Source organism: Cnephaeus nilssonii (assembly GCF_951640355.1).
Source record: "Cnephaeus nilssonii genome assembly, chromosome: 16".
In the NCBI taxonomy this organism is placed as follows: domain Eukaryota; kingdom Metazoa; phylum Chordata; class Mammalia; order Chiroptera; family Vespertilionidae; genus Cnephaeus; species Cnephaeus nilssonii.
In genome coordinates this window covers 43,762,605-43,833,899 of record NC_137087.1, presented here as the reverse complement: position 1 = coordinate 43,833,899, position 71,295 = coordinate 43,762,605, and the positions used below count along the sequence as shown (strand labels likewise).

The following is a 71,295-nucleotide window of genomic DNA, read 5'->3' as shown; positions in this document are numbered from 1 at the left end:
CTGAAAGGAGAGGGGAGAGGCATGAAAGTTAAAGAGAGGGGAAAAAATACTATTTGAGTACAGACAGTACCTAGTGAAGATGGTCAGGGTTGAGACTTTAAAGAGAAAAGGTGAATTTAGGCCATGATATGCATAAACACATAGAACAGTGAGGTTGCCTAGCTATATTGTGTAACCAATAGAACTGATCAACGGTGAGGAACAAGAGTCCACTGGGTTTCCTTAAGGAAGGCTAATTCCAGGCCTTAGTGATGGTCTCTATTTAGTTGAAAACAGTGACAGAAAACAACAACCACTGGAGACAGACTGTAGAACTCTGGCTATTAGAACTCGAAGCAAGGGAAAATAACTTCATAAATAGCAAGCATTAGATCAGTTAGCAGGCACTTGTGATTAAACTAACTGCTTTATCAGGGGTTCCCTAAGCCATTCTTAGCACAGAATAAAGCAGAAGAGAGAAAAATCAAGGACAGGAGACAAGCAGGGTATGGCCACCAACAGTTGCTTTGTTGTCCTTCAGATTGGCATCACCAGGCAATAAGGCATGGCATACACTTAACGTATGGCCTATCTGAATATAGCAAAAAGCTATATTATAAAAGAGAAGTATACTGCATTAAATTACAAGTATTAATTCTACATTTGATATGACATATACGCCACTAGGCATATTGGCCACCCTGAGGGCCCTATTCTATTTATATTGATTTATACTTCCCTGCAGTCCAGCCCAGACGTGACTGGAAAAAGGGAAACCCAAAGGGGCTCATTATATATAACATCTGGGAATTGTTTAAGAGCCTGGAATCAAAGGCATTGTTACATTTAACCTTTCCTTTTCGTAGAAGACTTGTTGCCTGGCTCTCAAGAGTTTTCTAATATATTGCCCCTTCGATCTAGAGTGGAAAAACAGATAGAAAGAGGCCATAAAACAAGTTGATCTGGTTTTTCTCGTTCCCAGCCTAATGCCCAAACAGCAGACCACTAGATGTGGTCTGGCTGTGGACTGCTGACTTACCCACAGCTCCCAGGGAAACCAGGATATTCTCCCGTGGGTTAATGTTCTTGTCGTAAGGGCGATATCCGTAGAGGTGGGCAGCACTGTTCACCAGCCAGGTGGCATTGAGCACAACGGCATACCGCAAGAAAGTGGCAACGTACAAGCTGTGTTTAAAAGTTTCACCCCAGAAATACCAGGGCACAAGTGTGGGCAGGATGAAGCACATCAGCAGGACAGCGGGCTTGTAATGCCTACATGGAGAGATCATACACCAAGTCAGCAGAGGGGACTTAGACCTACCGGATTTCCATCATCACTGGGTTGGGCTGTCTCTTTCCTTCTACAATTGTGAGGACAGTGTGGCAGGAGGGATGGGGTGGGAAATCTTGTGAGAATGTAGTGTCATTATCTCACGTTTTAGATGAGGTAATGAGGGGTTAAATGCCTTTTCTAGGATTGCACCACAAGGAACCAGTGGAGCAAGGATTGGAATGCTGATCTCCTGATTCGAAAGTCATTGCCTTTTTTTTTTTTTTTTTTATACTATAGCACAATTTCATGTGAGTAAAATAGGCAAGCTCCAGATTACAAATGAATACACTGAATTCTCCTGCCCAGGCTGTTTTTCCATTCTGTCTTTGGGCTCCTTTCTCTTTCCAATCAATGTTCTTTGCAGAGTCCATGTTTAGTGTCTTGCCTCCATTTCCTGCCAGCCAGCCTCTAACCACTCCTCTTCTTTTCCCTCAGGATCTTTGATGCCTCCCGATCTCCAATCCTCTGAAGGTCCTGTCCCATTATTCAACCTCTCCTTGAAGGTAAGGAGACCAGACCATTGACTTGATTTCCTGCGTCTCTCTTCAGCAGTCAAGCCTTATGCTCTTACACCATTGGTATTCCTGCACCCAACTCCTTTCCATTCTTGCCGCTGCTTCCCTAGCATGGCTCCTCACTGCCTCCTAATTTGTGGCCCTGCTTCTCACCTCGTTGGCTCATTGGTTTCTTCACCTGTCATGAGCGTGATCTTTCTGAAGCACACCTCCAACCATCACAGATTCCCCATCAAAAAAACTTGTAATGGTTTCCTATTGCCTAACAAATTAAATCCTAAGTCTGCTTTTAATGGCCCCAGTCTCCCTCTGTAGTCTTAATCCTACCACACCCTATACTTCAAGCAAAAGGACTCTGTCGCTAGAACATTCTTCAGGCTTAGATCATTCTGTTCTCTTTGTACTGTTTGTCCCTCTCCCCTGACACCTGTGAAAATCTCTGTCCATCAGTGGATTCCAAAGCTACTTGCTTCACAAACCGTTCCCTGACGCTCCCCACTATGCAGTCCCCCTCTCCTTTGTGCCTCTTACGGGTACAGAAAATACTTTGCCGTGTATCATACTTATTCAGACACTTGGCTTATCCTTTCACTCGCCAGCAGGCTACACACTCCTTGAAGGTAAGGACTATGACACAGTCACCTTTGTACCCATGACTTCCTAGGTCAGTAAGCATTCGCTGAATTTTATTGGCTAAATTAAGACGTTCAGAAAGAATAATATTCTATGGCTGTAGACTTGGGGACTCTTAAAAATTAGGATTTTAAGTTATGATTTTTGAATATACAAACCCAGTAAATTTCTCAGCTTATGTTTATAAGTCCTGGGAGAAAAGGGGTGAGGGGGTTCCCCAAACACCAAGTGTCCAGCTCCATCCCCGCTCCACTCACCTCCTCTGGAACATCAGCAGCTTCTCAGCTTTTAGGTCAGACAAGTCTAGCAAAGCACCCTTCTCTTTGACAGCCGGGTGTTTGCGCACAAGCAGCCAACCCACATGGGAGAAGAAAAAGCCACGCCGGGCATTGTGGGGATCAGCATCTGTTTCTGAAAACTTGTGGTGAACACGGTGATCTCGGGCCCATTCGTAAGCATCATTCTGGAGGGACAGAGAAGAAGACTGTAGGCCTGAGGAGAGACACCCTCCTAGGGGAATCCCAGTGGATAGACATCTTCAAGAGCCCATAACTCTCAGCCCAACCTCACAAAATACCCAGGAGCCGGAGCTCCAAAGGAGGGTCACGGAGTAGCCGCCTCTTTTCCCCCCAACTTGCCACTGAAGCTTAATTGGAAAAGCAACTTAAAGTCCCAGGACCACATAAATAGGACTGGTTGCTTCATAAAGAGTATACAGTGGGCAGAATGGAGGTAGATCATAGAGCTCAAACAATTTCATTAGGAGAGAACATTGCAATTCCTTCAGCAAGAAATGCTGGAAAAGGTCTTTGTGGGGTGCCTAATCCCTGGGCAGGGAGAGCAAGGCAGACAGCCTTGCATCCTAGGGCCCTGGTCAGTGGAAAAAGCTGCAGGGATCTTCATTCTGATGCCTTGGCAAGAGACAGCTCACAACTCAGCAAGACCAGGCACATAAATCATGAGCGTGGCCACATTCCCAAATGACCTCTGGGCTCCTCTGGGACTCTTTCCATCCCTTAAAGAATGTGTCAATATCTCTTTCTTACCTTTGTCCCAATATCAGGAGCCCTCAAGGTATAAAGTAATATGGCACAGATGATGATGTAATTATGGTAAATACCTGGAATATTGCCAGGAAGAAGGGAACAAGTTCGGTGGCCTCTTTTTCCCCCTCTGCTCCAAGCTAAGCCCCACATCACAAGCTATCCTTTGCCCATTGCCACCACTTAATAGCTATGCGTTCCCTTTCCCCAGTTTCCTTCATTCTATCTCTGCTATAAACTTTCTGACTCAACGAACTTCCATACTTGACTTAGCCAGCGTGGCAGCCCAAGACAGGACCATATTGTTGGTCTCCCTAACCTCTCCATGACATAATTTTCTTATCTAGAAAATGGGAATATGAATAGTACCCACCTCCTAAGAGAATTTAATGAGGTAATCTACGTCAAGTGCTTAGAATAGTACCAGGCACATACTCAGCGCTATAAGTATTTGCTGTCATCGCCGGAAAACAACAGAATTCCTGAGTCTGTGAAACATCCACTTCAGTCCCATCATGGTGGCGCCCTAAGCTATTCACCTAAAATGGGGAGTCTATTGTCCAATGCCTACCCAGGAAATCAGCAGCATAAACTAAGGCTTATGCCTTGTAGACCCTGAGAATGAAGGACCCCGACAGCCAGGCTGTGTGAGAACAGGGGAGCCGTAGGAATAGAGAGGAATAAACATTCCCTAGTTATCGCCTATTTCTCTTTTCTAGACTCAGAAATGTGCCCATGCTTTATGGACTTAAGGACTGAGCCTGCACCTGAGGTGACCCCCAGGAGAGAGGAAAGTGGCATGGTTGTCCAGGTGTTTGCTCCTCTGCAGGGGCTGATCTCCTCCATCCGCCCCTGATCACTGACAGAGTGGAGGGAAGGGCTGGGCAGAGCCGGCTTCCTACCTGGAATGCCATTGTGTTGGCGATGATCAAGAAGACGCGCAGAGGCAGCCGAGCTTTGTAGCTCCGGTGACTCCACAGGCGATGGGCTCCTGCTGTTATACCCAGAGCACTGATGATGTAGTAGGAGAACCCTGCCAGGCGGAAACAGTGAGAGGTCAGTAATCTGGAAAAACATTCACATGTGGTCCTCTGTATGTTGGCTGTGTCTTCAGAGGCTTTGGATGAGGATCTGCTTTTCCCTGAAGGGCAGGGACACCTTGGCCTCTTAGGTCTCTCCGATTTTATTACTTGAAAAAAAACCATCACCTCTCACCCTCTCCACCCAGGAATTGGAATAAGCTAAGAAGTTTCAGGAACTTTTTTGATTTCAGAGAGGAACGGAAAGGGAGAGAGAGATAGAAACATCTACGATGAGAGAGAATCACTGATTGGTTGTCTCCTGTGTACCACACACTGGGGATCAAGCCCACAACCTGGGCATGTGCCCCAACCAGGAATCGAACCGTGACCTCCTGGTTCATAGATAGGCACTCAACCACTGAGCCACGCCAGCCGGGCTGTTTCAGGAACTTTAGAAAGGCAGGACAGAGAAGAGAGAGCTTGCTACCCAGCCACTGGTCACTCTCAGTCATGAGGACTGTTATCTCAAGTCCCATCTCCTTTGAACTTCAGCTAAGCTTCCCCCAGTTTTTAAGGACCACAGACCACTCCTACAGAGCTTAGGACCCATAACCAAGGGTGGTCCCAAACAATTTAATAGTCAGTATAGTCTGGGCATTCATCAATCCAAGGGGCTCTGGGTTCTAGAGGACACCCAGGGGCTCAGAACTATGGCTATTTACCAACTGGTACAAAAGCATTTCCGTATTTTAGCAGGCAGTGTGACCATATCAGGGGACCATCTGTCCTTCACATAAGTCTTATCTACACAGCTTAGCTAAGAATTTTATATTCTCTCATTTTCTGGATCCTTTGAATGGCCTTTAATAGCCTCACTTTGCAGTTGAAAAAAAAAAAAAGACGCTCAGAGAGGTTGTGTTTATCTTATGGTCACAAGGCCAGTAAGAAATGGAGCCATAGTTTGAAACTAAAAGTTCTGTCAACAAGCATTCATGTTCCAACTATACCATCCAGCTCCCCAGGATATGTACATAGTTCCTGCGTCTCTCCTTTGCCACACCCCTCTGTCAGCCCCTACTCTCTCTGGCAAGGCTAATTTTAGATGATGGTGGGATATGCTCAGAGCTGTTGGTAGAACACCCCAACACTGTCCTCCCTCATCTTCCTGGAGGCCTGCCAGCTCAGGAGGTGCCAGCAATAATCTCTAACTGGGCAGTGGGTTGCTGGGTGTACCCATATTCCTCTGTTCAGTAACTCTAGGAGGCAGGGGCTGAGTGAGGCCTTGGTAGAGCCGTTGACTGTTGACAATGTTTCATTCCTAGGGATACAGCTCAAAACAATGGATCCTCAGTGGCCACAGAATTTAGTTGCAGTTGGAGACACCACATGTTGTAACAAATTGTCCTGTGTTCTTCTCCAGCCACAGATAGCAGTTTCCTAAACAACTCCCCCCCCCCCCCCACCCTATCTTCCTCCACCCTATCCTATTCCTCCTACAGGATCCCACGGAGAGCCGTGGAGCCAGAGTCTATCCCAAAGAAAGTTCTGTCTCTAATCCCTTTGCTATGTGATTTGAAGGGCTTAAGCCATGTGACTATGCTCCCAGATGCAAAATCTACCTGCGTCTGCAGCTGGAAGAATGACAGTTGAGCCACAACCACAGGAATCAAGGAGGAAGAAAAACGGCTTTGGGCAAGAACACAGAAGCACTTGGCTCAAAATGAAGGAAGCTACTAGGGTTGTTTCATGCCACAGATGACCCTGTGAGTTAACTCAGAAAGCACTTAAGATCCTAGTGTTAACAGGGGAATTGGGAAAAGAATCCAAGCATTCTTGTGCCTTTTCTATCAACACCCCTAAGCCTATCAACTAGAAGGAGGCTCATTCTCTACTAATGTCCATATTGATGGTTAAACAAAAATCTCATAGCTTTGGCCCTAAGGGAAGGGAAAATTTGCCCCTCGGCCCTCAGTGATGCCAGAGATATGCCTTCAGGCTGCCCCTCAGGGCCCTTCTGGGAGATTCTCTAAATTGCTCAGTCACAAGAAATGCTGTAATCACAACCAGTTGTTAATTTAATACTGTCCTTGGGGATAAAAGAAAAGGCTGAGGTCAAGGCCCTAAACTCTGAAAGTGGGACCCCTGACGGTCCCTCTCTCTTTCTTGTTTCTTAAGACAGAGGAGTTCTGTTATCCAGGATGGTTATCAGTCAGCTCAGCCATCCACCACAAGGCCCAGGGAAAGGAGTACAAAAGGTCACCATCCAGGCTCTGGGTGCCACATTTCTCTGCGCAAAGGCACCTGGGCAGGGCCCATAAAGGTAGTGGGCACAGCCTTGGATTGGGGATCGCAGTCTGCCCCCTGCTCCAGCAGCCAAGGGGCGGGGGAGCAAGCAGAAGCAGTCTGGCCGAACTCTGGACTTAGCCAGGCCTCCAGGGGGTGCTGAGGCTGGAAGGGACTTGCGGGCTGCAAACCTACTTGTGAAGACTCCTCTGCTGGGGAGGAGGGTAGAGAACTGAAGTTGCGCTGGGATCTCAGAGGGGCGAGAGAACAGAGGGGCCCCTCCCCTCACAAAGAGAGAACCCTTCCTGGTCTGCAGAAGAGCTCATTTCCTGCACCTGCGCAGCCTCCGCAACGGGACACCTGTAACCTAAGGAGCACTACCTTCCCGATCCTAAAAAAGTACTGTTGTCCCAGTTTGTACCTGGAAAGATGGAGATCCTGAGAAGGGATCTACCCAGTTGCATTTCACTGTCTGAGGCACTGAGAGGATTTCCCAACGCGAAGCTCTAGGGACCAGATCCCACCTCCTTTAGACGTAAGAGGTCCTGGGAGAATCAGCTAAAACTTGGCCTACTGGCCCTTCTACATAACTATCCTCCAAGAGTGCAGCTCTCAGCAAGACTACTCTGGAAACCCTAACGTGGTTTCCCAGAGAGAATTCAGTTCACCACCCTCGGAGAGTGGCAATGTGGGGCCCCTGGGTCCTTCGCATTCCCTCATCTCCCCTCCCCAACTCAGGCTTATGATGGCAGAGGTGAAAATGCCTGCAAAGCGCATGTGTGTTTCCTGGGGGCAGGGCGCTGCTCTCCGCTCACACCCATGGATCCCTGAAAAAGCTGAGCTCAGGGCGGGTCAGGGACAGGATTGGGAACTGCCTCCCTCACGGCAGCAGCCTCAGGGCTGGGGCTGCTGAGGGCTCTTTTCCGGCCTGGTCTGGCTGTCCAGGCAAGGAGAGGCTTCATGGCATCAGGAGACAGGAGCTGGGGCAGGCTGGATGGGGAGTGGGACAGGAAGCAGTGCTTCCACCTTATTTCAGTCAAAGGACTTCTCCCTGAGTGGTGCGTGCAGTGCCCTGGAGACCTGCGGGGAGTCACCACATCTGTTTAACTGGTTTCCTACAGGGGCTTCATCTTTCTCTCTAACAAAGGAGGCAGGTGGGCCAAGGGTCGGGGCAAACACCTTTGTGGGTAACCACCTCTCGGTTCCTCCCTCTCCTGCTCTCTTCCTGAGCAGTTTTTCTTGCTTTCCCACGACTGTGCTCCGCATATACCCCTGAAACCACTGGTCTCACCCCATGTTCCCATGCTCCCAGCGAGGGGCCTGGAGTCTTTTGTGGATGGTGGGGCTGGGACAAGCAGCCAAGCAAATGGCTTGAAACAGAAAAGCTCTTTCAGGGAAAGCTGACTCGCTGGCACAGGTCTACCCACTTCAAAGTCCACAGCACATGGTCTCGGGGCTCCCTCCCCAGCACCCACGTGAAAAGACCCCCCAGCATTGCCACTCCTGCCTCCCCGTCCCCCTAGCCTCTGCTCCCAGGGCTAGGAAGCCTCTCAGAAACTGTAGGGGCCAGTACTTCTGTTCCAGGTAAGCTCCTATCTTGTTCAAGGGTGGAGAGAACCTGGCGTCTTGGGTCAGGAGGACGAGAAACGCTCTTACCCCAGAGCCAGGTGTAGAACTTGCAGGTGGGGATCAGGATGATCCCATACAGGGCTCCCAAGTGCAGCAGACTCATAAGGATGATGTTCCTCCAAACGTACTCAAGCTTGGGCCTCGGGCCCTCCTTATCCTTGTAACTTGGGTCATAGATGTCGTCCTTCATTTCAGGCCGGATGTCTTCCTCCGCGGGCAGGAGATTCTTCTCCACGTTGCCTTCTCCATTCTGCAGGACCCTGGCGGGAGGCTCTGTGATGGTGGTGGTGGTGGTGGCGGTGGCGGTTGCGTAGGAGCTAGAGATCTGGCGGGGAGAGGAAGCGGAGGGTCAGGAGAGAGGAGGCTGCACGTGGAGGTGGCAGGGGCCACGTCACTCTCGAATCCAGCTGGAGGAAGAGTGTAGGCTTGGCACACAGACCCTGCCCCAATACCCAGGGTAACCGCAGGCGGGGTCCGCCCCAGATGAAAGGAAAGGAAGTCCCCAGGAACTACGCAGATCGATTGGGGAGGGGGTGAAACCTCAAGGTGAGGGGGCCCCAGGAAGGAGTAAAACACTTCCACCCCTTCGGACACACAAAGGAACACCCGCAGGCGTTACCGACGTCAGGGTGCCGCCGCGACCCGGTTTTTCTTTGAAGCTTAAGAAACAAAAGTTCGGAAACCAAGTCCCCAAATTACAACGCAGATTCCCAGCCAATGAAGGCAGCACAACTCGCAAAAGATGGCTCTGTCCTCCGCGGGGATCTCAACTCCCCCATCCACGAGTCACCTAGAAGCCCGGCCAGCTTCCGCGCCCCGCGGTCAAGGGAGCCCAGGAGCCAGTGCAGGGGAACTCACCTCCTCTTGCAGCAAGTGGGCCGGCATCTGGGCGCTCTGGTGCCTGGGGTCACTCTCCCAGGGCCGAGGCTGCGGAGCGGAGTTCGCGACGGCCGGGGCAGCGGCGAGGTTTCGGTGGCTGAGCCCGCGCTGGCGCTCGGATGGGTGGCCGTGCGCGCTGGATCGGTGTCGGTGGACCCGGTGCGCGGATCTCCCAAGGCTGGGGATTTAAAGCCTAGAGCTGGCAGGGGATGGCCGCGTCCCGTATTTCCTCAGACTCCTTTTATTCGCTGCCAACAGGGGCAAAGTGCGCGGAGTTGGCTCGCGGTGGGACCCCCGCATGGGCGGAGAGGGGAGGAGACAGAGACGAGGCGTGCTAGGGGCCGGGCCCGCAAAACCTGGATGCTGCAGACACACCGCGGCTCCGCAGCCGCAGCGCCAGCCCCTGGGGAAATGCTAATGGGCTTCTGTAGACGCTGGCGCGTCATTGGCCAAAGGGAATTTGGTGCCACCTCGTCCTGCCGTTGCCATTGGCTCGGCGCAATCTGCTGTTCCCTCTGCCGCGAGCTCCTCGCCCCCCTCCCATCCCTTTCTTCTCCGCTCCTCTTCCACCGGCCGCCCGGCCTCCCAGCCCGGCACCCCGCCGCCTCGGAGGCGCTGAGGAGCTTTCTCTCCGGAAGACCGAGAGGGCCCCGTCCGGGAATGGGGGGTGGGTTCCAGCCCAGGCCTGGCCCCCCAGCACTTCGCGAAGGGATGGGCACTGGGGAAGTTTCACAGAAAACAGGAGAGAAGCCATGGGGGTGACCCCTACGCACAGCTCCGTTCCGCTTTCCCTCCCCTTCCCCAGAGGCGCGTGGGGAGAGGAGACGTGGCTCTAAACCGGGGGGTGGGGTCGCACGAGGGAGGCCGGTGCAGCCCGCCGCCCTCCCTAGCGAGCGCGGGGGACCGGGTCCGCCGCCGAACAACGGCTCTGCCCCGCCCACCGGCTCGGCGAGGCTCACCCGGGGCCGCGGGACTCCCCGAGCCGTGGGCGGGCGGCGGAGCCGGCGCACGCCCCTCCTCGTATGTGTGGACCTGCACGCGCGCACGAGGTTCAGCCGTAGGCACGCCCAGCGGGGTCGGTCACCGCCAGGCACCAGGGAGCCATCCCATCCCTCTGTCCACGCCTGCAGACCGCGAGCGGGGGGTGGGGTGGGGGTGGGGGTGGGGGTGGGGGGCGGGATGTTTTGGAGATACTTCAGATAGTCGGGTTGTAATTTCCTTACTGGGAAAATGCCTTTTTAGGAAGCATGGACCTGTGCTTGTCCCCAAAGCAGGAGAAAGGGTTCTATGAAGCAAGAATAGCTAACAGGTATGGAATTATCACTGCAAGCCAGTCCACACGAATCATTTTATTTAATCCTTACTGTGACCCCATGAGGGGGCTAGTCCATATTCCCTTTTACAGGTGAGGAAGGAGAGACACGGGGAGATTAAAATGAGTTGGGAGCTGAGCCCAGAAGCTTGATGCTAGAGTGCGAACTGCATTCCCCTGTGCGGAAGCCTAGGTTCTTGAGCTGCTCTGACCTCGCTGATGGCACATGCCCCTCAGGCCCCCCGCCCCCCTCCCCCCTGTCTTTTCTAGGCTGTGGGAGCCTCATCATGAGAGAAAGCTGAGAACCAGGCAGGCTATGCGTTCTCTCAGCCTCCTTGGAGAGCTATGCCTCCCCAAACACTAGCCCAGGATCATTCTGGGAAGAAGGGAAAGTAAGGACTTGTGTGCCAACAATTGGCTTCTCAGGAAGATAGGCACCTGGGATTGCCTGGGAGGAGGACTAAGAAGCTTCTTGTTGGCCACTAGAGGACAACTGGTCTCAGGGTCAGGCCATCTCTCTGGTCAGTCACCAGATACATCCATTCCAGTTCTGGCTCCAGAAGTTTTATTTTATGTATTTATTGATTGATTTGAGAGAGAGGGAAGGAGAGAGAAACACTGATTTGTTGTTCCACTTGTTTATGCATTCATTGGTTGATTCTTGTACATGCCCTGACCAGGGATCGAACCCAAAACCTTGGCCTATCAGGACAATGCTCTAACCAACTCAGCTACCCTGCCAGGGCCAGTGCAGAGGTTTTGAATGGGACTAGATATGGGCAGCTTGTCTTGTCATGGCTCAGAAATGCTTGGCATGTGGAAGAGAAATCTACTCCTCTTCAGACTCTCTCTGCATGCTTGATTTTGTCTAATTCCTCTACCAACTACAGGGTGACTCTTCTAGGGAGAAGAGTCACTGTTTCTTTTGGGGGTGTACTTTTAATTGTGGCTGAAGGTGGCTTTACCATCGAGACGAGCTTTCTTTCTCTTTAAGGCCTAAGTATGTTTGACCTTGCTTCCTCCAGACCCTGGACTTCATCAGGGAACAATCTGAAAAACTCAAGGTTTCCTGGAAACTGCTCTCCTCGCCCTTAAACTCTGATAGATACTATTGCTGGTATTGCTCAGCGCTGCCGTTAGTACTTAGTAATAATTCAGTTTCTGCCCGAGAAAGGGGCGGCCGGCCAAGACAAAAATGTAGAAGTGGAGTCTTTTATTTCCCTCTAACGATAAGATGCTACCCTGTGGGACAGACTCTGGGAATCTAGAGAAGGTCTGCCTTGGGGAGAGAGTTTCAGGGAGAAATGTTCAGAGCCATCTCACTGTTGATAACTAGGACAGAAAGGAGTTCACTGGTTTCCTAGCTTGCGTTCCTCCCCAAAGTTCACCCAGGGCATATCACATGGCTATGAATGTGCCGCCCATTACTTTAAAACCCTCAGTAACTTGCTATTGCCCACGAATATGCTGCATGGTGCAAGTCATATGGGAAAGCACGAGCTTTGATATCAAGAAGTAGTAGACCTGCCCTAGCTAGTTTGGCTCAGTGGATAAATTATCGGCCTTTGGACTGATATCAATAAAAATGTATATATAGCCCAGCCAGCGTGGCTCAGTAGGTCGGGCATCAACCTATGAATCAGGAGGTCAGGGTTCGATTCCCAGTCGAGGCATATGCCCGGGTTCCAGGCTGGATCCCCAGTGTGGGGCCTGTAGAAGGCGGTCAAGCAATGATTCTCTCTCATCATTGATGTTTCTCTCTCTCTCTCCCTCTCCCTTCTTCTCTGAAATCAATAAATATATATATATATTTTTTAAAAAGTAAAAAAAAATAATAAAAAAAGAAGTATTAGGCCAATGGCAAAGTGGAAGTTGTAAATAAGTGTGTGATCGATATTTGTATGCCATAGAGTTTCCATATAAGAGGATAGATAATTTAGTATATAAGTACAAAATATACTTGGGAGGTGGAGATTGGAACTATGCACCTTCCTCTATGAAAAGAGGTACAAGGCACCATGGCCATTTTTCAGCTTCGTTTTGATTCTTGGACTCAAAAGAGCAAGAAGAAACAGAGTCCCTTTAGCCATCTTACGTGAATAAGGTGCCAACAGCAAGAAGTCACAGAGAGCCATCTCCCTGTTCATTCAGTCTGGCTCAAGTGTTGCTGGGCTTGGCTACTGTAGACAAGGGATTGCTCACATTCCGGACAGGGCCGGAAATGCAAATCTGTGCTTGGGAAAGTTCTCTGGCTCACCCCCGTGTCTCTGGGTGTCCTGGTGCTCTGAGCCTGAAAATCCCCAGGCCCTCTTATCCCACATAGCCAGGTAACGTCATGGACCCAGACCGGTATTTCAGTGATTCAGTTTGCCAGAATTCTAACAGTTTCTCAGCCAGAGCCTTGGGAAATTGTCACTGCTTTTTCACATGAACCTGATGAAAACATAATTTAGAACGGAACGGTACAGTGTTTGCATTTGTTTCAGCTACCACGCCCTTTTTCTTTATTAGTATAAAAATTAGAAGTGCTTATGCTGAGGGGGAAAGCTACCTCAGATTAATCATATGAGAATATTTTTATTGTTTCCTTACCTGAGAAGTCGTTTCTCCTTGGAGCAGGGATCACCTCCACTCCTGTGGCCTTGGTCATACCATGGCTCTCAAGTGACAATGGTCAAACCAACACACTAACTGGTATTCTACATTTGTTTCTTGGTCTAGGGGAAGAAAAGGAAACAAATTGTCCCAACAGTTATCACAACAAACAGCCATTATGTAGAACAGGCTCATCCAGCCTGATAAACGTAGCTGAAGCTCAGAATGATAAGGGAGCAAAGGATCTGGATAGGCACTTCATAAGAGAGGACATACAGATGGCAAACAAACACTTAAACTTTACTAATTATTCAGTACAAAATAATAACGATATGTAACTCTTCTTTGGTAGGAGGGTAAATTGATTCACAAACATATTCACCACAACATTATTTACAATATTAAAGTAATTACAATATTTCAAAAACAATTCACAGTATTAAAATAATAAAATGAAACCTATAAATGATGATACAGGTTTTTGTTTGTTTTATTTATTTTTAAATATATATATATATATTTTATTGATTTTTTTACAGAGAGGAAGGGAGAAGGATAGAGAGTTAGAAACATCGATGAGATAGAAACATCGATCAGCTACCTCCTGCACACCTCCTACCGGGGATGTGCCTGCAACCAAGGTACATGCCCTTGACCAGAATCAAACCTGGGACCTTTCTTTTTTTTTTTTTTTAATTTCTTTATTGATTAAGGTGTCACATATTTGTCCTCATCCCCCCATTCCCATCCCACACCCCTCCCCATGGATGCCCCAACCCCCTGTTGAACTTAACCATTGGTTAGGCTCTTATGCATGCACACAAGACCTTTGGTTGATCTCTCCCTTCTCCCCCCACCCTCCCCTATCCTCCCTCTGAGGCCCGATAGTCCGATCGATGCCTCCTTGTTTCTGGTTCTGTTCTTGTTCATCAGTCCATGTTGTTCATCATTTCCCCTAGATGAGCGAAATCATGTGTCACTAGAGATATACTTATAAGAATTGAATGTGCGACGAGCAATAATAGTTATGCTGACAGGCAAATCAATCAGTCTGTAGTGAGTTTCTTTCTGGACCAACAGTTCTTTTGAGACCCAATATCAATGTCCACCAGTTCCTTATGAGTACATGTCGGCACTGACCCCTCAGCTCTGGATGGTGGACAAATGGTGGTAATGCAGGTCCGACTCCCTCTGGTTTGGTCTCGGCCGGACCCAGGGGCACTGCTTCACCCGGATCCAGGGGCCCACGGCCTCACCCGGACCCGGGACCCAGGCTCACCCGGATCCAGGGGCCCACGGCCTCACCCGGACCCGGGACCCAGGCTCACCCGGATCCTGGGGCCCACGGCCTCACCCGGACCCGGGACCCAGGCTCACCCGGGTCCTGGGGCCCACGGCCTCACCCGGACCCGGGACCCAGGCTCACCTGGGTCCTGGGGCCCACGGCCTCACCCGGACCCGGGGCCAGGCTCACCCGGATCCAGGGGCCCACGGCCTCACCCGGACCCGGGGCCAGGCTCACCCGGATCCAGGGGCCCACGGCCTCACCCGGACCCGGGGCCAGGCTCACCCGGATCCAGGGGCCCACGGCCTCACCCGGACCCGGGGCCAGGCTCACCCGGATCCAGGGGCCCACGGCCTCACCCGGACCCGGGGCCAGGCTCACCCGGATCCAGGGGCCCACGGCCTCACCCGGACCCGGGACAAACCTGGGACCTTTCAATCTGCAGGCCAACGCTCTATCCACTGAGCCAAACTGGTTAGGGCTGTACCACAGCTTTTTTATCCATTCATCTGCTGATGGGCATTTGGGCTGTTTCCAGATCCTAACTATTGTAAATTGTACTGCTATGAACATAGGGGTGCATATATCCTTTCTGATCGGTGTTTCTGATTTCTTGGGATATATTCCTAGAAGTGGGATTCCTGGGAGTTCCATTTTTAATTTTTTGAAGAAACTCCATCCTGTTTTCCACAGTGGCTGCACCAGTCTGCATTCCCACCAGCAGTGTACTAGGGTTTCTTCTTCTCCACATCCTCACCAGCACTTGTAGTTTATTGATTTATTGATGGTAACCATTCTGGCAGGTATGAGGTGATACCTCCTTCTAGTTTTAATTTGCATCTCTTGGATGATTAGTGACATGGAACATTTTTCATATGTCTATTGGCCATCTGTGTGTCCTCTTTGGAGAAGTATCTATTCTGGGTTTTTTTGCCCATTTGTTAATTGGATTGTTTGTCTTCCTGTGTTGAGTTGTATGAATTCTTTGTATATTTTGAAAATTAACCCCTTATCGGATGTATTATTGGTAAATATGTTCTCCCATACAGTGGGCTCCATTTTCATTTTGTTGATGGTTTCTTTTGCTGTGCAGAAGCTTTTTATTTTGATGTAGCCCCATTTTTTTATTTTCCCCTTAGTTTCCTTTGCCCTAGGAGATGTATCCGTAAACCTTTTGCTAGGAGAGATGCCTATGGTTTCTTCTAGGATTTTTATGGTTTCATGTCTTACATTTAAGTCTTTTATCTATTTTTAATTTAATCTTGTGTATGGTGTAAGTTGGTGGTCTAGTTCCATTTTTTTGCATGTACCTGTCCAGTTTTCCCAACACCATTTTAAAAAATACATTTTTATTGATTTCAGAAAGGAAGTGAAAGGGAGGGAGGGAGGGAGAGGGAGAGAGAGAGAAAGAGAGAGAAAGAGAAACATCCATGAGAGAGAATCATTGATTGGCTGCCTCCTGCACATCCCCACTGGGGATTGAGCCCACAACCCAAGCATGTGCCCTTGACTGGAATTGAACCGGGAACACTTCAGTCCCTCTATGCACTGAGCAAAACCAGCTAGGGCCCCAACACTATTTATTGAAGAGACTGTCTTTACTCCATTGAGTAAACATACCATTGCATGCTCTTGCCTCCTTTGTCAAATATTAATTGAGCATAATGGCTTGGGTTGATTTCTGGTGTTTCTGTTCTGTTCCATTGATCTATATGCCTGTTCTTATGCCAGTACCAGGCTGTTTTGATTACACTGGCTTTGTAGTATAGTTTGATATCTGGTATTGTGATCCCTCCAACTTTGTTCTTCTTTCTCAAGATTGCTGTGGCTATTCAGGATCTTTTTGGATTCCATATAAATTTTTGGAATATTTGTTCTATATCTGTGAAATATGCCATTGGTGTTTTAATAGGGATTGAATTTAATCTGTAGATTGCTTTAAGTAGTATGGACATTTTGATGGTGTTCATTCTACCAGTCCATGAACATAGTATATTCTTCCACTTGTTTTTTCTTCCTTTATCTCTTTTTTCAATGTCCTGTAGTTTTCTGAGTACAGGTCTTTCATCTCCTTGATTAAGTTTATTCCCAGGTTTCTTATTTTTGTTGTTCTTGCAATGGTAAATGGGATTGCTTTTTAAGTTTCTCTTTCTGAGAATTCATTATCGGTGTATAAAAATGCCGTCGATGTCCACGTATTAATTTTGCATCCTGCCACTTTGCCAAATTTGTTTATTAAATGTAGTAGTTTTTAAAAATATACCTTTTTATTGACTTGAGAGAGAGAGAAAGGGAGGGGGAGAGAGAAACATCGATCAGTTGCCTTTCATATGTGCCCCGATCAGGGGACTGAACCTGAAACCTGGGCATGTGCCCTGACCCGGAATTGAACTGGTGAACTTTTGGTGCATGGGATGACACTCAACCAACTGAGTCACACCAGCCAGGGCCTATGATACAGTTTTATGCAGCCAACACCAATAAAAACATTGTGTAAGACCTATTTCTAATGACATGGGAAAATGTTCATGCTATAATGTTAACAAGGTAGGACAAAAACATATATTTATGTGATCACAACTATGTAAAACAACATGGTAAAAGGAAGAAAATAAAAAACTATTAGGCTGAGATACTGGTCCTGAGAATTTACTGAGACACTCGCTAACCTTGGTCAATTTACTTTGTTCTGTGAGCTTCAATTTCCTCATTTTGTAATGTGAGGATAATAATACTATTTGTTTTGTAAAATTGTTGTGAGAGTCACAGGAATGTAAAATACAGCATAGGGAATATAGTCAATGATATTGTGCTTATATATGGTGTCAAATGGGTGATCACTTTGTAAGTTATAGAAATGTCTAATCATTATGTTGTACACCTGAAACTAATATAATATTGCATGTCAACTATAAATAAGATAAATTAAAAACTTTCTTAAAAGATCACCTCTAAAAAGAACCCAAAATTGTTGTGAATATTAATGTATTAAGGTGTTTAATACACTATTAGACACTTGGTAAGCTGCAGTTATAGTATTCAAAGTGCTCCTGTTTCAGCTTTAATTCTCACTACCTGCTTGGTTTAACTTATACCTTCATCAAACTGCTCTCTTATTGATTTCTAAACATGCTCCATTTCCCCAACTTTTTCTCCCCCTCAATTCTGCCTGTCAAAATATTACTTATTCTTGCCCTGGCTGGTGTGACTTAGTTGGTTGGAGCATCATTCCGTGGATCAAAGGGTCTTGAGTTCAGTTCTCTGGGTCGATTCGGGGCACATGTCTGGGTTTCGGGTTCAGTCCCCTGATTGGGGCTGTGTGAGAGGCTGGGTCAATGTTTTCTCTCTCGCATCAGTCTCTCTCTCTCTCTCTCTCTCTCCCTCTTCCCCCCCCCTCCCCACCCCGGGGTCTCCAGAGAACTTACTCCATTGTTTATGGTACTTCTTACACAGGTTTAAAAATAATTACCTGCATGTATCATTTCTTCTATCGAACTTCAAGCTCCTAGAGACAGGGCCCTGCTGCCAAAATTGTTAAGTGAATTTAGAAAGCTCATGAATACAAAGTCAATATAAAAATTGTTGTATTCTATATACTATTACAGAGCAATTGGAGAATGAAATTTAAAATATACTGTTTGCAATACATCAGAAATATCAATACAAAGGAATAAATCTAACAAAATATGCGGGATACCTACTCTGAAACCTACAAAACATTGCTGAGAGAAATTTTTAAACAAATGGAGACACAACATGTTCATGGATAGGAGGGCTCAATGCTAATCTATAGATTAATTTAATCCTTATAAAAATCCAGCAGGGCCCTAACTGGTTTGGCTCAGTGGGTAGAGTGTCAGCCTTTGGACTGAAGGGTCCCCGGTTCGATTCCGGCCAAGGGCACATGCCTGGGTTGCGGGCTTGATCCCCGTGTGAGGCGTGCAGGAGGCAGCCCATCAATGATTTCTCTCATCATTGATGTTTCTATCTCTCTCCCTCTCCCTTCCTCTCTGAAATCAATGAAAATATATTTAAATAAAATCCAGCAGGTTTCTTTGAGGAGACAGACAAGCTGATTCTAAAATTTAAGTGGAAATGCAAAGGGTCTGGAATAGCCAAAATAATATTGAAAAAGAAAAATAAAGTTGGAGGGATTAAACTATTTTATTTCAGGATGTACTATAAAGTTAAAATAGTCAAGACAGCGTGGTGTTAGCAAAAGTGAACACAAATAGATTAATGAAACAGATTAGAAATTTTAGAAATATACCAACATATATATGGTTAACTGATGTTTTTATAAAGTTCCCTTGTCAATACAATGTGGAGGTGAAATTCTATTTAACAAATATTTCTGGAAAAACTGATTTTCATATACAATAAATAAACCTCAACCTCTTGCTTACTCTATAGACAAAGATTAATTGGAGAGGGGTCATAGAGGTAAATGTACAACCCACAACCATAAAGTGTCTATATTAAACCACAGGAAAATATCTTTGTGACCTTGGGGTAGGCAAAGATTTTTTGGTCAGGACACAAAAGCAATGACCATGCCCTAACCGGTTTGGCTCAGTGGATAGAGCATCAGCCTGCGGACTGAAGGATCCCAGGTTCGATTCTGGTGAAGGGCATTTACCTTGGTTGCGGGCACATCCCCAGCAGGAGGTGTGCAGAAGGCAGCTAATAGATGTTTCTCTTTCATTGATGTTTCTAACTCTCCCTCTCCCTTCCTCTCTGTAAAAAAAATCAATAAAATATATATTTTTTAAAAAGCAATGATCATAATTTTTAAATGGATAAATTAAACTTTATGAAAGTTCAAATATTCTGCTATCAAAAGGAACTATTCAGAAAATAATGAGGACATATATCACAGCACATGAAAATATAAATGACTGAATTAAAAATGGCAAATGATTTGAACAGACATTTCACAAAAATGATATAGAAATGACCAATAAGCCTTACATGTGACGCCCAAAGCATAAGCAACAAGAAAAAAATAGACAGATTGGACTTCATCACAATTTAAAAGTTTGTGCTTCAGAGGACATTATCGAGAAAGTAAAAAGATAACCCACAGAATGGGAGAAAATGTCTACATATCATACCTGATAAGAGACATACCTACAACATCTGAAGAACTCTTACAACTCAATTGTAAAAAGCCAATAATCCAATTAAAAATTAAATACACATTTCTCTAAAGAAACTTCACAAATGGCCTATCTTTATCTATATATATAAAGCCCTAATATGCAAATAGGCTGAACAGCGGAACAACCAAACAACCGAACAACCAGTTGCTATGATGTGCGCTGACCACCAGGGGGTGCGCGCGGAACATGTCGGGCATCAGCCACAGTGGAATGGTGGAGCAGGTGAGTGGGGGCGCCAGACCAAGGCAGGGTGCTGGTCGCTGTCATCAGAGCAAGCCTCTAGTGGTTCCTGAAAATTCTTTGCTCCCACACACCACAGTCCCGCCGGGCGCTCACCCCGTGTGCTCGCCTTCAGCAGGTGCAAGTGGCAGCTGCCAGCCCCAATCACTCCTCAGGGCTTCTCCACCTCCCTTTGCTCCTGAGGAGCAATTGGGGCTGGCAGCCGCCACTCGCACCCACTGCTGGCAACGGTCCCGCTCACTGCTGTTGCTGGAGCCGCTGCTTGCACCCACTGCCGGCGCCGGCCCCTCTTGCACCTGCAGCCGGTGCCGGAGCTGCTGCTCGCACCGGCTGCTGGTGCTCAGTGCCAGTCCCGATCACTTGGCACTGTCAGCGGGTGTGAGTGGCTGCTGCCAGCCCTTATTGCACCTGAGGGCTTCTCCACCTCCCCCTGATCCTGAGGGGTGATTGGGGCAGCAGCCGCCGCTCGCATATGCTGACAGCGCTGGCCCCACTCACACTGTTGCTGGTGCCAATCCCAATCGCTCCACGCCATCAGCAGGTGTGAGCGGGGCCAGCACCATCAGCACGTGGGAGCAGCGGCAGTGGGAGCAGGGCTGGCAGCAGACATGGTACTGGGGGCCATGGCGGGAGGGGCCAGGCAGGAGTGTGGAGGATGGGCTGAGACCCACCCCTGTGCCCACTGCAGCCTCGCAGCCCACAGTTCATTTCAAGGTGCACGAATTCGTGCACTGGGCCCCTAGTAAGCACATGAAAAGATGCTCAACATTGTTAGTCATCAGGGAAATGCAAGTCAAAACCAAAATGAGATACTTCATTCTCACTGGGATGGCTATATTAAAAAAAGATAGATAATAACAAGTGTTGGTGAGGATGTGGAGAAATTGGAACATTCATCACTGCTGGTGGGAATGTGAAATGGTACAGCCACTTTTGAAAACAATTTGGCAGCACCTCCAAAGGTTAGACATGGAACTACCATCTGACCCAGCAATTCTACTCCCAGGTATATACTTAAGAGAAATGAAAACATATGTCCACACAAAAACCTGTACACACATTTATAGCAGTATTATTTATAATAGCCAAAAAGCAGAAACAAACAAATGTCCATCAACTGACTGAAGGATAAATAAGATGTGGTATAATTTTACAAAGGAGTATTATTCAGCAACAAAAAAAATGAAATGTTGGTACATGCCACAACATAAATGAATGCTAAGTGAAGGAAACAGGTCACAGAGGACCACATATTGTATGATTCCATTTATATAAAACTAGAGGCCCGGTGCACAAAATTTGTGCATGGGGGGGGGGGGTTCCTTCAGCCCAGCCTGCACCCTCTCGCAATCTGGGGCCCTTCAAGGGATGTCTGACTGCAGGTTTAGGCCCGAAACCTGCAGTCAGACATCCCTCTCACAATCTGGGACCACTGGCTCCTAACCACGCACCTGCCTGCCTGATTGCCCCTAACCACTCTGCCTGCCTGCCTGATTGCCCCTAACCACTCTGCCTGCCTGCCTGATTGCCCCTAACTGCTCGCCTGCCTGCCTGACTGCCCCTAACCACTCTGCCTGCCTGCCTGATCATCCTTAACCACCTCTGCCTCAGCCCCTGCCGCCATGGCTTCATCTGGAAGGACGTCCAGAATGACATCTGGAAGGTCATTCGGCTGTCTGGTTTAATTAGCATATTATGCTTTTATTATTATAGATGTCCAGAATAGGGAAATCTATAGAAATGTAAGGTAGATTAATGATTGCCTAAGGCTTGGAGGGAGTATTGTGGAAGGTGTAGGGGGTGAAGAGTACAGGGTTTTCTTTTTGGGGTAATGAAAATGTTCTAACGATGATTGTGGCATTGATTGTTCTAACAATGATTGATGCACAATATACTAAAAGCCACTGAATTATAAAATTTAAATTGATAAATTTGTATGGTAGGACAATTACATCTCCATAAAGCTATTAAAACAAAAAAATTCTGAGATACCACTACACACTATAATGACTAATTTTAAAAAGACAGAACCACTAAGTGTAGGTAGACATGTGGAACAATTGAAATTCTCCTACATCGTTGGTGGAACATAAGATGGTACAACTACTTTAGAAATACTAGTAGTTTGGCAGTTTCTTGTAGCATTAAACATTCATCTATGCTAAGATCCAGTGATTCTCTTCCCAGAAATTTCCTTAAGTGAAATAAAAATGTATGTCCACAAAATGACTTGCCCTAGAAAATTCATTGCAGTTAAGATGTAGCATAGCCTCAAATGGGACACATCCCAAAACTTCACCAATAAAAAACAAACAAACAATTGATGGCATGTCATACAATAGATACTCAGAATCAAAGAGAATGAATTATAAATACATGCAACAACATGAGTGATTCTCAAAAACGTGCTCACCAAGGATGTTAATCACCACAGGTACATACTGACTGATTCCGTTTGTATGAAATCCAGTAGCAGAAAAAGCCAATCTGTAATGAGAGAAGTCAGAACGTGGTTCCCTAGGATAGGATGATTTGATTTGGGAAGGGACCCGAGGGAAGATTGTGGTGATTGAAATGTTCTATATTTTGTTTTGGCTCCTGGTTACCTGACTATATACAGTTGTCAAGATTCATAAAATTGAACACTATGTTCTGCACTTTTTTTTTTTATCTGCACATTTTATTGTACGGTAATTATACCTCAACTTAACTAGAAGGGGTTGGGAACCAGAGTATGAGCCCAGGAAAAGGAGTCCTAAAATTTGCTTCATTCATTGCAATAAATATTTACTGAGCCCCTGCTATAGAGCAGGCACTGTTCTGGGAGCTGGGGACACTGGTGAATAAGCCCCAGGTTCTTGGAGCTTATATTCTGGTGGGACGGACAATGAAAGTAAATAGATATATAAGGTGAAGAGGAAAAAAAAAAGATAAAGGGATTTAGAGTAAAGTGTTCTACTAAATGTAGAAACTGGAGATTCTAGGCATCATCTTTGCTCAAGAGAAACCCAAAATCCATTTGTGTTTTGCTTCTTTAATTGCTGCCCACTTGCCCGACAAGCTTGGGGCTTCCGTGTTTGTGCCTAATAATTCCCCTAATAGTTCCCACTTGGCTGCGATTCTTCTAGCTCCCCTTGGGCCACAAATATGGAAATCAGGACTTGCCCTCCAGCATGTTTCCAGGGCTGGGCTGAGTGTCCGTCAGGTGATTTCTAGAGTGTTCCTTAGAGCAGGGATCACCAGAGAGGCCTGCCGGTTTCACATTCCATCCTGATCTCTTCAAGGGGTGGAGGTCTTTCTGAGGAATTCTGTGGCCTAGCTCTTTTTTTTTTTTACATATATTTGTATTGATTTCTGAGAGGAAGGGAGAGGGAGAGGGAGAGAGAGATAGAAACATCAATGATGAGAGAGAATCATTGATTGGCTGCCTCCTGCATAACCCACACTGGGGATCAAGCCCGCAACCCAAGCATATGCCCTGACCTGGAATCAAACTGGTGACCTCCTGGTTCCCGGGTCAACGCCCAACCGCTGAGCCACACCCGGCTGGGCTGTGGCCTAGCTCTTATTTAATTTTGCACCTGTGCAGTTGCATTGATCTGACCTTTGTCTCACAGAGACACCTGACCGGAAGGAGGACAGTTTGAGGAGTTCTCCACCTTTTCCCACTGCTTAGGAGGCAAACATGTTGATTGTCCTGTCAAAATTTCCTTCTACCTACAGAGAAAATATGTGACCCGAGCAGGTCACTGTCAAGACAGGTGAGAGAGAGAGAGCTATGCCTCTTGAATGTGGCCTCAGCACTCTCCTCCCCCTGGGTGGAGGCCTCTCTTTAATGACCTCACTGCTCCGTGCATGGATTGGGTTTCCCACTCTAAGCACCCCAGCGACAGTGCGGGGGACTTCCTAGGATGCCCTGACCTCTCGGAATGGGGGGTTGTCCAGGCATGGTGGGCGGGGAGGGTGGCCTGCTCCCAGAGCTTTCCGATGGAAGCAGACTTGTGGGGCATTGTTGCGTCTCTCTTTCTCACTTCCTGTGGCTGTGAGTCACTGCTGCCTGTCAAATCATCTGCCACGTGTATTTAGTAAGATGTTCCCTTTTATTGACCCTGCCCTGGCCTGGGCAAGGGTTTTGAAATGTATGGGCAGACTCAGTTTATTAGGTCTCTCTGCTTTCTAGATTCACGTTGAAGGCCCCAGAATCCTGGGTATTATAACACAGATGCTGCATTGTTTTGTGGCGGACAAAACAATCAACGCCCTTTGTAGGTTTTAGTTGTTTCCCTATGTCACCGTAGGCAAGGGGTGACACAGTGGCCGACCGTGCTCAGAAAATAAGCGGACACTCGGCAGGATGGAAAATAACAAGATTCCGGAGCCTCTCTCTCTCTCTCCCAACTGTAGTCTCTGACTTGCTTTTTCAATGCTTTGATCCTCAGCTTCTCTTCTGTAAAATGGGGGCAAGCTGACTTCCATGATCACGCATTGCTCTCACAGGTGGGAAGTCAACCTATCTGGCTCCAGTCTCGGGGAGGGCGGGGAGGAGAGGGCTGGGAGAAAGGAGGAGGACCCCTGTGCTAGGCTTTCTGCACATAAGTGACCTTTATCCCAGGAAATCATGGGATTCTCATGAATGCCTACTTATGACATACAGGGCCAGCCCTGGGTACAGGTTTGGCCCCGCTTTTCTCTTCTCCTGGCATGTTTGGGAAGAGGGAGCTTGGGGACACCTGCCTGGGATTATGGCAGGGAAGAGGGAGATGGAGTTGTTACAGCCCAGTGGCGGGGGATGGTCTTTGCATAACATCTACCTTCAAGGCCTGTGACTGTCCCCAGCAGACGTCAAAAGGAGGGGAGGATGTTCACCGCCAGCCCACTTAACATGCCCTTTCTCTTGCCCTCTGGGCTGCCTGCAAGGAAAGGCCAGCAGCAACCATAAGGCTCTGAGCCTGGGGGGGGGGTAAGGCTCCCAGAAGGACCTGCTGGGAGCCTCAGAGGTGTCTCCTGCCCCAGCCACCCTCCAAACTCTGTCCTTCCTTACCTACTCTTTCCTCATTCTCTTACATTTTAAAACACAGATCTAAGCCAAACTTTGGGTGTCCATAAGCAAAGATAATACATGCCCTTGACCTATAAGGCCCTACCCTATGAGTGACAGAAACTAGGCAATCTCCTCCCCCATAACTGCAGGTACTGGAGGAATCATTCTCCAAGCCACTGTCAGTTCAGTCCCTTCAGATCCTGAGATTAAAGTGCCACGTTGCTCAAATAAACAAGCGTACTGAGATAAGTTGAGATCTCCTCAGCCCACATATCGGCCCATCCACGCTGTCCCAGGCATGGCAGTGTCAGGGTAAAAGGCCAGAGCTGTACAAACTGTCCTCGCAGCCCCACCTCAGGCTTTCCCATGGAACAGAGGGCAGTGTGAACAAGGGATGGAAGCCAGCTCCCAAGTCTGGGCCAGCGCTTGTCCTGTGCCAAGTTAAAGGGGCAGGCCCCTCCCTGGCTCTGGGCTCTTCTCTGTCTTGTGGTCCAAGCTGAGTCACAGGCAGGAAAGCTAGTGCGATTGAACTCCCCTCCTCCTGCCCAGAGAGGGGATCAGGCTGGTCTGTTCTTCTGGATCCCATCTGGGCACCCCTGGCTTCTGGAGAAGATAGAGTGAAACAAAGGATGGGGCCCCCACATCTCCATGCGTAAATTGGTTCATTCATCCAGCAAATGTTTATGGCCTACCACGCGGAACAGGCACACCGATAAGCGATAAGGAGGTCCTGACCTTTGGCAGTTCAGCATAGTGGATGCTGGATCATGAAGCTGACTGAGCCCAGAATGCTATAGACTCCAGACGCGAGGCATACAAGACCAGCTTCAGAGAGTCAGGGAAGACTTCCTGGAGGAGGTGGTGGTGCTACATCCCTAGGGGCCATTGAGATGTAGATGTGGAGCAGGGCAGTTGACGAGTTTAGAGGCCCAGAAGGAGGAAAGAGATTCTAAATTGATACACCACTGACTAGGACCCTCGACTATGGCTCCTCCTGGACTCCAGGCCAGACGGGTGGTGTGGCGGGTCTTCTGCCCAGTGACCCTGGCCAAGAAGAGGCCAGTGCCCTTGTCCCACCAGCTCCCTGTGTTCCACACTGTCCAGAGAGCTATGATCTACCTCTGTCTCCAGCCCTTCTCCCCAAGGTGCTCTCCTTTCAAGCAGAGAACATGTGTGTGTGTGTGTGTGTGTGCGCGCGCGCGTGCGCGCACGCACACATACCTGTGCACACACTTGCATGTGCTGGTGTATGTCGCAGGGAAGGGGCTTCTACCAGGTTATTATTATCTATATCTCAGACCTGGGTGTACGTCTGCAGGTCAGATAGTGCATGCGACTGGGAACAGTTCATATCTTGGGGCAGAGTATATGGTTGACAGTCTGGGCAGGTGAGACTTGGAGACAAAATCTCCAAGGGCCAGGCTGGAGATGTCTGTGGTGGCTTGACCTCCCACAGGGAATCTTTCTCCAGCCTGGGAAGCCAGCCCCACACCAGAGCGTTCCATCTAGGATGGACATACGGAGAGGACAAGCAGATACAGGCCCAGGGCCTTCAAGAAATAAATGAGCCGAAAGGAACCTCTTTCTTGCCCTGGCTGCCCTGGAGCCAAAGTGGGGAGAGGGGAGGGGCTTGCCCCAGCCTTGCCTTTGTGGTCAGAGAGCGAGATATACCCCATTTGCTTTCTGTAGTTGCTAAGAGTGTCCTGAGGGAGGTCACAAGTGGCTTCCAGAAGTTCAAACCAGGGCCTGTTCTCTCCCATCTGTGAAAGGTATCAGGCCTTAGCCAATTCTAGCCCTTCACCCCTCACTCTGTTTCTTTCCTCCCCTCTTTCCCTCCCTACAAGCAGGCCCCTGCCAGAACTCCCCCCCCCCCCCCCCCCCCCCCCCGAAGGCAACCTTTTCCCAGTCCTGTAGCCTCCTGCTCAGGAGATGCACAGTCAGCCAGGCCACTTGCCCCTTGCCTTCCCTTTGTCTGACAGTAACCTCTTCCCTCCTCAGGGAGAGGCACAGTCAGCCAGGCCACTTGCCCCTTGCCTTCCCTTTGCCTGACAGTAACCTCTTCCCCCACTGATGTCACCCCTGCTTTGCACTAACACAGCAGCTGAGTGGGGCTCAGCAGGGTTGCAAGGTCCAGAGGGCAACTGGCTGTGTTCATATCCAAGCTTCCTTCTGTGTCCCCACCCCGCCTCCCCCTCCCCCAGCTCCTCTAGCTTTTACAGGCCAAGTGTCTGCTGCTCTTCCATTCGGTCTCTCTGAGCCAATGTATCCACCTGGGGATTGAGTGTTGACTGGGCCCTCCGGTGCCCAGGGGAGAGTCAGTTAATTCCCTCCCAACTCTGTGGGAGGGAGAATGGAGCCAGAGTTCTGGGCCCACCCCTGGGGAGCTCACAGATCTCCAAGAGAAACAGGACAAAGCACAATAGCCAACTGAGCAGGGTAGTATCTGATGTCGGCAGAGGGTAAACATACCATATTAAGTAGGGTACAGGTTCTGGGAAGGGAGAGGGGCCCTTTCTTATAGAGGGGCCCCTAGAGTTAGTTAGGGGAAGAGAATGGGTTTGAAACAGACTTATTTGGAATTTTTAAAATGTCTACGTATGTGCACTTCTGTGCTTTGACAATCTATTGACATCTACCCACATATTTATCCCTCTTTTACCAGGCTCAGGAAAGTTGTACCAGCCTAGGGTTACTGGGGTGGGGACCATGTGGTGGGATGTATCAGGTACATCTGTTAGGTGTGTTGTAGCTACCTCACAGACTTTCTTTGAAGAGCACAGAAATAAACATGTTGAACAGACAGTAGGAAGGAGATTTGCTGGATCCTAATCCTCCTGTGTCCTCCCACCACCCACCACTGCCCCCAGGGTCCCATCCATCCTCCATAAACCCTGGAACCTAGGGTCCTGGCCCCTGAGCAAGTTCCAGTCTGAAAGGCCTCCGAGAATCATCTTCCTTCTACTCCATTCCCCACCTCCACCTTTCTTCTCCACCTCTCCCTGCCCAAGAGAGGAAAGGGAAAATCCCATACTTGCCTGTAGCTTTACCTAAGATGTAAAATAATTATGTCTAAGGTGTAAAGTAATGTCATCATGAGGGATTCCAGGATATTGCTCTGCTGTTTCCACACCAGGGGTTGGCTAGATTCCCTTTTACAGCTCCGAGTTATTTCCTCTATTTACCCAGGAGACTGGGTTTGCAATGCTTTCTGGCCCAGACATGCTGTTGCAGAATCCTTGGTTTCCCCATATCCTTTCAAGCAGCAGTCAAGAGAGCCAACTATATCACCCCATCCCTCCCCAAGCCTGACTTTCAGCTGAAAAGTGGCCAGATGGAAAGAGAGACAGCGGTGCCTTCAAAACATTAGGGAAGCCCACAGAGGCTATTGACCCAGTCAGTCCCTGTCATGCCAGGCACCCAGCAGTCTTCTCTCTACCAGCCTCCTTACCAAACTTCTGCTTTCCCCAGACAAATGCCAACTTCTTCTTCCTGACCCCAAGAGCGACCAGGCTTTTTGGACCATCTGGCAAATATGTGGCTGCCCTATCATGTACTAGGCTTTGGCTGAGGCCATCACTTGGTGCCAAGGGAGGGTCATCTGAGATAGTGGGATTTTAATAAAGGGATGGGGCCTAGTGCTGGGCAGCTTCCTGTCAGGGTAGGTGGGCCTGTGGGTTAGGGCTGAAGCCACCACTGACCTAATCCCATGATCTCATTCACATTTCAGGGCTTATAAGCAAGAAGGAGCCAAAGGCAGCGCTATGGAAAAGGTAGGACTTGCTTGGGAAGGTGCATGTACCTGGGTTCATCCAGAAACGCAGAAACAGAGTCAGATGCAGGGGATGGAGGAGCCTATTCTTTGTTCACTGGGGGGGCGGGGGGGGGGAGAGGGGAGTGAAATCAGCACATGAAGTGAGAGGTGGGGACTCAGTTGTCCCCTCAGTGGTGGCCAACACAGAAGGCACTTGGTAGAGACTCCTGAAGGCTGATGCTAACCCTTCTTCACCAGAAGGTAGGGAGACCTCAAGAACAGGCCTGGTAGACCTCCAACTATCAGTGGAATCGTCGACCAACAGCATTCACCTGGGCCACCCTTCCAGGCGAGCAGCCTGGGAACGTCCCTGTCCTAGGAGCAGCCCAACCAATAATTGAACTTAGCAGGGATACTAAGGTAGGCTTCTTCCTGGGAGACACAGAATTCCCCTGACGGTTTATTTTGGTTCCCGTGAAGGTCCTGCAAAGCATTCTTAGGCTAACTACACCGCGGAAACCCACCCAACCTTCCTACCCCCTCTCCTTTGCTCAGACTTACATCACGGTCTGACAGGTCTCCCTGCCTTCCTTGGCTCCCTGCCTATTTTCTCTCGCAGGTGTTTTCCCCACTAAAACCATTATTCACTCTTGGTGTCTGCTTCTCAGAGGACGCATACTATCATAGAAGCAGCCAGGTATATCTCCAGAATGATAACTACCCACAGTTTAAGACCTCTTAGCAGGGCCAGACAGGAACCTTTAAATTTTTAAAAAAATATGTTTTTATTGATTTCAGATAGAGGAAAGGAGAGGGATATATATATATATATATATATATATATATATATATATATATACACATATATATATATATATATATATATATATATATATATACCAATAAGAGAGAATCATTGATCGGCTGTCTCCTGCATGCCCCTTAATGGGGGTCGAGCCTGCAACCGTGACCTCCTGGTTCATGGGTCGATGCTCAACATCTGAGTTACACCAGCAGGGCTACATGAATCTTTAGAGTTACCCAGAAGAAAATAATACATAACAGGAAGGAACTGAGAATAATAATAATAAAAAAAGGTCCTAGGTTGGGGATCCTCTGAACACACAGGCCCTCAAACTGATTCATCTGCTTTTTTACTGACAGACAGGACATGGGTCCTGCTGCCACCTGGTGACCATTATGGACAAAGCAACCTAGGCTCCCATTCAGTTCTGTGATTCTGCTCAAGAGTGGAGAATTTGTTCTGGTGTTTAGGGTTCTCTCTCTCTCTTTTATATATTATAGAAATTGATTCCAAACTTTACATCCAAAGCGTTTCTCCTTAAAATCAGCACCATCATTGCACATATCTGTGAATATACTAAAAACCATTGAATTGTACACTTTGATTGGTTAAATTGTATGGTATGTGAACTATCTATGTATATAAAAGACTAAGTGACCATTTGATGGTCGACCGGTCGACCGGTCGACCAGTCGCTATGACACGTACTGACCACCAGGGGCAGATGCTCAATGCACAGGATTGGGCTCCCTCCTGTCGGGATCGGGCCTGCGGGGATTGGGCTGAAATTGGCTATCCAACATCCCCCGAGGGGTCCTGGATTGCGAGAGGGTGCAGGCCAGGCTGAGGGACCCCACTGGTACACAAATCTGTGTATTGGGCCTCTAGTATCTCAATAAAGCTGTTTTTAAAAATCAGCACCAAAAGAGAAATTGGAATGAAATGACACTTTTAGAAGATAGAGATGAGAATGATTAGTTTTAGTTTCATGGGACATCCCCAAAAGATATGTAAGAAGGTCATATATTAGGTGTTCAATAAATAATAAATTACTTATGCAGTTAAATGGAGCCACTTCTTTCATTTCCTCACTACACCCCTTTAATCTCTACACCCCCACTTCTTCAAATCAAGCATCTATACCCATCTCACTTTCCAAGGTCACCTGAAAGATTCTAGTCTAAACATCCAAAGGCTTTTATGAGAACCCTTGACCTTTTAGCGTCATTTGATACTGTCAATTGCCACCCCCTTCTTAAAATACTCCTCTGACTTTGTGTCTTGAAAATCCTTGGTTCTCCTCTGATTATGACTCATTCTCTCCCTTTCTGGCTCCTCTTTCTTCCCCAAACTCCTTAAGCTCATTTCTGTCTTTATTTAACCCTTTGACAATCGCAACTGTTTCTGTGGCTCTAATAAACACATGATCCCCACCCCACTCTCCCCAGTCTTCATTACTCTCTCAAGTTCTAACTCATCTGAATGTCCTATCCTCACTTTAGACTCAAAAATATCTAAAGCTGAATTTATCACCTTCCTGCTGAAACCTGCTCCCTTTTATCCTTCTCCCCCACCTCCTTTTAATAGAATCACTATCCTTTCAGTCATCCAGGTTTGAGACCTTACACCTACCTTTGATTTCTCTCTCCCTTGTACTAAACATCCAATCAGGTTCTTATCTCAGTAGGTTTTGCCTATGAGATGTCTCATATATCTTTCCATTCATTTCTATTTTTACTTCCTCACCACAATTCAGGCGTTCATTATCTGTCCCTAAACTAGCACAACAACCTGTCAAGTGATTTCCTTGCTTTCAATTTCCCCCCAAACCAACCCATTCTATTGTCAGACTACTTTTCATATAATATTGCTTTGATTTATTATTCTCTTCAGACGCTTTCTTTGTCTTCCTGTTGCCTAACGAATTAACTGTCTGACATTGAAGGCCTTCCATATTTGCTCCTAACCCTCTCTCCAGGATTCCTACTCTCTAGCCAAAGTAGAATTGTTCTTCCAAAATGGTACGCAGTGTTCCCACCTGCCTGCCTTTGCACCTGCTGCTGTTCCTGCATGGATGACACACAGGAAGTCATTATCACTGTAGTCAGACAGACCTGATTCGGAAGCCTGATTTCACCATGAGTTATCTCTCTGAGCCTCAATTTCTTCACCTGTAAATGGAAATAATAAAAGTCTGCCCCATAGGATGGTGTGAGAATTAACGGAGAGAATGCACTGCTAATAAATGGTAGCTATACTTTATTTCTGTCTCTTAAGCTATTACCCATCCTTCAAAGTCCATCTCAATGCCATTTCCTTCAAAATTCCTTTATTGACTGTCCCACTTCCAAGCCCAATCACCTTCCTTCCTCTGAACCTCTGTTAAATGTTGTACTTCTCATTACATTACTTCTCAGTGTAGCTCTTTTCATACTGCTTACACTTTTCACCCATAATTCCTCCCCAAATGTAATCTTCAAGGAAACAGAAATTAATACAAAGTCTTGGAGCAAACAGGTGATAAGTAAAGGTGTTGTATAAATGATTCCCATGTTAAAAAATGAACAATTAATAATTTCTTGCTGACATGGGAGCTAGGGTGGTGAAAGTAACCAGCTAAGAGGTTCTCTGAGTCTGAGATGAAAATGAACCTCAAGTCTTTATGAATATAGCTACTGGCTACTGGCTTTTAAAAAATAATTATTTATCTGAATATAAAAGTACTCATAATCATAGAAAACAACTTAACAAAATAAAAAGCATTTCTAATCACACCATCCAGAGATACCACTACTAAATTTTATATTCTTTATTATTAGTCTCTTTTTCTATGCATTTAAGTATAATGTACACATAAAATTTGGATTCTGTAGATGTATATGCTAGGATTTTTCACATAACATGTACTGAGCATTTTCTCGTGACATTAAATATTACTTTAAAGTGTTAATTTCTTTTTTTAAAATATATTTTTATTGATTTTAGAGAGGAAGGGAGAGGGATAGAGAGATAGAAACATCAATGATGAGAGAGAATCACTGATCGTCTGCCTCCTCCACACCCCCTATTGGGGATTGAGCCCGCAACCCAGACATGTGCCCTTGGCCGGAATCGAACCTGGGACCCCTCAGTCTGCAGGCTGACACTCTCCACTGAGCCAAACCGGCTAGGGCTAAAGTGTTAATTTCTACACAATAACCCATCATGTGAATGTATCTTAACTTACTTAATCTTTTTTTTCCATTGTTGGATACTTGGGCTTTCTCTTTTTCAGCTTTCAAAAAGTGTATTAATTATGCTGATAGAAATATCAAGATAGATTTCTAGATATGGGATTAAAGAACCAATGGAATAAAAAAAAATAAGGCTCTTGGTTCTGAATTCCTGTTCATGAAATTAAAAAAAATTTTTTTTGAAGTATAATTGACCTTTATTGAGTTATGATTGACGTACAAAAGGTTGTATGTACAGGGGTGGGCAATAGTAGGCTTACAGTTGTGTAAATTTACAGTTGTGTAGGTTTGCAGTTGTAATACAAATAAATAATACAAGTAATTAAATAATAGCACAAGAATAAACCCTGTGTTTTGTGTACTCATAGATGTAAACCTACTTTTGCCCACCCCTGTATTTAGTGTGTACAACTTGAGTTTGGAGATAAATACACAGGTGAAAACCATCACCTCAGGAAATATTTTTTCTTCCTCCCTTCCACTCTCTATAAAAATTAAAAATAAATCAATGGGAAAAATATCCTCAGGTGAGGATTAACCAAAACAAACAAAAAGCTCACACACACAAAAAAAACACATGCATTTAAGTACTGAAAAAGGGGGAGACATAGTCTTAGAATACTAAGGAGAGTCCTTAAAAAGATATGGAAAAATCCACTGCACATAATCTTACTGATTTCATTTCTTTTATATATATATATATATATATATATATATATATATATATATATATATATATTATTGATTTTTTTACAGAGAGGAAGAGAGAGGGATAGAGAGCTAGAAACATCAATCAGCTGCCTCTTGCTGATGTGCCCACAACCAAGGTACATGCCCTTTGACGGGAATCGAACCCGGGACCTTTGAGTCCGCAGGCCAACGCTCTATCCACTGAGCCAAACTGGTTTCGGCTTACTTATTTCATTTCATTGCAGACTAGTGAAAGCTTCCTCTCAGAGGACAACTCAAGAATTTGAGAACTGGTAGATGAGTCCAGAGGAGCTTCCTGACTCTGAGAATTCCATGATTTAAATCCCACCACCTCAGAAAATTTTTCATCCAAAAGGAGTTTCACCAGCTACTCTAGTTCTCTCATTAATTTCTATCTGTGTTCCAGGTGTTGATGAGATAACCAATTTCAGGAGTGAAGATGTGGGTGGATTTTATGTCTTTATAATAAAGAATCTAATGCAAGAGTTCAAGTTTAGCTCAACTCACATTCCAGTGACCATGAGGGATAACGATTACTTAAATCAGAACATTTTTTGCTGTGTTGCAATTTTCTCCTTGTTTGGTCTTTTAACTCGGTCTGTTTCTTGTGCATATTAGCAGTGAAACATTTCTTAATCTCAGAAAACCATGTTTGATGCAGGGACGAGGAGGGGGAAGAGAGGTAGCCATCATTGTTTCATATCTCATTAGCCTCAGAAATGCAGGTTTCCTGCTGTGTATCCCCATAGCACCCTGTATTTCTCCCTTGCGAAACTTTTTATGGTTAAAAATGATTTGTGTAGTTGTTCAGTGCCTATCTTCTTCAAAGAATGTAAGTATCTGGTGGTTTTATTTACTGCTTTATCTCTAGGGTTAAGCATAATCCCTACAGTGTAGTTCGCTCTCAGTAAGTATCTGTGGCCCTGACCGGTTTGGCTCAGTGGATAGAGCGTCGGCCTGCAGACTGAAGGGTCCCAGGTTCAATTCTGGTCAAGGGCATGTAGCTTGGTTGCAGGCACATTCCTAGTAGGGGGTGTGCAGGAGGCAGCTGATCAATGTTTCTGACTCTCTATCCCTCTCCCTTCCTCTCTGTAAAAAAATCAATAAAATATATATTTTTTTAAAATAAGTATCTGAGGAATGAGAACTCAGGATGGAAAAATATGTGTCTCCTGTAATGGGGCCCTCAGAAGCTGGGACAAGGAGGTGCCTTGGGTGATTGCCTTGAGTCCCTGACATGATGCTGCAAGAGTGAGCACCAGAGGGATCTGCCCTGGTGCTCCAATCTCCCCTCTTCATGGGGACATTCAGTCACCCATGCCCCATGTGAAATTTGGTGAGTGGCTCTGAGGGAAAGAAGGATTGCATTCTCTCAGGTCCTCTTTCCCAAGTCTCTCTGTCATTTATCTTGCCTTTCTTTCTCCTCCCTTCCCCATTCTTTCTAGCCTGGTGTCTCAAACTCACATGGAGCTCTTTCCTTCTCCATGCCACCACCTCCAGCAGGTGGCCTGGTTTAACACTCAACATCAGCTACAGACCTCAGATTGCCACAGCTGAAGTTTTGCTGATGGATTGCATCAGGACCACGTGAGCACTCTATGTCTGGACGACACTCAGCAAGGGGACATGGTCATGGTCTCAGACCCAAATTTCCAGGCAACTAAAGATTAACTTGCTCATTTTTGTTGATGGTATCATCTGCCTCCCATCACCTGAGTTTGATTGGTTTCCTCTATCTGTCAATCTTCTGTAGACAGCATAGACAAATGGACTTGGATGTCCAGGAGGGTCTTCTAGAATGGAAGGAAAGCTGAGGGTCTCATTCAAAAGTTTTTTTTATTAAAAGACGGCAGATGCAAATAGTATTCCAGTAGGACTTGTGAAATTGAGGAGGTGCTAGGAAGGAAGTAAAAGGCTAACGTGGGTCATTTTGTATGTGGAGGGGGTTACCTACAGCCTCTCTTTGAGGCCCCTGATGAAGTAGAACAAAATGCCATTTTCTTGGCTTCCTGAGCTGGGACAAGTGCAGCAGAACTTCTTTACACCCAAACCTTCCAATGGGTCTGGCTTGTGCATTTTATGTTTTGAGAAGCTAGGGCTGGTGCAGTGCTGTGGTGTTTGTTACGTATATAAAGGCAGGCAGGGGAGGACTCTCTTGGGCTTAGCCTACTCTGGTTTGCTTGCTTGGTCCAAACGCACACGTTTGTTGCTGCTGAAAACTTGGGCTACTCAAATTTCAGAATTTTTGCTGTGCAGATGACTCGGTGGTATATTGGTGAAGGTTAAGCTCTTATAGATAAGTGATTTCCAATGTCTTCCATTGAGAATAATTGCCATAGCGAGGTAGCACTACTTATAGAGTGTGTCCTATCGTTTATGTTTATTGGGGTGAAAAAGGTTGAGAGTCACTATGTGGAGTACAGAAGGTGGTTTGCAGCTTACTTCTCCCTGTAGAATCTGGACTGTAACTGATCCCAAAATTTCTTCCTCTAGAACAAGCATGTCAAACTCTGGGGGGGCCGCATGTTTGACATGCTTGCTCTAGAATATGGGAGGTGACTTACTCCAGGGGAACTTATATGGAGAACTTCCAGGGAGGTGGACCACAAGTTTCTATCCTACAGACTTTGATGTCCCTAGGCCCGTGGTTGGCAAACTGCGGCTTGCGAGCCACATGCGGCTCTTTGGCCCCTTGAGTGTGGCTCTTCCACAAAATACCACGGCCTGGGCGAGTCTATTTTGAAGAAGTGGCGTTAGAAGAAGTTTAAGTTTAAAAAATTTGGCTCTCAAAAGGAATTTTAATCGTTGTACTGTTGATATTTGGCTCTGTTGACTAATGAGTTTGCCGACCACTGCCCTAGGCTCTTTGTCAGGGCCCCGTAGATCCAAAGACTCCGTCTGGGAGGGGCATTGTGTAAAAAGGGAGCACAATGATGATGGAAATGGGGTGACTCTCTTCTCGATGCCTGAACTGGGACAGCATGTGGCCAAAAAATTTATCCCAGTGAGGCAATGGGACCAATGCACCAAGTGGACTAAGAGGCATCATCATGAAGATGTCTTTGGAATTTGATGGGCAACAAGAAGGTGCTTTCATTCCAGGACTTTTAAAATACTCTCGCACTGAAATGACCTCATTCTATTTCATTGGTGTCAGCTGAAATGGAATGGGAGTGGATGCAGAAAGTCCTGGGACTCTTGTGCCCCTGGGAAAACAACAACAGAGTCCTGGATGAAGGTATATACCTTAAACCTGAACTGCTGTGCATGAGCGGAATGGGCAAGGATGGATGCTATGGTAAGATAAATTTGTTTTGTGCTTTATAGTACACTAAAAGACTATATTCTACTGTTTTACTCCTATACCAGTCCTTAGGGTAAGTGAGGCAGGCTTTATTATCAACACTTTGCAGGGTGGTAAACTAAGTCTCAAAAGGGACTTAGTCAGAACCAGATGGTTAGTAAAGAGCTAAGCCAAGAATTACACCCGGGAGTTTTGGTTTCAAGTTCAAGCCTCTTGGGTTTTGCAGCCTGAGCCATGGGACTCCTCTGAAATTGGTTGCCCTCTTTAATAGGGTCACACAAGAAAAGTCAAGTGCCAGTAGAAACTTGAGGACATGGAGAGCTGCTAGATCCAAAATTATTAGGAGATCCCACTTGATTACAAGATCAGCAACTTCTTCTTCTTTTTTTTTTTCAAATTAATACAATTGTATTGCTTAACCTTTAATAAATATTTATTCTGTTTGGAAGTTAATTTGGAGAACTCTTCATTAACCAGCTGGTTCCCAACACACAGGGATTCTGTAACCCCCATTTCTTTCAAAAGTAAGCTCATAAAGGTTCAATTTGGATACAACCACCGAGGTGCTCCCTATTCCTTTTTTAAAACTCCTTACCCAATGATATGTTTTTATTGATTTTAGAGAGAGGGGGAGACAGATCAGCAACTTCTTGAGTAAGACTAAATATGCTAGAAATAAAGAGCATTTTGGGAGGAAATTTCTCAAGCTGTTACATAGCCTGTGCTCTCGGGGGCATTAGAGGTTGACCCACACACATGGAGAGTGCTCAAGACTGAGAAGCAAAAAGCACTGTTGTCCAGGAAGATGACCATAAATAAAAGCAGGCCAGCTCTGGCCATAAGCTCTCAGGAGTATGGGGCCTGTCATATGAGGAGTCCATCCAAAGCCCTGCTGATCAAAGACCTCCCTCAGAATTTAGAATTACCGCAAAGAAATCAGAAACCATCTCCTGTTCCTTCCCCCACTACTGTGGACTATACTGCTAGCTTCCTCACCCTGTTCATCACCCCTGTCCCAATGTTCAGTTTTGCAATCCAGGAATCCTTTTGCAATTGTTTGAAAGCTTGTGCGCAAGAAGCACAAAATCAGCTGATTTTACACAAAATAGTCAATACTGGCACCATTCCTTATTTTTTGTCTTCCCAAAGAAAACAAGCACCTTGGGATGTGTCTCACTAGCCAATAAAATGGAGAGATGGGAACTCCATCTAGGAGGGCTCGCAGGGAGGCCTTAGCTCCAGCCCAGACAGAGAGTCAGTTCCCTTAACAGTGTCTGGGCTGAAGCAGGAGATCCGTATAGCAGACCCAGTGGTAGGACAGCTGCTGCTTATTCAACCCTGCCTCAGATGTTGGGGTGCACTTATTGATCAAGGAGCTGGGCCCAGCCCTGGGTTGTCTAGAGTCAGGATCTCTTTATGGGGACCTTCAAGACTGGTGACTTCCACCAGGCTGATGTTTTACTGAGTGTGAAACTGGGGGGCTTCGGGCCAGTGCAGCTATAGACTGAGAAGCGAAAGGCAATGTTGCTCTCTCATCCCAGATGGAGAGCCAGGAATTGGAGAAAGGGTAGCCCTGACTCCAGCTACCAAGGAGGAGGTAACTACCTGCACTCGTGGGGGCAGCCCCACTCCTGTACCTGAGCCAGGGCAGGTGATCAGAGGCCACATGTGGGCCTGGTCAGAGGTGTGCTTGAGGGCTCATGCCAGGGCTTAAATTCAGACACCTGAGATTGGAAGGAAAGCAGATCAGCCCTGATCTCTCTCATATTTCCGTTTTGTGCTCACACACAGTTCCAGGTCCAGTAGAAGCAGAGCCATAAGATAAGGTTGTCAGCTGAGCTGGGCCCAGAAATCCACTCCCCTTAAGGAGTCCCAAGTCACCCTGTCCTCTCCTATCCGTCCTCCGAATCAGGGCTTAGCCTTTCCCCAGGTTGAGCCCCACATCCTTAAGGAGCACCTTTCTATCGGCATAGCACTCTCCAAGCCACGAGCACAGCTGAGCAATGAGAACGTTCTATCCAGACCTCGGAGAAAAGGATACAACCTGAAACTCTGCAGACTTTCTCCCTTCCTCATCCATGAGCAGTCAGAGACCCTGTCACTTAGGTATCTGCAAACTGGGGGTCCTCCTGCCGCTATCCTTTCCCCCCAGCTATGGGGTGAAGTGAGGGATGGGAGCTCCCCCTCTGCATCCCACCAGGGGACAGCTCAAGGTCAGACAGTAAAGCATCCCCAGACACCATTGACTGAGCCTGTTAGGGAGGCAGCACTTTTCAGTCTCTCTTCCCTGGCCGTGGTCTTCACCCCCCCCCCCCCCGCCCCCCAATCTGTGTCAGCCCTTTCAGGAGCTTTTAGTGGAAATGAGCTCAGACCCACAATGGAGTCTGCTAGCCTCCTGCTCTCCCAGCTCTTCCCATTGCTCTTTCATCACCTCTTCTGTCTCACTGGGCTCAGGACCACCCCTCCATCAAGCCCCATCTGCAAGCAGCTCTCCTCTCCCCGCAGCGCTCACCTCTTTCACCCCTCCTTCCTTCCACCCAAGTCTTCACATCTTCTTCATTTTCCCTTTTCTCAAAAAAAAGAGTTCGTCAAACCCCTGCCTCACAGATCCCTCCCACCCCTTCCTCCTTCTCCCCTGGGACCTGCAGCAGAAGGGAGAGAAAGAGAGCCCCTGACAGGATTGATGGCCCTCCCCCGCTCCCTTTCCCTCCCCCCCTCCCCCCCAGCGGCCACAGATTTTCCCCTACAAAAGGCAGGAGGCAGAGGTTGGGTGAGACCAGCTGCTCTCAGACGCCCTTTGCTCTCTGCTGGCCTGGCTGGGCTGGGCCTTTGCTCCCTCTTTCTCAGGTGAGAGTGGATACCTGAGGTGTCAGGTCCCCACCTCATTCCCCATGAATGCCGTGGAAAGTCCCGAGGGGCAGGAGCTGCAAAATCTGGGGCGCGAAGCCTGGGACAACCCCGCCTATAGTGGTCCCCCCTCCCCACACGGGACGCTGAGGATCTGCACCATCTCCAGTGCGGTGCCCCCCCAGCCCCAGGCCACGAAACATGAAGACAGACCCCAGGAGAAGGCACACAGGACCCTGGTGTCCACCTGCTGCCTCCAGATTCGTCGGGGCATCAGAGGTAGCTGGTGGGGGACGGTTTTCCTAGGATACTGGAGTCAGGGGAAGGGGTCACCAAAAGCTTTTTGGTGGGGGGAAGTGATCTAAAGAAGAGGTGGACTTTCATGTCTCTTTGAGGTTTGTCTGTGTTAGAGCTGCATGCCCTAGAACACAGGAGCCAGCCCATGTTCCCCAGAGGGGAAGCCTGGCACGGTCATCACCTGGGGTCCCAGAACGGTACATGGGAGCTAGTTAAAGGAAAGACATGGATTTGATGATGCTCTAGACCAGTGGTTCTCAACCTTCCTAATGCCGCGACCCTTTAATACAGTTCCTCATGTTGTGGTGACCCCCAACCATAAAATTATTTTCGTTACTACTTCATAACTGTAATTTTGCTACTGTTAATGAATCGTAATGTAAATATCTGTGTTTTCCGATGGTCTTAGACGACCCACAGGTTGAGAACCACTAGCAGCATCGCCTAAGACCATCAGAAAACACAGATATTTACATTACAATTCATAACAGTAGCAAAATTACAGTTATGAAGTAGCAACGAAAATAATTTTATGGTTGGGGGTCACTACAACATGAGGAACTGTATTAAAGGGTCGCGGCATTAGGAAGGTTGAGAACCACTGCTCTGGACTGTCCCACCTGGACCAAGTGCCTTCTTCCCATGCCTTCATTTGGGGACTTAGATGGAGGAGAACAGGCATGGTTAGAGTAGCTAGAATCAGCCAAGGGATAAGATGATGAGTGAGGAAAGGGGCTGGGATGGAAATGGGAGTAAAATACAGGAACTGATGGGTGGGGATAACTAGGAGGGACCCCGCTGTTGGGGATCCTGGGCATCTCTCCAATGCCTCTTAGGACTTTGGGGGACAACCCTGACTGAGAATACAGCTGAGAACCGGGAACTTTATGTCAAGACCACCCTGCGGGAGCTTTTGGTGTACATCGTGTTCCTGGTGGACATCTGTCTCTGTGAGTAACAGCTGTCTCTGTGTACAATAACATCTGTCTGTGAGAAGCAACTACGAGTACAGCATCTGTGTACGTACTTCTGCAGGCAACATCTCGGGGACAGCATCTATCCGTGTGAGCAGGCTGTGTCCTGGGATCTTGATATTAATAACAAAATTCTATTTATGACCTTTTCAGCTGAAAATATTATGTTTAAAAAGATCTAGTTGCTGAGTTTGGGAGAAGACCACTCCTTTCTGTTTGGGAAACATACTTTGGTGGGTTTCACATAGTTATTATACTATGTCTGTTCCATGTTTCTTTAGAGGAAGGAAGAAAAAGATTCAGCAGGTCTTAGAGCTCAGACCCCTGAAAAAAAAGGGGGTGGAGGGGGGTTGGAGATGCAAATAGTGTGGTGGTGGTCGATGCAGTTTAGGTTCTCCCATACAAGAGACTACCAGGCCACAGGAGAGATGCGAAGCTCTACCTATAGACTCAAACTGGGGAGATTTGGTTTTGAGAGAAGCAAGTGAAAAAGATAAAATGCTGAATCACAAAAGGATAGATGCAAAGAAATGTAGATAATAATAAAGTTGGACCCAACAGATTCTGTATAGCCTATAGATAAGGGTGCTTTGTACTCAAGTAATTACTTCTTTAAAAACTTGCACAACAAGTGAGGTTTGGCTAATTTCACAGAATTGTGCGTGTGTGTGTGTGTGTGTGTGTGTGTGTGTGTTGATTAAAGCTGCTCCTTGGATTGTACAACTAAGGTACCTCCATCAATAGGTACCTTATGCCCCACAGAAGACTCTGGTTTTCGTTGTTGTTTTTAGGATGCATGACTCTTTTGAAAGTGGAATCTGAAGGTCTGATATCAGTGTTGATAGAAAAATTTGTCATCTTTGTGAGCCACCCACATTTGTGTGAGCCCTCCAGAAAGCTAAGCACTTGCATCTACCTGTAATTTGGGACTCACTCCATGGGGACAGAGGGGGGCAATTCTCAGTGTTTACCATGGACCCTCATCACAGACTGAAAAGAGACAGTGCATGTGGGGAACAACGGTCAACCCCACAGTGTGCATTTTGTGGGGCTCATTTGATTGCTTTCAGCAAACAACTGTCAGAAACTCATTTGTTGACATACTGATTTTTGTTTTCACCATCTGCTAGGAAGGAGTGTGTTCCTCTTCTTTTTCAGATCCCATGACAGCAGCTGAAACCCACAGGCAGAGCCTTTCTCTATAGTAAATGATTTGAACGTCTGTTTTTCCAGATTAGCCTTTGCAGCAAGATTGAGAGGTTTCTAGCTCCCCAGAGTTATGGGGCGCCACTTCTGACTCTTCTGTAAGCGTGGGTTCTGGAGCCCATAAGTCCTATCTACCCATGTTCTCCACTTTTTAAGATCTCAATGCACTGCTGAATGCTAGGTGAGCTGTGACTTCCCAAAGTCTGAATCATAGACTCAGTCCAATAATTACAGGACGCGTGAGCTTTAGGGGTCATCAAGTTTAAGGATGCAAAAATCCCTTCTCTGTGATCCCCTCTATAGTGCTCTATCTAGTGTCAAACCAGCCCTATTGTGGGGAGTGTCCATGGGGATCTCGCTGTTTCATGGGGAACCCATTCTACTGCAGGGCAGCTCTATTTCCATCCATTCATGGAGCCCCATCCTTTGTGCCAGATTTTGAACTGAGGGATACAGAGTTGGCTGATTCTTGGGCCTTTCAGGGGCTTACCTTCTCCTTTTTAGAACTTTCTTCTCTTGAGCCATCTACATCCGTATGACTCCCTGAAGCCCGAATGGGTTCAAGGTCTGGCACTTTCAATTATCAGCTGTGTGATCTGGAGCAAGTTTACTAACCTCTATTAGTCTTGGAGAATGATCATACCTGGCTGACAAGATTGTTGTAAAGGTTAAATCAAATGGCCCACTAATATGCTTAGTGCAGCACCTAGCACATGATAAATAATACCTACCATTATTTTCAACTCACAACAGACATCATAAAACTATACTGCAGTGTCATGAATCCAACATGTAATGGAGGGTGATAGAGAATTAGTCTGATACCTTTAAACCTCTGAAAACCTCCAACTCCTATGGAGTTGGGCTCTTACTAAAAGATCTTGAAACCATTAAACTACCTGAGGGTGTGTCATTAACTGCCTTTGACTTTGAGAATTCCCTATCCACAAAGTGTCAGCCCCCTCAAGAACTTCCTTATGAAAAAGAAATTGGAGGCTTTCATATTCTGACTAGAGGCCCAGTGCATGAAATTTGTGCACGGGGGGTGTATCCCTCAGCCCAGCCTGCACCCTCACCAATCTGGGACCCCTCAAGGGATGTCCGACTGCCCGTTTATGCCCGATCCTGGATCGGACATCCCCCTCACAATCCAGGACTGCTGGCTCCCAACTGCTCGTCTGCCTGCCTGCCTGATTGTACCTAACCACTTCTGCCTGCCAGCCTGATCACCCCCTAACCATTCCCCTGCCAGCCCGATTGCCCCCAACTGCCCTCCCCTGCCGGCCTGGTCTCCCCAAACTCCCCTCCCCTACAGGCCTGGTTGCCCCTAACTGTCCTCCCCTGCAGGCCTGGTCCCCCCCAACTGCCCTCCCCTGCAGGCCTGATCACCCCCAACTGCCCTCTCTTTCAGGTCTGAGCCATCCCAACTGCCCTCCCTGCTGGTCTGATTGCCCACAACTGCCCTCCCCTACTGGCCGTCTTGTGGCGGCCATCTTGTGTCTGCATGGGGGCGGCCATCTTTGACCACATGGGGGTGGCCATCTTGTGTGTTGGAGTGATGGTCAATTTGCATATTACTCTTTTATTAGATAGGATGGTTCCTACAACATTCAGTAAAAAAGTACTAATACTAGTTTCCTAGCCCCCATCCTCTCCAGGCCTCTTCATTTTTTTTAGGCAAATCTTCAGACACCATCCAGCCTTGTACATTAACCTCACCTCACTGACATCTCAACATCCTGTCAGCCTCCCTAAACCCTAAAGGGGTGCAAATAGTTTCTTCAAAGGCAAAATAACTTAAGTTTTACAATAGTTTTTGGCCCTCTGAAAAGGCCACCACACACAAGCAAATAAGAGTACATATGTGGTATTAAAAGTTAATTGGGGGAGGAACCAAGATGGTGGCATAGGAAAACACCTGAACTTGCTGCCTCACACAACCACTTCAAAACTACAACTAAAAGACAAAACGAATATCATCCAGAACCATGGAAAGGCTGGCTGAGTGGAATTTATACAACCAGAAGGAAAGAGAAAAGCACACTGAGACTGGGAGGAGGTACGGAGGTGCAGAAGTGAAGTGTGGAGGTATGGAGGCGTGTGTGCAGAAAAGGGCTGGCAAATGAGTACGCTGTTGTCTTTTTCAATCAGGAGGGAGATACAAACTCCTGACTGCTCTGAACTCCAGTTCCGGGTGAGACTCTGGGGACCCAGACTCATACGGGGAGAAACTGGACTGTCTGGCATTGGGTTGGAACACGAGGGCAGCTTTCTCTCAGAGGTGCTTGCAGTGATCATTGTTCCTGCATGGTGCCGCGGGACACAGAGACCTGGGGACCTCTCTGGGGCAGGGCTGATGGTTAGCCATTGCTGTTTGTTCTACCCTGGTGATTCCCTGAGACCCCCACCCCACCCAATTTACAACCCAACCCAAGATGTGCACAGAGGCTTTTGCATATGAATGGCCTGGCCTTTTGCAATCTAAAACCAAACAAACTGTAGCTGGGTCAGAGAGCCCCAGAGCCTCCAAAAGAAGGCCCAAGGCTGGACAGCAGCTTCCATTGCTTCACAGCTGGGCCTCATCTGGGCACCTCCAAAACCCAAACAAAGAAGAGGAATCTGCAGATCTCTCTGTAGCTCCTGCTGGGTGGTCTCAGGCAGTTGCTGACTTTGCACCTCCTTGGAGATCCAAGAGCCAGTGTACCCAGTGGTCAGAGTGAGTCTATCCAGATTACAACTCCTCAGATCCATAAGAGACACACTCAGGGGGCAGACTCAGTGAGTGCCAAAGCCCCACTGAAGCAAGTCTTGCCCCATAAGGGTGTATCCAGTGCAGAAGTTCTTCCATCGTAGACACAACTGATCCTCACAGCCAATTGACCTGGAGGTCAATTCCTCCCAGTGATATCAACAACAATCAAGGCTTAACTACAGCAAGACTGTGCACAAAGCCCACAAAGGGGTGCACCAAGAGTGTCTACCTCAGGTAACTGGGGAGGCTGAGCCACTGGGCCCTATAGGACACCTAGCACACAAAGCCACCCTATCAACACAGGGAAGCAGCCAAAATTTAGAGACAAAGAAACAGGTCACAAATGAAAGAAATTGAGGAACGCAAATGACTGGATATAGAGTTCAAAACCACAGTTATAAGGTTACTCAAGAATCTTCTAGAAACCTCCGAGACCCTCAAGGATATGAAAAAGGACCAACTAGAAATTAAGAATACACTGACTGAAATAAAGAATAATATACAGAGACCCAACAGCAGACTAGAGGATCACAAGAACCAAGTCAAAGATTTGAAATACAAAGAAGCAAAAAACACCCAAAAAAGAAAAAATAATCCAAAAATTATGAAGATAGTGTAAGGAGCCTCTGGGACAACTTCAAGCGTACCAACATCAGAATTATGGGGGTGCCAGAAGAAGAGAGAGAGTAAGATATTGAAAACCTATTTAAAGAAATAATGACAGAAAACTTCCCCTACCTGGTGAAAGAAATAGATTTACAAGTCCAGGAAGCGCACAGAATCCCAAACAAAAGGAATCCAAAGAGGACCACACCAAGACACATCATAATTAAAATGCCAAGGGCGAGAGAATATTAAAAGCAGCAAGAGAAAAACAGTTAGTTACCTACAAGGGAGTACCCATACGACTGTCAGCTGATTTCTCAACAGAAACTATGCAGACCAGAAGGGAGTGGCAAGAAATATTCAAAGTGATGAATAGCAAGAACCTACAACCAAGATTACTCTACCCAGCAAAGCTATCATTTAGAATTGAAGGTCAGATAAAGAGCTTCACAGATAAGAAAAAGCTAAAGGAGTTCATCACCACCAAACCAGTATTATATGAAATGCTGAAGGGTATTCTTTAAGAAGAGGAAGAAAAAGAAAAAGGTAAAGATAAAAATTATGAACAACAAAGTGACAACAAATACATATCTATCAACAAGTGAATAAAAACTCTGATGAACAGAATAAACTGGTGAATATAATAGAATCAGGGGCATAGAAAGGGAGTGGACTGACAATTCTTGGGGAGAAGGGGGTGTGGGAAGTGCAGGAAGAGACTGGACAAAAATCATACATCTATGGATGAGGACAGTGGGCGGGGGTGCTAAAGGCAGAGGGTGGGTGGGAACCGGGTGGAGAGGAGCTATGGGGAGAAGGGGGAGAAAGAGGAACAACTGTAATAATCTGAACAATAAAGATTTATTTTTTTTAAAAAAAGTTAATTGGGGAGGGGAATGATTAAAAAGAAAATGTCTAAAGAGGCTCTTGGGTTGGGGAATAATGCAAAATGGTTAAGAAGCACGTAACTAGACCCATCTAAGTTGGCTAGTAGTGTTCTGACAAGGTATACTGACTAAGCTCTTCTGCCTAAGGATAGGGATGCAAGTCTGCAGGGTGGCTTCTGCGTTGGTCTATCAGGATGCTGTCTTCTAAGAGCTGCAGTGCCATGTGGTTGGACATGCACCTTTACCAGTGTGCTTTGCTCTGTCAGCTCCTGTGACGGGCTCAGATGCTCAGGGGCCCGTGTTCGGTATTAGGGTAAACACTGTGGCATAATGGAAAGATGTGAACACTGAAGTCAGGCAAACTAGATTCAGATACCAGCTCTGCCATTTACTGGTTTTGTGACCTTAGGTAGTTCCTTTTTTGGTTGAACAAGGATAATAACACTAGTATATTATGGAGATTACATGTATAAAGAATTTAACACAATCACTGGTAGTAATCATCTTTGTATTACCGAATGAAATTTCAAAACACTAACTTGAGCTTCTAGATGGTTGTAAAAATACCTTTCAAGGAAGAAGCCAATCTGAAAAGGCTATGTACTGTTTGACTCCAACTATATAACATTCTGGAAAAGGAAATAGTATGGAGATAGTGAAAGGATCATCCATTGCCAGGGGTCAAGGAGAGGGAGGGTTGGATAAATGGAGCACAGGGGATTTTTAGGGTAGTGAAACTACTTGTATGATATGATAATGATGGATACATGTTGAACTTTTGTCCAAACCCATAGAATGTGCAACATTAAGAGTGAATCCTGATGTGAACTATGGGCTTTGGATGATAGCGCTGTGCCAATGTAGGTTCATGATTGTAACAGATGTACCACTCTGGTGTGGGATTTTGATAGTGGAGGAGGCTATGCTATATAGAGGTAAGGGATGTATAGGAAATCTTTGTACCTCCCGCACAATTTTTGCTCTGAACCTAAAACTGCTCTAAAAGGTAAAGTCTATTTTTAAAATACCTGGTTTGTAGTTTGCTCCACATATAGGGATGGTGCCATTTGAGCAGCATCCACTTCTGACATTAGACCTTTAAGTTAAGGCATTTTCTCCAGAAGACCCTATTTTTTCACTACCACCACCACCAGCATCATTAACAGCACAAACAACAAGTCTTTATTGAATAATTTTTCAATGTGCCTAGCACTATGCTATCTACATTATCTCATTGATTGCTCTGAATGAGCCCATGAAATTGGTTCTGTTATCACTCCCATTTTACATTTTAGGAAAGGTTTAGATATGCGAAATAGCTTGTTAAAGGCCACACCGTCAGTAAGTGGCAGAAGCAGGAATCCAATTCGGTGTCTGTTGGCCTGACTCAAATTCTGAGGTTGTTACCTGCTGGAGTCCACTACAGTCTCTCTGAAGATGTGTCACACATTAGTCTCAACAACCCATCAACATCTTAGCAAGAACAGCTCCCTGCCCTACCATAACAGAAGCAGAATCTTGATAGAATTCTACTACCTGACTGCTTTCTTTTCTTTGTATTGCTGTAGTTAAAAACTGATATAGCCTGGCTAGTGTAGTTCAGTGGTTGGAGGTCACAGTTTGATTTCCGGTCAGGGCATATGCCCGGGTTTTGGGTTCAATTCCCAGTGTGTGGCATGCAGGAGGCAGCTGATCAATTATTCTCTCTCATTATCGATGTTTCTGTTTTTCTCTCCCTCTTCTTTCCTCTCTGAAATCAATAAAAATATATTAAAAGCTGACATAAACATTTTTAAAAAATCTTAAAATACAATTCACCTATAATTCACCACCACAACACCAAAGATATTTTCACATTACCAGTCCTTATCCATATATTTACACATTTTACCTAGTTGTATCATATTTTACACTTTCACTTACATTTATATCATAAACATTTCCTCATGTTTGTAAGTAGTTTTTATATTTTCATTTTAATGATTACAGTCATTCCACAATTAACTAAAGCATTTCTCTTGTTTCAATATTTGCCTATTATAGGTAAATATATCTGTCCTTGCAGGTTTTTTTTCACTTTTATTGAATTATTTCCTTGGGAATTTCCAGGGAGAGATATTACTAGGCCAAAAGATAGGAATATCTCCTCAGTGCTTTCTATGTGTTGTCATTTTGCCTCTGTAAAGGATCATACACATTTATTATGCTGCTAGTACCAATTTTGTCACAAGCTCACCGACATTGGATACTTTCATTTATAGTTTTAATTATTAAATAAGCATCAAGTGGTGCAATTTGCCTTAATTTATTTGTCCTGATCACTAGTGAGGATGGACACTTTTCTCATGTTTTAATTTATTGTGTGCATTTATTTTGTGTTAATTGCATAAGGAAGGTAAGTGTTAAGAGGGGCAACGGAGCAATTGGGGGATGAAGTTTGGAGCATTAGACCCTAGGTATGGGACAACCACCAGGGGGCTCATTTCCAGGATCTGGGTTCCTGGGGCTGAAAACAGCCAAGGAAGTTAGACATCACCTGCACAGCAATTTGGCCTGGGATGGGCCCTCGAAAATTATAATGGTCAGCCATACTGACCACATTTCTTCTCCCTCATGCTTTATTCTAGGAACTAGGTGGAACTAGACACCAGGGCTATTTGGTATCACATCTGGCTAAAGTGGAGCTATCTTTTTAATGCAGGCAATGTGGGTGAACCATCCATCTTCTCATAATAACCTTATCAGTATGTAACCCTTTAAACCTTACAAAGAGCTTTCACAACTCTTACCTCATTCGATCCTGACAACAGTCCTGTAAGAAATAGATATGATTATTTCTGTTCCACAGATTAGGAAGCTGTTATTATTGTCATTATAAATAGTTGAGAAATGATCAGTAATTCAGAATGATCCCTGATAGGTGGAGTTGGTTCTATTCCCAGGCAGAGAAAGTGCTGGAGAATGATCTTTCTGCCTCCACCCCTCCCCTCTCACCATCATGACATTTATGAAACAGCTTCCAGTCCTTTGTCTTCTTGGCAGGATGGCTGTAGCCTTTTGTTGATGGAGAAAACATTGAAGGTCTTTGTGTGGAAACAATAGCTGTTTGTTTTAGGAGACAATATTGTTATCTCAAAGGTGCACCTGGAACTGGCCCTGTATAGGAGTGGCTCTGAGCCAGGACAAGGCTGGGTCTGATCACCATGGAGTTGGGGAGGAGGGCAGAGACCCTTGGCCTTTGTGACTTGTGACTACATGCCAATTAACATCAATTGGATGCTCTTTATCCATCACTGGTTATAAGCAAATGCCTGCCTATATCACTCTACTTTCTTTTTTTTTAATAATATATTTTTATTGATTTCAGAGAGGAAAAGAGAGGGACAGAGAAAGATATCAATGATGAGAGAGAATCATTGATCATTGATCGCTGTTTCCTGCACGCCCCACACTGGGGATTGAGCCACAACACAAGACATGTACCCAAAACGGGAATCGAACTTCGGCCTCCTGGTTCATAGGTCAACACTCAACCAGTGTTGGCTCAACCACACTGGCCAGGCTCACTCTACTTTTCTTTTAGTGGATTTTAAGGTTCTGTCCATCGATTGGTGGAATCTTGCATCAACAAAAGAGGTTGAAGTAAGCTTGGAGATCAGGAAGAAGATGTATTTCTTTTTTTATTGCGATATAATTGACATCTAATATTGTATTAATTTTAGGTGTGCAATCTGATTTGATATATGTATGTATTGCAAAATAATTACCACAATAAATTAACATCCATCAACATGCATACTTAAAATTTTTTTGTCATGAGAACTTTTAAGATAAGATTTACTCTCTTAGCAATTTTCAAATATATAATACAGTATTATTAACTGTAGTCCCCATGTTGTACATTACATCCCCAGGACTTATTTATCTCATAACTGGAAGTTTGTACCTTTTGACACCTTCACTATTTCACCACCGCCCCCCCTCACCTCCTGCCTCTGACAACCATCAGTCTGTTCTCTGCATCTATGAGTTTGGTGTTTTGGGGTGGGTGTTGTTGTTTTTGTTTTTTTAAGATTCCACATATAAGTAAAATCATACAGTATTTGTCTTTCTCTGTCTGACTTATTTTACTTAACATAATGCCCTCAGGGTCCATCCACGTTGTTGAAAATGGCAGGATTTCCTTTTCTGATGGCTGAATAATATTCCATTGTATTTATATACAGCACATTTTCTTTATCCACTTATCTGTTGATGAATATACAAGTTGTTTCCATGCTTTGGCTATTGTAAATAATGCTGCAGTGAACATAGGGGTGCAGATATCTTTGCAAGATAGTGATTTCATTTTCTTTGGATAACTACCCAGAAGTGGAATTGCTAGATCATATGATATAGTGGTTTTATTTTTAATTTTTTGAGGAACCTCCATAAAAGTTACCTTTCTTTCTTTTTTTTAAAGTTATCTTTTTGACCGAGCATTCTTAGAATTGACAAGGGAAGGAACAGAAGTATAGTGGAGGTTCAGGAAATTATAGGTGAGCTTCTATTTCTTATGTGGTACAGCTACATAATGATGGCAGAAAATAATTGGTTACATAGAACTATGACATTAGTGAAGGCACAATGGTAATGGAGAGAGTATGGAATCTGGAATAAGATGCCTTGGTTCATATGATATTAGCCATGTGCCTTTGGCAAGATAGGTCAAGATACTTAAATCTCTGGAAGCCTTGATTTCCTTATATATCAAATGAGAATAATGTGAGATTGGTGAAAAACAAATAAGGTGCTTTGTATAGTGCCTAGCATAAGTGAGCTTTCAATAAATATCCGTTGTCATTTCACATCAAGGCATAAATTTAAAAAATATTGAAAAGTAAAATTTAACCCACTAGAAAACTGAGATCTGTTTGAAAGCATCAGAATAATGCTTATGAAGGATCAGAAAGGCTAGAAGTGGTTGCCAAAGATTAGGAATGGCCATAGGATGATGATTTCACGCCTTTCCTAGCATACTCAGTTACTATGGCCCATCCAAACACAGAGAGTTACAAAGTTCTTTTCATATGAGGGTGAAGTGATCTGAGCCAGCTCAACCTTAATAATAGGGATTTAGCCCAGCCAGAGTGGCTCAGTGGTTGAGCATTGACCTATGAACCAGAAGGTCATGGTTTGATTCCCGGTCAAGGCACATGCAAGGGTTGCAGAAAACAGCTAATCAACAGTTCTCTCTCATCAGTGATGCTTCTATCTCTCTCTCCCTCTCCCTTCCTCTCTGAAATCAATACAAATATATTAAAAATAATAATAAAAAAAGAGTTGACAACCAGTTCAAAGCAATGTTAATTCTGAGCAGTAACAGATTTGGAGAATTAGAGAAAAAGCTATGGCAACGAGTACCACCTAGTGGCTATTCTGAAGGCGCAACAATTTAATCAGCCGATTGTCATTAGGAAAAGTTCAGCTCACTGACCATTACCTCTAACTGTGTAATGGAATGGGCTCTCAGGATGCAGAAGTTTGTTTTCCAGATCCAGAAAATTGAGTCTGAGTCTTCCAGATACTTAGGATAGGTAATCACAGATTTGGGTTAAAGAGAAGTAAAGTCATTTATTGGACTTCATGGAATGAAATGGGGAAATGTGAAGTAACAAGCTTCCTTCTTTGCTGATGTCCCCCTTGGAAAAGTATGATGTTACTTGTGTCTAATCTGAGGCCATATTGGCCCCTTTACCCTCCAAGATTATGGACAAGCTCCAGTCCACCCCAAGTCATACCTTTTCCAGATGGGGTGGTAGGAGGAAATGTAACCCAAGATTTGAAAAGGAAAATTCTTAAAAGGGAATTGCCCATTAGAGGCCAGCAAACCCTATTTAAACATTTTTTTTATATAATTACAGACTTACAGAAAAGTTGCAAGAGTAATACAAAGTATTCTTAGCTCCATTCACCCAGATTTCTCAAATAGGAACACGTTACCATGCTTGCTTTCCCTGTATCATTCTCTCTAGATATCTATCTACATATACATACAACTGTTTGAGAGTAAATTGCAGACAAAAATGTCTCATTACTCCTATCCTTCAATGTATATTTTCTGAAAACAAGGACATTCTTTTATCAAAGTCAGAAAATTATCAATGATTCCATACTATCATCTAATAAATCGACCTTATTATACTTTCACCAATTAATCCACTAATAGCTTTTATAGCAAAAGAAAGAAATTATGGTCCAGGATATAATCCTAACTAAATGCACACATTGCACTTAGTTGTCATGTTTCTTTACTTTCTTTTAATCTACAACAATTCTTTAATCTTTCTTTCTCTTTCATGACCTAGCTAAAATATTTAGCAACAAAATAAATCATAATATTAGCAAATTAGGGAATCCAGTAAGGATCAATCTGTAAAATAAATGGCTATCCTCTTCAAATTCTGCCTTTTAATCAGAAAACTTATACTTTCCCTTGACAGCCCTACTTTAGACTGGGTGTCTGTCTTAGGGTGGTTGGTAGAGATCCAGTTCTTCAGAGCAAAGGTCAGGTCTTTTTTTTTTATTTTTTATCTGTGATGCTCTGAGTTCCTCTCTCAGGTGAAAACTGTGCCCATCAGGATGCAATGGGGCCAGAGGTACCATGCTTACCTCTGACCCCCATGGCTGCAAACTGTCTCCAGGGTCCAGGAGACCACATCTCCATTGTAAGGTGTTTGGCCAAGGCCTTGGAGTACTCTAGAATTTTCAGGCACTTTCCCAAGGGCATAAATATAAGGCAAACAAAACGAAGCACTGTCTGACGCAGAAGATGAACATTTCTTGGCTCCAGGGAGTGAGAACTAGGAAGTTAAGCTGGTTCAGGAAGAGAAAAGTGAATTTTCATAATGGCAATGTCAAGAGACAATTACTGAGTGGAGTTCAGTCTCTCTGAGGTGAGTTAGGAGGGAAGGAGGAGACCTTGTAGCCACAACTCTTCCTTAATGCAGTCCCTGGTTTCCCCAGTGCCATCATCAGCCTCCCCAGTCAACTCTAGGGGGGGGGGGGGGTTCCATATACTTCCATCTAGGCAGCATTGCTGCCCAAGGGCAATGGGTTTTTCTGTGTTTGTTATTGTTGTTGTTTCTGGAGAATGGAGATGGGAACAGTGAGAAGAATGCCTTTTGGTTTCGTTTCTAGTGACCTATGGGATGACAAGCTCCAGTGCCTATTACTACACCAAAGTCATGTCTGAGCTCTTCTTGCATACCCCATCAGACACCAGAGTCTCCTTCCAGGCCATCAGCAGCATGGCAGACTTCTGGGATGTGAGTATGACATAACCTCTCCTTCTCAATGGCCTGAGGGATGAGGCCACATACAGGCCAGAGTTCAGGTATGTCAGACAATGGATGAGACCATATCCAGAGACCAGATCATTCCAGCATCAGGCTGAACCAAAGAGTCATGAAAGAATTAATGGGTCAGATTAAAGTTAAGGTGGAGGTAGGTGAGAGATCAGGATGATGATCAGGGCATCAAGCCAGTAATTAGACTAGTATGGGAAGTCAGAGGTAAGACTGAACTTCTAAATACATATTAAATAAAGAGTAAGGCCACAGGTCAAGATCTGATTAAGGTTCATGGGTCAGCTGAGGAGTCCAACAGAAGCAGACTAGAGACAAAGTGGGGGAACAGGGAGTGAGGGCAAAGGTCATTCTAAGAGTAGAGGTCAGGATGAGGCTGGGTCAGGCTCAACCCTGCTTGTGGTCTAGTTTGCCCAGGGCCCACTACTGGACAGTTTGTATTGGACCAAATGGTACAACAACCAGAGCCTGGGCCATGGCTCCCACTCCTTCATCTATTATGAGAACTTGCTGCTGGGGGTGCCAAGGCTGCGGCAGCTGAGGGTCCGCAATGACTCCTGTGTGGTACATGAGGACTTCCGAGAGGACATTGTGAGCTGCTATGACGTCTACTCTCCGGACAAAGAAGAGCAGCTCCCCTTTGGGCCCCTCAATGGCACAGCGTGAGTTCCCACACCAATATTATAGGGCTTGCCCCTCTGGGCCTGACACCATCCCAAGGTTTGGAAACCACTTCCACAGAGCCATAGGGAAAAGTAGAGGGAGAGCCTTGGGGTACTCGGAGAAATGGGGAGGGGTATCTCTCTGAGTCCCAACTTTGGCTGTTTGGAGACTTTGGTCTGAGTCTTTCAGGAACAGAGAAGGTACCTTAGCAGACGGAGCCATAGCCTCGGGACTTGTTTCCACACACAGGTTACAGTCACATTTGCCTTACTCTGGAGGGATTCCTGCCAGAGATGGCATTTTTTTCTTGCCCAGAAGTCACTTGAGAATATGGAGAATTGATGGAGCATCGATACTGTCATATGAGTCATGGTTGGAAGTCTGACCCTTGGAACTGATAGGGAGAGCAGCAAGGAATCAAGTATGGATGACAAATTAGGGGAGAAAGGGGGCAAGTATGGCTAGGACAGGAAAGAAAGGGGGTCCAGGGTAGAAAGTTTGTAATCAGAACATTCATGAGGTTACCCAGCTAGGTACATGACCACAAGAATAGAGAGGGACTTTTTTGTATTATATGGGCCAGGTGCTTCCTGTAAGGGGACTACTCAGGGTGGGGTCAAAAGTGGGGCTTGGGTATGTCATCCATACTCTTGGGTGACATCATGAAAAATTAGGAGATTTACATTTGAGTTTCAGTTTGGCCACTAACTAGCTGGATAATCTCAGACACCTCTGAGTCTTGGTTTCCTCATTTGCAAAATGTGGATAATGTTTATCCTCGGTTCTAAAACAGATGTTAAACACAAAACAAGATACTATATGTGAAATATACATTCAGGGTGTCCCCAAAATGTATAATTATTAATTTCAATGGGTTAAATCAGAAAAGAAACATTGGATTTACTTATTCAAAGTGTATATATATATATATTTTTGGGAGACCTTATATATGTGATATGTATATATAATATGTATGAAACTGTAAAGTCCAGATAATCATAAAGTATTGCCATTGCCTTGGGAGATGAGCTTTTGGTTAACTCAGACATCTGCTTAGATGGCTTCTTCCTTGGCAGGTGGACATACCACTCACAGGATGAGCTGGGGGGCTCTTCTCACTGGGGCCAGCTCACAAGCTACAGTGGAGGCGGCTACTACCTGGACCTTCCGGGATCCCGACAGGGCAGTGCAGAGGCACTCCGGGACCTTCAGGAGAGCCTGTGGCTAGACAGGGGCACTCGGGTGGTCTTCATCGACTTCTCCGTCTACAATGCCAACATCAATCTTTTCTGTGTTCTGAGGTGGGTCCCCTTTCCCTACTGCATCCCTCCATCCATGATTCCTGGTTCTCTTCTCTGCTCAAGACCCTTCCCTAAACATGCAACCTGTGCTGGGGATGGGGAGAGAAGGGAATGGGAGTAACTGTCCCAGCCTAGGCCCCACCAGACGTCTCTCCTCCCACAGACTGGTGGTGGAGTTTCCAGCTACAGGAGGTGCCATCCCATCCTGGCAAATCCGCACAGTTAAGCTGATTCGCTATGTCAGCACCTGGGACTTCTTTATCATTGGCTGTGAGATCATCTTCTGCATCTTCATCTTCTACTATGTGGTGGAGGAGATCCTGGAGCTCCATGCCCACCGACTTCGCTACCTCAGCGGCATCTGGAACATTCTGGACCTGGTGGTCATTTTGGTGAGGAACAGATATCTTGGACTTGGGACATATTGGGAGGAGATGGGGGATCTACCCTGATAGGGGCCCTGAGTTATTCCTTTTAGAGTCCCAAGTCCTCCTTATGACTTCTGGTCAAATCCCTGTGTAACAGCTCTCTGAGCAAGAGGCTGATGTTCCCCTGACTCAGCCCTGGGAAAGCCTTGTCTCCCACATCCCTTCTCCCTCTAGTTTTTGATCCAGACCCTGCTCTTTTCCTTATGTACTTGATACTCTGTTCCTCATCTGTCTCTTGCCTTTATGATCCCCTTGAAACTCCTGCCTTTTCTCTCGTATTAAAATATCCTGCCTCTTCATCTTTGTCTCATTCCTATTAATAAGACACATTAATTTCCTGAGCGAGGCTGGGAAGTGGTGGGGGAAATAAAGTTACTTGGCTCCAGTCCTCTATGGTCCTTTACAACCGAGGTATTTACCATTGGCCCCAGAACCTTCTCTTGGGCTTTAAGACGCTCCCTAATAATCCTATCCAGTTCCACTTGAACCTGGGATAGTCAACAACGCAGCAATGAAGGATGTTTTGTTTCCCACCTGTGTTACCCCTATAACTTCATCGCTGAACTTCCCTTGAGATCCCCTTGACTTTTCTGACCCCTCAACCCCTGTGATGACAGCTCTCCATTGTAGCTGTGGGCTTTCACATATTCCGAACTCTTGAGGTGAATAGGCTGATGGGGAAGCTCCTGCAGCAGCCAAATACATACGCTGACTTCGAGTTCCTCGCCTTCTGGCAGACACAGTACAACAACATGAATGCCGTCAACCTCTTCTTTGCCTGGATCAAGGTACCTTGGGACTCCTTACTCCCAGTTTCACCTCAGTGCACTCATTCTCCCTTCCTCGATACTTGTCTCATTTCCCTTGCCTGTTTTGGCAACTCCTGTGACCTCCGTAGTCCCCTGAAGTGGATTGTTTAAAGATTTTCTCTTTTCTTTCTTAATTGCTTGGTTCAACATGGTCCTTTCAGATATTCAAGTACATCAGCTTCAACAAAACCATGACCCAGCTCTCCTCCACGCTGGCCCGCTGTGCCAGAGACATCCTGGGCTTCGCTGTCATGTTCTTCATCGTATTTTTCGCCTATGCCCAGCTCGGCTACCTGCTTTTCGGGACCCAAGTGGAAAACTTTAGTACTTTCATCAAGTGCATGTGTGTGTCCTGTCCCCTTCACTCTTCCCTGGCCCCTCACCCTCCAACTCCATGAGTGTATGTATCCTTGGGGAAGCTGGGTATATTCATGTGGGCATGTCTGTGCTTAAAGCATCTGTGTGAGAGTCTCTGGAGGCCCAGATGCGTGCGCTCAAGTATCTGTGCATCCTGTCCTGTCTCTATCAGATTGGGTTGGAGGTGCAGTGAGGGGTCTGTCTGAGTCCACTAAAGAGAAGTTAGGAAAGTGGATGGGGTATGGGTCGGGATCAGGGTTATGGTTAGGCTCTGGGTAAAACCCAGAACCCGGTCTCTCAGTTTCACTCAGTTCCGGATCATCCTTGGGGACTTTGACTACAATGCTATCAACAATGCCAACCGCATCCTGGGACCTGCCTACTTTGTCACCTATGTCTTTTTCGTCTTCTTCGTGCTTCTGGTGAGGGTCCTTCTGAAAACAGGGTGGGGATTTGGGACCTGAAGGGGGAGATGTAGAAGCACTGCAAGGTGGGGTTTTGACACCTGCACCCTGTTCTGCATCCAAGATTACAATGGGTTTTTTAAATCAAAGATGGGGAGTGTGTTGTGAGATGGGCTGGATCTTCTGAGAGCTGGCTAATATGATTGGTAAGTGTGGTCAGCATGGTCAGGTAGTTTGCACAGTATAAGGGAATCTGCAGGCTACCTCACTAACATCAAACCTGTATTCTCCAAGGATGGAAAGAGAGAGAAAAATGCCTCATTAGAAGGGGCTTCACCTAAAAGCTTCCACACCTATTCTACAAAACTCCCCTTCCTGTGGGGATCACTAGCTGTTTTTACTACCACTGTTGTGTATTTGTTCTTTCTTCCTGACAACCATGAAATATCTGGGTTTTATTTTTATTAACAAAGTAGCAGGTTTCTTTATTTGATCAATGGATAGGGATACAGACATGGATTGGTGATAAGGAGATCACAATTATATTAACACCTTGGAAAGTTTCTGGCTTCAGTGCTTGGTGGGCCCTTACATGAAGGGACTGTGGCATATGTTGGAGTATCTTTTTGGTCAGGTTACTGTAGCAATGGAGTGAGGTCACCACTCCATGATCCATCACTAACAGGACTGTGCTGAAAGGCTGGGCTCTGAGAACCTTGAGATTCAGGGGTTAGTGGGCTGCAGATCTGGGGTTGAAAGCATGGCCCCTTTAGAACATTAATAGAGCCAGTGGGCTCCATGCTGTTAGTGGGTCTGGGCATGAGGACCCACATCCCTGCCTTACCCTCCAGAACATGTTTCTTGCCATCATCAATGACACATATTCAGAGGTCAAGGAGGAGTTGGCTGGACAGAAGGATGAGCTACAGATTTCTGACCTCCTGAAACAGGTAACTACTCAATCTCTTGAGCTACATATCTATGTCCTGGTCTGTTCCTGACTAATGTGGGGGCCTGTGCTCTTGTGTCCTTTCAATTTGTCCCTGGAAGCCTGTGGATAGGGGTGAGGGGAAGGGATGAGGAGGAGGCTGTGGGAACTGGTGCCTGTTTCCCTTTCCAGGGCTACAACAAGACCCTACTGAGGCTGCGTCTCAGGAAGAAACAGGTTTCGGATGTGCAGAAGGTCCTGCAGGGTGGGGAGCAGGAGATCCAGTTTGAGGATTTCACTAACACCTTGAGGGAGTGAGCAATCAGCAATCCAACTTTCTCTAATATTGGTCTATAAATCCTTGACCCTCAACCATACATCCTTTGCCTATAAGCCTCTGATCTTGGCCTATGGGTCTCTGTCCTTGGCTAATAGGCTTTTGACCTTGGCCTATATGTCTCTGATCCTGTCCTTCAGAATTGTGCCTTTGGTTTAAAGGTCTATGACCATGTTCTATAATGTTCTGGACTTTGTTGAACCAACTCTTGGGAGTAATGTAATATAATTCCATGATCGTTGTATACATCGCTCACTCCCACAAAACTCTGATCTTGGTTCCATGCTCCCTCACAAACACTGGTCTATTTCCTTAGCTATTCTCACCCAGCTTCCCAGTTAAACATATTAATCAACTCTGAAGAAATATATTGTAAGCACCAGCTGTAGGCCAGACACTGAATAATAAGTAGTTGATCATTGCTAAGGTATCCAGTGAAAGGTGGGACATAGCAGGAGATGAGGCCATAGAAATGGACCACATTGGAAAAAGCCTCAAACACTACTACTCTATCCAAAGGATAGGATGCTCAAGAGGCATTTTAAGCAGGGAAGGGGTATATTTAGACCCATACTTTAGAAAGATTAATTACTCTAGTTGCATTAAAGAGAATGGATTTCAAGTAGGGAGTAAAGGGGAAGCTGAAGAAATGGAGGGCAGGTTATTTAAGGCAAAGGGATTTTGCATTGTAGGAGATCACAAGGGCCTGAACCAGGAGACAGGAATGAAAGAAATAGACTCAAGTGATTTCTTGGGGGTAAAATTGCTAGACTTTGGAGATCCCAGCTTTCCTATGAGGTGATCCCTTTCTTCCCTAGAGAATGAGACTCCTGCCAGAGTCTGGCTAAAAGAGTATTGAGTCCATAATCAAGAGATCAGAGCCACAGCTTGTCAGAAGTTATTTTATCATCCTGTTCTCCTCAGACTGGGGCACAAAGAGCACGAGATCACTGAGCTCACGGCTACCTTCACCAGGTTTGACCAAGATGGGAATCATGTCCTGGATGAGAAGGAGCAAAAACAAATGCAACAAGACCTGGAGGAGGAGAGGGTGAGCTCAGCTGGATGGTAGAGAGGTAGTATAAGGAAATTGCTCACCCTCCCCTCCCTGTCTACTCACCCAGAACACAAACCCAAACTGAAAATCTTCCAATAGATGAGCAGGAAAGAGCTCTCTAGAATAGTGGTTCTCAAATTGCTGCATATTAGAATGCACGAGAGCCTTTAAAAGTCCTCATACTCAGCCCTGGCCAGGTGGTTTGTGGGTTTGATATCTGGTCGGGGTGTGTACAGGAGGCAGCCCATCAATATTTATCTCTCATTGATATTTCTTCCCCCCCCCCCCCCGCTTCCTCTCTCTCTAAAATCAATAAAAAACATATTTTTGGGTGAGGATTTTAAAAAAATCTTTATACTTAGGCCACACCCTAGACCAGAATCACTGTGTGTGTGGAAGTTGGGGACCCCAGAAATCAGTACTTTTTATAATTTCCCAGGTGATTCCAATGCATAGCCAAGGTTGAGAACCATTGCTCTAAAATAGTCTGTAGGGGGAAAGGTCCAATTGCTTAAGAATCCCTGATGATTCCTTCCTTTTGAGATTTTTCAAACTCTTATCCTTAGCTGTCCATAATATACCTGCTCCATCCTTATCTAGTGTAGACCAAAAAGTCAACGGCAGGAGGGACAGTACGAGGAATTCTGGTATTGTCCCTCCTCTCCCAAGCTGAGTTGGCCTCTAGTGAACACCTCATTAATCAAGGCCTCAAGGAGCCCGTGTTTTATTTCTTTGGGTTGTGATTCCTTTCCAGAGGTTGGGCCAGCTTCGTGTCCAGTGCCACTATTCTGATTCCATTGTCTCCAGAGTTTGAGAGGGAAGGGGCACAGCAAGAACTGTAGCCCAAGGCCTGTTCCTGAAAGCGAATTAGAACCAGAGCTGATGGCTTCCCAGAGTCATCTTCTCCTTTCTGACCTCTGACTTCTTGATCAGGTGGCCCTCAATGCTGAAATTGAGAACCTGGGCTGGTCCGTTGTGAGGAGTTCATCAGGCAAATCAGATCTAGAGGCTACCGGAGCAGGTGACTGGGTTTCAGGAGAAGAATTCTACACGTACGTGCAGCCAGGGACCCAGGGCTGACTGTGTTTAAATATCCTACCTTGAACTTCTTTCACAACCTTCTAATCCTCTGTCCTAGCCTAGGAAGAACTTCTGCCCCCATTTAATTCTCCCTAAAGGCTGGGTCTTACCTTCTTTTCTCCCATCTAGACACACACCATTCTGTTCTCCTTCCTCTGCAGACACTCAATCCCCCAAGCACATATTTCTGCTTCCTTGGTCTCTCTCAAATCCTGAACAGGCTCACAAGAAGAGTTCTGCAGCTGGAGTCTGTCCTGGAAGGAGTCCTGGCCCAGGTTGATGCTGTGGGCTCAAAGCTAAGAATGCTGGAGAGGAAGGGACAGCTGGCTCCCTCCCCAGGCATGGTGAGTGACCCTTCATCTGAGTCCCCTTGGCTCCCCACAGTTGAACTCTACCATCTTCTCCACTCAGTGGGTGGAGGCAAAACATTTTTGAGAGATCTGTTTTCAGGCTATTGGGGTGACATGTTCTTTACAATAGTCAATATATAGGGGAGGTTAGGGGGTGGGAGCAAGGCCTAAAGGTGGTTGCTCTGGCCTGAGGGATGCGTTGGCCTCTAGGAGATGGTCTGGGATTGGAGAATCAGATCCAGATAAAAGGAAAGTGGGACACAAAATCCTCTAATGACCTGTCTGTCCCTTTTTCTTCTAACAGGGGGAGCAGGCATTTGGGAACACGTGTAGCCAGCCACAGCTGTGATTCCAGCCCCCTGGGGAGTCGAGGGTGGGCAGGACAATGGTGGGGGAGGGGTCCTAAAGCATCAGACAGCAGGCTCCTCTCTCACTGCCTTCCCAGAGGCCCCCTCTGCACATTCCCTCTATTTCTAGGGCAACAGTTCCCACCACTGCTGCTTCTAAGTCCTATCCTGTGTTTGGCCTTTTAAGCCCATGTTTTTGTGTGTTAACTGAGCGTCATGCTTAGGCTTGTGACTCAGTGTTTCTGTGTGTAGCTATGTAGCTCTGCATAGCTCTGTGAAATAATATCTCCCCCTGGGCCTCTCACACCCTGTGCTTCCCATCTGTGCTGTAGCGATTAAACAAACAACCAAAAAGGTCAATAGCAAACAGAATAAAGGAAGGGTAGTGATTTCCCCAAGCATCTGGATAGTCATGATTTCTGAAAAATATAGCATCCAAGAGTAGCGATATCTAGATGTCTTCCTACTTACCAGTGAGTCTTACCCATTGGACATCTAGAGACCTACTTCTAGAACCTATTGGGTTCTTGTCTTCCCCATAGAATTTCCCTGTAGAAGAGAAGGGGAAGTCATATAAGCGAGGAGACTCTCATGTGGGGAGATTACAATGTTGCAGAGGAGTGGGGAGTGATTACCTCCCCAACCTGAGGAGACAGTCCATGAACGCTCAGTGGAGGATCCTACTCCCAACCTCCTACAGAACACGGAACTGAAGGGGCTGTAAACCAGGATGAAGCTGGAGCCTGAGGAAAACCAGGCAAAGAAATGGCCCCAGGATTCAGAGATCTTTGGATTAAGATGTGCTAGGCTCTGACTCTATTCTTCCATTGGACAGTGTGGGTTTCCCTGGTGACTATCAATAAAAATCCTTAGGAAAATCGAGACTTTGCACTTGCTTCTGGGACTGTAAGGGGAAGAAAAGAGTTGGAACTGAGAGTCATCTTTGTACTTGGGGTGGGGACAGCTCATCCCCGCTGGGAGGTCTGGAGTGGAGGCAGTGGCAGTATGAAGGAGCTGGCTGCTTCAGGAGTCCTGAAGTAAGATCTTCTGGCTCATAGGAATGGTTTGAACTGGTGGGCACTATGATTGTACCATTAGAGACTGGAGACGGTGATCTAGGGAGACCTGGTCCTCAGAATGAAGGGAATAAGGTAGCCCCCTTACTTTGGTGTGTGTGGGGTCGGGGGAGGAAGGGGTAGCTAGTATGTGGGGGAGGGTGACAGGGTACAGATGGAAGATAACCAGGGATAAGACCAAAAACTTCTACACCAAGATTTTGGGTGTACAGGTCTGTATCTCAATGAAATGGAATTTTTGGACTGGAACCCGGATTCTTTGTCTGCCAGAGTCAAAGAATGAATCCACGGTCAGAGAGTAGTATAGCAAAGGTGGAAATTTATTGAAGAACAAGTACAGACTCCCACGTGGGGAGAGGGAAAGAGTCCCACAGAATGGATTCCCACATGGGGAGGGGAAAAGGGTCCCACTGAGTTCTTTTTCCCTGTGGCTTATAAAGGCTGCAGATCCTGGTGCCTTGATATCCCCTCTGATTGGTCACTATTCCCTTAGACTGGTTACTATAGTAACTCCTGAACTCAAAGGTCAAACACCACATGGGACAGGTGATGCCCTCCTCCTTCATTGTTCTTTTCTTTCTGGCTTTCTTCCTTCTTTATTTTGTAAATATAGACCTTTTTGGCTACTTCCAGCTCCCTTGTCTTATGTAAATGCAACTGTTGCTGCTCCCTGCACCTGGCTTCCTTGTGTTATGGAGATGTACCTACTCCCAATCTGTAGCTCTGTGTTTTCCGTGGACCCCAATTCTAAAAATTCCCTAAGCCTGCCTATATTCCCCTAAAATTCCTGTTTCATCAAGACTTCCTATATATCTCCTTTCCCTTCCCCTGTGATCTTCATCCTTTCCTCATTTTGCGCCTTCCATTGCTCCCCAGTCGCTTTTTCTTATCCATCTCCTTCACCCACCCCTGTTCTGCCATCCCACCAAGTACACTCTGTACACCTAGGAGACTTGTGAAATAGCAACACGCAGCAAAGAACCACAGTCTATCCTCAGCCCTAAAAAAAAGTTACGATCTAAGCTTTCTTATAGAAAGGCTGCATCAACAATAGAAGTAGGTGCCATCCTACAGTTTAAGAAAAAGGGACCAAAGAATAGGGGCTAATCCAGGACAGTGGAAGGGAGAGTATTTCGGCGCAGGGATCAACGCCTGAAGGTTTCCCTAAGCCTGAATGAGACTACTTTCAAAAGCATGGATTTTCTGAGCAGTCTTTGGCGACTAATACCGGCCTGGGCGCGGAGTCTCTGGGGAGGGGACAACCTGTCTCCGGTGCATTTGATCATCAGACCAGACCCAGACGCTTCACTGGACTGGTGACCCCTCTAGGATGAGCGCATCCTCAGTTCCAGACGTCGCGACTCTTGGTAGTAGATCGACTCAGGATAACCTTCCTTAGCTTCAATTTTGGCTTCATGCTTACATTTTATTACTCAAACTTGGGTGGCAAGACTTAGCGGAGAGAGTGCATCGGGAACCCAGGGCTTCCGGCGCGCATGCGCAGGCATCCCCAAACCGGAAGCAGCGCGGGGCTAGCATGGCGGCGGCGGCGGCGGCAGCGGCGGTGGCGCCCGAAGGTGTCCCTGCGAGCCAAAGAGAGGAGCCGGTTCGAGGTACGCCGACTGGGTGGGGATGAAGTGTCCAGAGCTGGAGGCCTGGGGATCTGGGTTGGGGCCCGGATGCCGGGGCCATCTGGCAGGAGCGGGCCGGCGGAGGGGCGGACCCGTGTGCTCCCGTGTGTGTCCTGCGCCTTGTCAAAGCGCGTGGGATGGTTTGGCGGTGGAGTCGGGTGTGAGCTGAAGCCGGTGCGGGGGAGCAGAGTTGGTGTGTCAGGCGGGGCCAGGACGGAGCGAGGGGCTGGAAATTATGGCACCTGGAGGAGAAGGATTTAGCCGACGCGATTGAATGGGGACAGGTGGCGGCGTGTGGGAGCAGAGGCTGGGGCTGGACCAGGACCGGCCGCGGGGCACTGAGTCCTTCTCCTTTGATCCAGACGATGCCGCGGTGGAGACAGCTGAGGAAGCGAAGGAGCCGGCGGAGGCTGACATCACCGAGCTCTGCCGGGACATGTTCTCCAAAATGGCAACTTACCTCACCGGGGAACTGACGGGTGAGGCGGGGCACCCCTCGCTGGAGCTGCGGTTTATCTTGGGGAGACCTGGGAGGTGCTTCCGCAGCATCGGTCTGCGCCCCCCTCTCCCTCACCCCACCTGCCCAGAAACATGCCTGTTGGAAGTGTGGCGCCGTCACGAATGGGAAGGAAAGAGGTTCATTCCTTTCCCTGGAGAAATGCACGAACTACCTTCCAACACACCTAAGAATACTTAATACAACTCTACAGGCCTCCGTATTGCAGACTAACGCTGAGAAAACAAAAAAGAATTAATCAAGAAGTGCCTCCTTGGGGGAAGTGCATTTTGAGCAGATTGTGAAGGGAATGATTGGCCCAAAAGGAGGGAAACAGCTAGTGCGTGCGTGAGTGAGTGTAGTGGTGTAAGTGAGAAGTGTGTTTGGCCAAAACAGTTGTATTTATTGGGGCAAAGAGAAAAGGGAATGGGGAGTGACCTGCAGATTTAGGGACCTGCTAGGTTGGTCAGAGGATTTGGTGACACCCCTTGGGTGATTTAAGTTTCGGTTCATGGTGTATTTCCAGATGAACACATGATCTATGTGCTGAGGAGAGTCCAAAAGGTGAAGTCTGGTCCAGTGTGAAGGAGTGATTGTAAAAGGAATGGAAAGGAAGGCGTGGGTGCAAGAACATTATAGAAGTGGGATTTGTAGAACTTGTTAAGGTGGGTATTGAGGGATTGGGAGCAGCCCAAGATGGATGTACTAGTATTTGAGCTATTAAGCCTGGGTGGTACCATCAACCAAAATAGGGAAGTTGGAAAGAGGAACTATGCTTAATGTGAAAATAATATTTTCAGTTTTGGCTTGGCTGACTTTAGATATTACCAGGACACTCAGTTGACTACTATTAAGACACTCAGGTGACTTGAACACATGAGTCCAGACCTCAAAGAGTGGTCAGAGCAGGAGAAACAGATTTTACTATGGGGGCACCTGCATAGTGCTGTGAGCTGGGGCTGTGCAGGATGAGATTGGCAAGGAAGAGCTTAGAGGTAGATCAGAGCACCTTGACTAAAATCTCAGGGAATGCCGGTATAGGGCAATTAATTTGCTTTTAATAACAGTACTTTAAGTACCTAGTTTTCAGATGATTGATTATTTTTTTTATTTAAAATATATCTTTATTGATTTCAGAGAGGAAGGGGAGGGAGAGAGAGAGATAGAAGCATGATGAGAGAGAGAATCATTGATCGGCTGCCCCCTGCATGCCCCCTACTGAGGACTGAGCCTGCAACCCCGGCATGTGCCCTGGGCCTTGGGACCCTTCAGTCCGTAGCTGATGCTCTATCCATTGAGCTGATTGATTAATTCTAAGCAGATTGTAATTTCCCCCGATTGTCATTTTTACTTGCATAAGTACTTTTTTGAGTTTGAAAGGAAATACCTTGGGAATGTGCCACCCGTGTAGACATCAGTTATGCGTCACAGTTGAGAAAAGTTGAGAACTGACAGTTAAGGAGGTTGGTTTAAAAAGGATATGGCATAGAAACCTAAAAAGAACAGTTAGAAGGAGATTTAAAAATCATTGTAATACAGTATACAATTCTATAGCAGCCAAGGGAGAATTTCCTGAAGAGAGGGAGATCAAAGTGTCAGATACTATAGAGAGGTTCAGGAGAATAAGAACCATGGACTTCATGGTCAGGAGACTTTGAGGCATGTAATTTCTCAGGATGGTAGGGGCAGAGGCCAGACTGCAGGGGTTCACATGAGTGGATGGTGAGGACGAGGAAGCAGTGAGTGTAAACTACTCTTTCAAAAGAGTTAGCAGTGAATCTCCTTTGCTTTCATGAGCAAATGAGTGCTTTTGGGCTGGAGGAAACCTGGATATATTTCCAGTAGAAGATCCAGGTTGGAAAGAGTTTGGAAATGCAAGAGAGAGGAGATGACTGAAGAGAGGCCCTGAAGAGGTGGAAGAGTTGGGGGTTAAGAACACAGCAGGTGGAGTTGTCTTGGCAGGAATAAAGCACTTCTGCTTCTTGGGAAGATATTAAAGTACAGAGAAATTTCTAAGTGAGGCAAAAAGGCTGAGGCAGCTTGAGAAAATTGGAGTAGAAGCCATGTGCTTTGAGTAGGGATGGGGAAAAGAACTGAGGACATAAAAAGCCGGCAAATGGTTTGGAAAAGTCAGTGCATAAAATGCAGTGTAGAATCACAGAGTAATAAGTGAGTTACTAAGAAGTGGTAAGGTCCTAGGTGACTATATATACAAGTAATATTTATGGTGCAGTTCCCCAGGTTACATGTTTTCACACTGTAGAAATACCAAGACTTTCACTTCCCTTTTCTTAGGACATACGTTTATCGTATCCCTTTCTAACCCAGATCCTGAAGTTTATGGATCTTATTTGGTTCAAATAATTTGCTGATTGTTGCCTGAGTTTCTACTTAGACATTCAGAGTACACAGGCTGAGTATAAATGTCATAGGTCAAAAGTGGCTTGCTCCTTTAACATTCCCTAGATCCTGCCTTGAACTACCATTTGGCCTCTAATTCCACATTCCAATGATAAACATTAAAGGCATTATATCTTCTGTTTGTTTTAAAGCCACCAGTGAAGACTATAAACTCCTGGAAAATATGAATAAATTAACCAGCCTGAAGTATCTTGAAATGAAAGATATTGCTATAAACATTAGTAGAAACTTAAAGGATTTAAACCAGAAGTGTAAGTAATAATTTTTATAATTATACGTGTTTGTAATAAATGTTCTGTTATGCTTGGGGCCATGGAGAAGGAGAGGGAACATGACCCTTGTACTCAGGGACCTCATTTTCTAAGTGAATTACAAAGTTAAGGTGCATTTCTTCCATTCTGAGGAGGAGCATGTTTTGGTGGTATGCTTATTTCTGCTTCTGAATCTTGATTTGATCAGTTTATTCCTAAAAAAAGGATGGGGAAAAGAAAGGGTGGCCAGATTCTGATTTAACAATGAAATCCATAAAGGATTACTCTATGAACAGAAAACCAGAACATCTATAAATGGAAAATGCTAATTTAGACTGGTAGACTATATTTTTTCCATTAGCTTATATTTGAGTTCCCTGTCTCTTTCCTGGTCTGGGAGTACCCAAGATGTGGAATCTGTAATGGAAAGATTGCTTGTAGAATAAGGAATTTAAGCGACAAAGTTAATGGATGAGAGAGACTTGTTTTGTCTAGGTCACAGTCATGCCTGATCAGCTAGCTACTGTCTTCTAAAGCGTTTGTCCTGCTAATGATCAGAATCATGTCATCCCACCTTGTGTGTCTTAGGCAGAGCTGGAGAGACACTAGCACTCTTACATTTTCACTCTTTTTCTTGTTGAAGCCATATAAACATGTGGCCTGTCTTTGTTTTCAAAGATGCTGAACTACAGCCTTACCTGGATCAAATCAATGTAATTGAGGAGCAAGTAGCAGCTCTTGAACAGGCAGCCTACAAATTGGATGCATATTCCAAAAAACTGGGTAACCATTTTTATTTCTGTTTTGCTTAATAAGAGTACCTGCCATTATTACCTTAACTAATATGATAGTTAATATTTATGATGTGCTTATAATGATCTTTTTTTTTCTTTTTAATGCTTATCTGAGGATATCTTGAGAGAGAGAGAGAGAGAGAGAGAGAGAGAGAGAGAGAGAGAGAGAGACATCAGTATGAGAAAGAACATTGATTAGTTATCTCCCATAGGTGCCCCGACTGAGGATTGAACCTGCAACCGACATATGTGCTCTGACTGGGAATCAAACCTGTCACCTTTTGGTGCACAGGACAACTCTCCAACCAACTGAGCCATCTGGCCATGGCTACAATGATTTGTTTTAATCTTCACAAAAACCTAGTGAGAATAATTTCTTAGTAGTACTAGTATTAAAAATAACATTTTCTGGGTATTTGATATATCAGGCACTGTTCTTAGTGCTTTACATATATTAGGTTTTTTTATCCTCTCAATACCTATGAGATAAGTACATGATTTTTATCCTTATTTTATAGAGGAGGAAACTGGTTGAAGAGGTTAAACAATTTATATAAAGATACAAAGCTAGTATGTGGAAGAGCTGTATTCCAAACCAGGTCTGAATGATTACAAAGCTCAAGCTCTTAATTGTGGTTCAGCAGGCTAGAGCTAGAGCATCGTTAATAATGTAGATACATATGTCTTAATAAACAGGATAATTATTCAAGGGTTTTCTTCAAGAATTACTTTTTTTTTTGTTTAAATTTCTTTATTGATTAAGGTATCACATATTTGTCCTCATCCCCCCATTCCCATCCCACACCCCTCCCCACATATGCCCCCACCCCCCTGTTGTCCTTAACCACTGGTTAGGCTCATATGCATGCACACAAGTCCTTTGGTTGATCTCTCCCCTTTATCCCCACCCTGCCCTACCCTCCCTCTGAGGCCCGACAGTCTGATCCATGCCTCCTTGTTTCTGGGTCTGTTCTTGTTCATCAGTCTATGTTGTTTATCATTTCCCCTAGATGAGTGAGATCATGTGCTACTAGAAATATACTTATAAGACCCGAAAATGAGACAAGCAATAATGGTTATGCTGAAAGGCAAATGAATCAGTCTGTAGTGAGTTTCTTTCTGGGCCAACAGTTCTTTTGAGACCCAATTTCAATGTCAAACAGTTCCTTATGTGTACATGTCAGCAATGATATTTCAGTTCTGGATGGTGGACAAGTGGTGGTAATGCAGGTCCGACCCTCTCTGGTTTGGTCCTGGGCAACCTGCAGTGACGCACAGCTGCTAACTGCTAGTATGGCAAGGCGACGTAAGTGTCTTCCATCTCTGGACTGCTTCTCTTCTGTCTTCATGGGAATTACTTTTTTTTTTTTTTAAGGAGGAAACTGTACTTTTAGTGTTGATGGCTTACTAATTGTTTCTGGCTCTTATAACCATGACTAAAAATAACAAAGTTGTTTTTATCTTAGATATAATTTACAGATTTTTTTATTTTTATCATAAACAATTGTTGACTACTTCAAGAGAGTGGTTTGTAGCAGACTGAGATTTGATGTAGGTGGTGATTAACAGTGTCATTGTCTACAATTAAATTTACTGAATGGTGACCTTGAACCTCACTATATAGGCGGCATTGTACCAAGGTGCTTTTAAAGTTTTAAAGACAAAGGGAATCCATTCCATTAAAAAGCCTTTTTGATGGTCTTTTAAATCTTGTATCTTTCAAAATTGCTTTCTGGGGATAAGACAATAAAAGGTAAAACATACATTTATACTTCCTAAGAGTTCCAGTCTGGCTCCCAGAGAGTGCCTGGCACAGTGCCTGGAGAGGCAATTCCCTATGCTCCTGGTGGCTCAGGTGCCCATAGCTCGGCTTACTCCCTGTGGAGCCATCTGAGCAGGTGCTGTTGACAGGGTTAGAATATAGTGAACTTGTGTTGGGTTCTTTATTCTATGTGTGTGTGTTTGACTTCTTACCTTAAGCTGTGCCTATCAATAAAATTTAGATACACATTCAAATATCTGTCCTTAACTAATATGGTAGTTAACATTTATGGTGTGCCTACAATTTGGACACAGTTTGGACAGCTGATGAGATTGGGGCTAATAAATTTTTTTTTAATGTAATAAACATTTTTGAACTTGCTAGGAAATACCAATGAAGAAGTATCTTTGTAAGAGCCAGTTTTAAATATAACTCTCACCCTCGCAGAAGCCAAGTACAAGAAGCTGGAGAAGCGATGAAAAACTTATTCCTGTGGAACAAAGTCTTTTGTAATGTGGAAGAATGAGACCTGAATCCTGAGGCTGATGAATTGTCACAACTCCTCAAAAGGAAACCATGCTGGCCGTCTCAGAAACATCCGACCATTGGAGTAAACTGGAGAACTGTGGCTACTCCTGAATTTCTCTTGGGGCAGTGTCCCTCAGAAACGCACACTTATTACCCCCTACCTTTTACTTGAATGCTTAATTATCATTTAGGACACCAAGTCTCTCAAAGTTCAGGATAAACCTGGGCTTTTCAGTTGAATCAAATGAGAGGGCTTATTTTCTCTACATTATTTTCTTAAGTGGCTGGATTTTGAGTTACTGTGTAAATGGTTGTTTTTGTCTATTGAGCTAATGTGTTGCTAATAAGAATCTAAATTAAAAAAGGAAAACAAAACAAACTTCTTCACAGTTTCTCATCTTGTGTCAGTAATTTACTTATCTGTAAAAGTAAGTAATAATAAATAATAAAAAATCTTAAAATAATTTCAGGCCGAGTCTTTTAGACTGAGCAGAAACAGTGAAAGGAGTGTTGTGACAGTTTGGTGTATGTGATGGGCCCCTCCTGTCTCTTCTTTGTGTGAATCAGATGTCTCAGGATGGATGACATCTTGACATGTGTTCCCC

The 71,295-nt window shown here is 45.8% G+C and overlaps 3 protein-coding genes across 3 annotated transcripts in view; 2 read left to right on the top strand and 1 right to left on the bottom strand.

Moving 5' to 3' along the window:
* Positions 1-9,742, bottom strand: part of SCD (stearoyl-CoA desaturase) — a 16,063-nt gene extending 6,321 nt beyond the window's left edge. Inside the window, exons 1-5 of the mRNA XM_079793745.1 lie at positions 9,296-9,742; positions 8,465-8,762; positions 4,406-4,536; positions 2,718-2,923; positions 1,019-1,251 (exon numbers count right to left, since the gene is read on the bottom strand). Coding sequence (XP_079649871.1) covers positions 1,019-1,251; positions 2,718-2,923; positions 4,406-4,536; positions 8,465-8,762; positions 9,296-9,322 — 895 coding nt within the window. The 5' untranslated portion in view covers positions 9,323-9,742. The remainder of the gene's footprint in view (positions 1-1,018; positions 1,252-2,717; positions 2,924-4,405; positions 4,537-8,464; positions 8,763-9,295) is intronic.
* Positions 9,743-39,607: 29,865 nt separating this feature from the next.
* On the top strand, positions 39,608-61,744 carry PKD2L1 (polycystin 2 like 1, transient receptor potential cation channel). Its single transcript, XM_079793415.1, has 15 exons — positions 39,608-39,881; positions 40,736-40,849; positions 53,504-53,631; positions 54,079-54,332; positions 55,410-55,634; positions 55,798-56,026; positions 56,680-56,850; positions 57,033-57,214; positions 57,530-57,650; positions 58,484-58,582; positions 58,753-58,874; positions 59,822-59,948; positions 60,888-61,006; positions 61,255-61,378; positions 61,689-61,744. The coding sequence occupies exons 1-15, from the start codon at positions 39,647-39,649 to the stop codon at positions 61,731-61,733; spliced, it is 2,295 nt and encodes a 764-aa protein (XP_079649541.1). The 5' UTR covers positions 39,608-39,646; the 3' UTR covers positions 61,734-61,744.
* A 2,559-nt stretch (positions 61,745-64,303) lies between these two features.
* BLOC1S2 (biogenesis of lysosomal organelles complex 1 subunit 2) lies at positions 64,304-71,069 on the top strand (the record flags this gene model as incomplete). Its single annotated transcript, XM_079793922.1, is given in 6 exon segments — positions 64,304-64,337; positions 64,340-64,420; positions 64,801-64,917; positions 67,487-67,606; positions 68,285-68,389; positions 70,610-71,069. Coding segments are annotated over 6 exon segments (489 nt in total). The 3' UTR covers positions 70,642-71,069.
* Between the last annotated feature and the right edge of the window lie 226 nt (positions 71,070-71,295).

What these genes read in the sequence shown, in the direction of transcription:
- PKD2L1 (XM_079793415.1), top strand. Translation starts at nt 39,647, where the DNA reads ATGAATGCCGTGGAAAGTCCCGAGGGGCAGGAGCTGCAAAATCTGGGG. An exon ending in AATCTTTTCTGTGTTCTGAG is followed by an intron (nt 55,635 to 55,797) that starts GTGGGTCCCCTT and finishes CTCCTCCCACAG; the next exon opens with ACTGGTGGTGGAGTTTCCAG. An exon ending in TCTTCTTTGCCTGGATCAAG is followed by an intron (nt 56,851 to 57,032) that starts GTACCTTGGGAC and finishes TGGTCCTTTCAG; the next exon opens with ATATTCAAGTACATCAGCTT.